Source organism: Pyrgilauda ruficollis, unplaced genomic scaffold (assembly GCF_017590135.1).
Source record: "Pyrgilauda ruficollis isolate IOZ18807 unplaced genomic scaffold, ASM1759013v1 scaffold5, whole genome shotgun sequence".
In the NCBI taxonomy this organism is placed as follows: Eukaryota; Metazoa; Chordata; class Aves; order Passeriformes; family Passeridae; genus Pyrgilauda; species Pyrgilauda ruficollis.
This window is the reverse complement of record NW_024526599.1, coordinates 10,245,822-10,317,910: the sequence shown is the minus strand read 5'-3', so window position 1 is coordinate 10,317,910 and position 72,089 is coordinate 10,245,822. Positions and strand designations below refer to the sequence as shown.

At 38.3% G+C, this 72,089-nt stretch overlaps 1 protein-coding gene across 1 annotated transcript; it reads left to right on the top strand.

The window, feature by feature from the left end:
* Positions 1–33,426: 33,426 nt before the first annotated feature.
* AADAT (aminoadipate aminotransferase) lies at positions 33,427–49,228 on the top strand. The gene is made up of 14 exons (XM_041479963.1): positions 33,427–33,536; positions 34,419–34,487; positions 36,141–36,309; positions 37,335–37,467; positions 38,149–38,223; positions 39,527–39,736; positions 40,268–40,333; positions 41,493–41,575; positions 42,792–42,888; positions 43,710–43,771; positions 46,072–46,136; positions 46,627–46,733; positions 47,373–47,474; positions 48,668–49,228. Exons 2-14 carry the CDS (start codon positions 34,421–34,423, stop codon positions 48,707–48,709), a joined length of 1,278 nt encoding a protein of 425 aa, XP_041335897.1. The 5' UTR covers positions 33,427–33,536; positions 34,419–34,420; the 3' UTR covers positions 48,710–49,228.
* The last annotated feature ends 22,861 nt before the right edge of the window (positions 49,229–72,089 follow it).

The following is a 72,089-nucleotide window of genomic DNA, read 5'->3' as shown; positions in this document are numbered from 1 at the left end:
GGCAAAGAGATCTTAATTTTTCAGTATGTCAATTCTGGGTCTCACTTAACCTCCCTATAATAGATGTTACACAAAACCAAAGGAAGATGCAGTGAGAAAATAAAAAGGGGCTTTTTCCTGTCATCACAGGAAAGATGATAATCAAGAAAGCAAGCAAGCAGACTAAAAAGAATGTCTCCAAGTGTGTTTCAGGAATACAGACATTACATGTAATTTTTTATTGACACACTAAGAGCTGTCAATAGCAGGTAAAATTAGGTTTCCTCTCTACATCAGACATCAGCTGGATTCAAGCAGATCAGTAGACAGGTACCTCATGTCATGATAAGTTTCAATTGAATGAACTGGTAAATGAGTGCAGACTGAAGCAGCTCCACTAATTGGCAAACTAAAAGCTCAGACTGAAACCCAGTAGGTTTTACACCAGTGTTGAGTACCACGCATGATAATTGCTACCCCTAACTCCAAATCAATATGAATAGGAAGCTGTGCTCCAGAGCACACCAAAGATCCTGCTTCTTTCATCATTCAGATGATAGATCTTGCCAGAAAATCTCTGCAGTTTCCTTGCTCAGAAAGTATTCCCATAACCACATAGTTCAGAAACATTCTCTAATAAGGTATTGATCCCTAAGCAGCAAGCTAAAAAACTCTAACAGACCTGAGTGTGCATCCCTGCCATATTCCCTTCTATTTTCCTTTATTGCTAAGCCACCATGCACAACTGCCACATCAATACTACTCTCCCTTGTGAGATCCTTGTTTTCATTGCCTTCATACATCTGTATTAGTTATTAATCATTAAAGATGATTCCTCCCCCACCTCTTACGACTACACTATCACATAAAGGGTCTCCCAAATCTACTAGTGCTGCTTCTTTCCCGCCCCTTTCACTTTCCTAAAAGTGAACAAAAGCACTGTAAAGCCACTTCATTAACTGAAAACACAATCCTTTCACAATTACTTATGAAGCTGCCTTGCCCCATCGTCTCTGAGGTATTTTCAGGATGCAGTTTTACAAGGCAACCATGACTTGAGTATTGTGTGTACCTTAGCTGGGAGAACTGGCTGCTGAAGAGAATCAGGCATAAGCTCATAAGCATGTTTTCTCTCCAACATTCTGATTGCTGCAACGGGAAAGTTGCAATTGCAAAAGAGGGTCCTGCAGAGATGAGGCAGTGCTGTTCTGAGCCAACTTCTTTTTCTGCCTTGACATTCATGCTCATGGCACCTATGTCTAGAAAAGGGTTAAGTCCTGAACAGCTCACTAAGGAGCCCTATAACCACCACAGATCCCCAAGTCCTGCCCCCATCACTTTCTGCAGGGTTCCAAAGGGCTGAACACACATGCAGGAATTACATGGCACATCTGGTGTGAAAAAGCTATTTTATTCATGAGGTGTGCACCAGGTAAGCTATAAAAGGAAGTGGATAGGTCCCATACTCATTCCCTCTCTTTTGGTGACCTCAGATCTGGACCATACATGGGAGCAGGAAGGACATGAGATCTAAGGACTAGTGACCTTTTTCTTCCTCTCTTTTCCATCTTGATTTCTCTCCTCTCATTTCATCCTGGCAAATACAGTGATTGTATTCTATCCCTTGCTCTGTACCTGAAGTTTGTTGCCAAAGTAAGGAGATTTATAACTGTCTTTAACAAAGTTGAGAGCTTGTTAGCCAAAGCTTCTATGATTAAGAAGCTGCTGTAATAACGGCAACGACACAATAAAGCATAAGACTTCCCTGACACATGGAGTAGTGTCTTTATTCAGCTGAACACGAATTTACAACAAACATCATTCCTGCTTCCAGGTTGTGACAGCTGGTCAAGCTGTTTCAGATTTTGCTCATTCAGGATTGTATCAGGAAACTTGGCAGGCTAGGGTTTTTTCCTCCATTACTCAATCTACCTAGTCCTTGATTAACAACTTAGATGTATCCAGCTAATGGTTTGCACTGTTTCACTCCTCCTGAAAGCTCAAGGCAGAAGAAGGGAACTGCAGTGTTAAATGGAGGGAACTGAAGCTTAAAAACAGAAAAGCATCAGCTGTCAGCGACACAGTACATGCACATTACTTATCTTCATCATCTATAAACTCTCAGCCCATCTGCTGGAAGCATAACATGGGTCCAAGGCAGCAAACCAGATTCAGATCCAAGTTTCTCAGTACTATTTGTCTATCCAGAAAACTTTAGTCTTTAGATAGTGCTTAAAGAAAGCAGAATTTCTGAAGTCCTTTCCTTCTACAAAGTACACTCACATTGATCAAAATAAAGCAATGTCTCATCATCTGAATGCAACTTGAAATATACAGCTCAAAACATCCATCATCAATATAGCTCCACAGCTCCAATTCTAAGAGTATCATCAAAAATGGTGTGTTTTTTTCATTGGGTGTAGTTTTAAAAATCTAGCAAAACAAGTTTTAAAAAACTTGACTGGATTGCCTGCTCTCATTAACAAGTTTGTCCAGTGCATGATCTGGAAATATACAAGCCGTCCAAAAAAGGAGGATCCAGCACAGGATGAATCCACTGTGGTTTCACACTCCATAGATACAGGGCTAGCTGAGGTCTGGCTGCTGGGGAGCACATTTCCAAAGCATCAATTTCATAATTTATTACAATGCAGCTTCATCTGCCAGAAGAGAAATCTTCAGAAGAAGGTCAATGACCAGAACTGAACGATGTCAGAAGCACAAAGGTGAAATCCTCCCTGGTAAAGGAGATAAGGCAAATATCTACATAAAGAACCTTCAGTATAAATTTTAGGAAAACACATGTAAGGTTCAAGACTGTCCAGAAGATGTTTATTGCTGAAGAACCATGGGAGACAACCAGGGAGCAGCTTCATTTAACAGCCTGCTAGAAGAAACAAATGAAAGGAATTAACCCACTTCAGGGTTAATCCTGACTCACAAGTAGCTTCTACACATAATATTTTTAGTGCTCTAAATCTATCCCAATATATAGCTAATGATAAGTTTTGCAAAGCATTACAGAGTAGCATGCATGCCTCCAATGCTCCAGTCCTGAGGAAGGACTGATTCTGAACAGGTCCTCATTTACAGGATCCGGCACCCCAGGGAAGGTCATCACCATTCTGTTGTAACCCTGCACTAAGACACAGAGTGGGGAAAGGTTTTAAAGAAGATTAAATTGCAACATCAATACTTAAAACAAAGACCACCTTTGCTTCCACTGGACATTGTAGCTCTTAATTAGTGAGGTACGTCCAGCTGAAAGTGAACTATTCTATTGCAGCAAAGATATAGAATTACAAATGCAGATTCACGAAAGTCCTGAAAATTAGGATAAATAATTTAAGAAGTCTCTGCTAGAGCTTCCTTTCTTGAAGGGACTGATGAGGTAAAAATCCATTCCTCAGAGGTACTAAGTACCTGTGGTACCAAAAAGGGCTGAGGAAAACACGGATTGTAATTAATTTCAGATATTACTCTCCGTAGAAGAAGCAGCTTCAATTTCTGCCAATATTGAAAACAGTTCCATTTCTGGTAAAGGACTACAATTCTAAATCTTTTCAAGGTTGGTTGGTGAGGTTTTTTTCTTCCCATTAAAAAGAAAAAAAAATAAAACTATCTCTGTAATGGAACTTTTGAGCTTCAGAATGACTTTTGCCATTTCTCAAAGCTGCATGGTAACAAAAGGTCACAGGCTGGCTCCACTTCCCTTGTACTTAACAAAATAATGTGGTTCAGAACAGAAAAGCTCAGCTTAAAGGTCACAACAAAATCTATTTTTCTTCACTGTATTATTCTACAGAATATCTCCTGAGTCATATTCCATGCTAAAGCAGAGTGAACAGGCCACAAAATGAATGTAGACAACACACTGTACATGTCGGTTTCTAGACACTATGACACTATCACCTTTGCCTCTTTTCAAGTGGGGCTAAGGAAGGACACTAAACTTCACCAGTCAAAAAAAATTTTGATGGAAAATTGCCAGAACACTTAAGGAAGCTAAATATCATAGTGCACAAAATCAACACCTGTCAAAATCATATATCATGACTTTAAAAGCTTTAGGGCAGCAACTCACATACTCCTGGTTGGACTATTTCTTATAAAAAGCAATCAGCAGTTTTAAAAGTAGTTATAAAAAGCATAATCTGTTTCCAGGCCCAAACAAAATATCCAGATGCAAGTCCAGATGCCACATCAAGCAAAACCAAACTTTTTTTTTTACTTCTTGTTTATCTTCAACAGAGAGCATTGGAATATTCTGTTCATTCTATTCATTTTGGTTTGATTTTGTTCCTTTGCAATCAACCCTGAGCTAGAGGTTGAGTCACGAGGAGAATTACTAGACATGGGGTATTTTAAAGGATTTCTACTGAGGATTAGCACAGACCTTTATTGCCTAAAGGAGCCTTAGTGAGCAATGATACTGATTATGGATACCAAAGAGGCAGCCACGGGATAAATCTTAGACCTTTTTCTTTCCATTTGAAAAGGTTGCCATCCATAAAATGCTGTTACAGTACAGCTTCATGAATAAAAGGGGTAGTACCCAGGTTAACAAGGAAATGGATGGAGAACTTATTTGAGTCTTTGAATCCTTCAAGTTTACAGACATCCTGTGAAATTCACCTTTCTGCTCTGTTTACATCCTAGATTCAGATATACTAAAAGACTAAATAAAGCCAAAATCCCAGTATATCATATGAAAGACCTTTTGTCCTCTTCATTTTTCTAATGTCCTCTTCCTCCCCTCAACCTTTAAAATAAATCTCTTTGAGATAGATTGTGGTTATCACTTTCTTTAGAATGTGGGCAGGGGAAATCTCAGACCACAACTGCCATTATACGACGTACTCTATGAGAAAAGGGCATATCCATATATATGGATATCCTTAAATCCATATATAAGGATATGCATAGAGGGCATGTATATGTATCACCAGAAAGATCCATATCAAACCAAAGTGATAAAATGAGCAAACAAAAGAAACACAATAAGAATATTCTGATGAAGCAGTGCAAATATGTGCATGGGTCTTCCATGTCTGATAAAAATGAAACACCTTTGGTTAAGAAATAATGACCTTTAAAAGCAGTGACCTATCTACAAAATACTTCAGGCAATACTAATCAGCACAATTACTGAAAGTTTATATAGCAGAACTTCTGCTAGTCAACACTAAAGCTCTCCTGAAGAATAATCAAAAGCATAGTCTGAACTTTCACCTCTTATCCAAGTTAAAAGAACAAACACCGATCTTGTTATGCGCACGTAACATTATAAATTCACACCAAACAATGAGAGCACTGATGCATAGCACTACTACATGCAGAAACGTACAAAATAAAGAACAAACTTGATTTTTATGTTTTGCTTTTTTATTTTTTTATCCACATGTAAAGAAACCAGAATCTAACCCAGAGTTCTCATGGAATAAATATAAATAGTATAAAGTAAACCAAACTTAGCTCCATACGAGACATTTTAGATTTCCTTGCTTTTTGTTTTGGTATTCCTGCTTTAAATGTGAGAAGTAAGTCTTTTCTTCCTTGAAAATTTTACAAGTGTCAGTTTATAAGCACTTTTTAGTCAAAAACAAATCTTCTAGTAATCTAATTTAAATTGTACATGCTTACAAATGTGAGTATATAGGTCCTTTCTAGATAAATGAGTAGCCAGCCTACTCAAATGTGAAACAAATTTTTGCTCACTTGAAGATTTTAACAAATCAAGAACAATTCCTACAATTGCAATTAACTAATCTTTTTCTCCCATCTGCAGAGGGTTGAACCATGTTTAGTCGTGAAATCAGGATTCCAGATAACAGTCAAAAATACAACATGATGGAGATGGGAATTATGAGAACTAACAGGACCATCCTGCTAAACACAGCAAGTTTTTTCATGTAAGTTTCTGCTCAGCTATAACATATACACAGTTGGGATCTCTTTAAGGAAAATTAATTGAAAAGCAAATATTTTTCTTCCTCCTCACACTTATACAGGATCAGCAAAAACTGATTGGCCTCTTTCTACATGCACACTTCGTACTCAGCTCTATTTAGCATCATGCCATCTGGGCCTAATTTTTTTTCCTTCTGACATCAGCAAGCTTCATAATGCAAAACAAATTTCCTTTGATGCTAGGGCTAGATCAAGAAGAATGAGCAGGCCAGCATTTTTTTCCACATTTAGACAGCCAGATAAGCTCCTACTCATCTTCATCACACACTGCTGAAGAGTCAAAATTCTCCTACAGAGGCTCAGTGTCTTAAAAGAAAAAAACAGATGCAATATTTAGGCCTCACTGTACAGTCAACAGTCAATTTTCAAATTCAGCAGCTGTCAGCTCCTTTGATATTTGCACAGAGTAAGCTATTCCCCTTACACTTTGGGTTTTTTAAAATAAGAAAGCAAAGACAAAGCTAGATCACCATCCATATACCACTGCATAAGATTTCTTCTATCCCCTCTCATCAGCAGCACTGCTTATCAGCATTTTTGTGAGCATCTCATAAGAGAAAGGTACCAGCAATGCACATTCATGTTGTCAAGCTCTCAAACCTGGTAACTCTGCCAGTTTCCAAGGTAATAGCCCCTTGATTATTGCTTGAGGTTTGTGTTCACATACAGAGCATATTTTGAAGACAATATCTAAATCTTCCTTTACCTTCACCATTTGGAGTTTTTTTGGGTTTTATTTTTTTTTGGTGTTCCTTATAACTTTGCACGTATTTTAACTACTTGGGTCAAAGTCTGCAAGCTTGTCTGAATGGGTAAAAGTTTTTTGTTTTTTAATTTCAGCTGAAACAATGCATTCACTGCTGAAGCTCAGGTGCTTTCCTCATGTAAAAATTGGATACATACATGATCTGCAGCCAAGACTTGTAATGATAAAGTAGCAATCCACTAAGACAAACACACAGCTTTTGTCTCCATCATTTGTGCTCTTTGAAGATAAAGATTTGCTAGAGATTTAGTGTCAAAACTTTGATAGATGGCACTTGCACCAATCTATTTCAGCATACGGATGATCAGGAATTTTTATTATTGTATCCGAGAGCTGCATTGAAGCAAAGAATCAGAAGTGAGAACTTTAACAGTTCAAAGGAACTGACTGAAGCAGGACTCACAAAAACACCTTGATGCATATTCCTGATGTGGAATAAATATGTGAGCTAAGTCGTGGCTATCTGAAAAACAACAGAACACACTCCCCCCTTTATCTACGTGTCTGAAAGGTCAGAGCTTGATACAACAGGCAGACATAGAATCCTGTAACACTGAGAATCCCTTGCCTATCATCTCTTTCCTTTTCTTATTGAAAAGACTATCTCTTCAACAATCCTACTGATCAGATGACAAGACAATTGTTCTCCAAGGTCAGTCGCAAGCTCTTCAGTTTAAATTACTGAAGACAGAGCAGCAAATTGCATCATTCAGAGTCACCAGTGTGGATCTCCAAAAAAGACCACATACTGGATGAGAAATGGAGTTCCCAAAGGCACCATGTGTATTTGATATGGTCTAGATACCAAAACTGGTATATATCTATACACCATTCCTGTTTTACAAAGTGGTTTACACCAGAAAGCAGTTTATCATTAAATTTCTCACTATATGTGTAAGGCTTGAATATCAAAAACCTGCTCCATTAAATAATACTCTCAAAGAGTTCTTTCCAACACTAAACAATTGTACTCTTGACAGTTCCAACAATTTCTAGGGCATTATTAATAAAGTGGCAGCACTCTCCATTCTGCATCACTATGGCTTTTCTTTGAGTATTTTATCTTTCCTTAGTGGCATGCTATCTTTGTGAATACACACAACTTATGACATTTCTGAAAAGGAATAGCTTTCCTTCCTGAAAATAAGATCTGCAGAAATACATGCATTTTATTACAACAGTCATTTATCTTATCCTTATTCATTCTCCCTCATTCTACTCTTCTAAATTCTCACTTATTCTTCCTTGACAAAATAATTCTGTGCACTCTTGTTTTCAGTAGAGACTTTTACCTGTTCAGGCCAGAAACAAGTTCTCAAACTCACTCTTTGCCCCTGACGTTTTACTTGTTGATCTTGTTAAAATCTGGGAATTAGTGACAAACATACCAAAAACACCTACAGAAAAAGAAAAATTACTACCAAGACAAGTTTTAGTGACTCCAGAGTGTTAGGAAATTATCTGATACATTTTAAATTATAGGACCATTAACAATAAATATTTTAAACATTAAGCATTTCAAGTGAAAGGAAGAGGAAGATGAATCTTAACTGATTTATTTCATGACAGAGAGGAGCTGTGAATATGGCCTGGAGTTCTATTCATTGCAATGGCAAGGTTAAAAGCACAGAGAGCTTTTACACAAGCAAATACACAAAGCAAATTTACAATGCACAGGAGTCATTCTTTACTTGTTCTGAAATGCTACTTAAGCAGGAATAACTGCTTTTAAGACTTGTATCTGTATTTGATTTGTACAAACCAAAAGTGTTTGTACAAACCAAAAACGGGAAACATTCAAGGATGGTTGCATCAGCGTAATGTCATGTAAAATTATCACAGTCACAACAGCTTTGAACACCTGGAAGACATTAAAATTACTACTGACATGGTTGTCATTTTTGGCATAAGGAAAAAAATAACAGAAAAAACTCCAAAAACCTAGGTTGCTTATTTCTTCACATTTTTAGATATACATTCATAAAGACCAGGTCCATTATGGAAACCAAGATTAAAAATATTTTAATATTAAGCTTCAAAGAAGGAAAATGACCCATTTAAAATAAGAAGAAGAAGCAGAGTTAAAGGTAGCACACTGAAAGCCTGAGTTTCTTCTAACTATAAATCACTCCAATTCATTACTGTAATAAAATCAACACACGGTAATCTAGTATTTTTCATTCATAAGCTGCAAAATCTACAGGAAAGTTGTCTCAGCTGATAGCAATAGCATTGTCTCATTAAACTAGATATGGAATACTTTGATTTTGAGTGTATTTAATGCTATTTTTTCCATTTGAAGTGCTATTTCTTCCTTGCTGTAAGGAACAATGTACCACCTTGGAGCCATACACCAGGGATCATTACTAGCAAAATCACATATGCATCTGGCTGAGATGCAGGAGATTAAAGTTAAGTGTGATAGAAACACACCCAAATAATCCAATCAGACAAAGAAATAATGTGAGAAGACCCTAGAATGTATTACTGGTGGTTTATAAAGCCTTCCTGGTGATCACAGAAGGTGAAACCACACTGCAGAAAAACAATAACCATTACTTCTATTAGCTGTGATTCCACTTGAAAGGTTGTGTGCAGCTCTGGTAATAGTCACCACCAGGCTGCAAAGAGTAACATGAATGATAAGACTGAGAAGCTGATTTATGAGGAAAGATTAGGAGTTAAACGCATGGAATTTTGGTATCTAATAGTGAAGAGTGAGCATAAGCACCCAAGAATATTTGATAGATGGAACTTCTAAGAAGAAGGAAATCTATCTAGTGTGACACAAAAGAAATAGAAGTGAAATGATGAAGACCAGAAGAGAAATTTTTGAAAGAGCTTCCTTATGGGGATCTTTCCTCCATGAAATAATTATACTGTGAAATTGCTTCAAACTATCACAGATAAAAGTTACAAAAGTGGGCTGCACTGAACATTTTCACTTTGTCAGGGATACGGACTGGCTAATACAGTCATTTCTCCTAGGCCCCTGGATAATGTCACTTAAGTTTGAAGGGACAAGCAACAGCTGATGGGTCAAAGGCAATTGAGCCATGACCTATTCTACTGCCTTCTTACCTTTCCTTTCATATGCATCTAACTACCCCAGTTGCTGTTTGTGCCATCTCCCTTTACATGCATACACACAGTAGCTGCTTCTACCCCTGATCTTTTAACAATGGACACAGACATTGCCACTGATACGTAGAACAGCAGCACATGTACATGTCCATCTGCAGAGCAAACCAGTGCATATGTGCTAAATCAATTTGTAGCAATGACAGGCTTGCAAATCAGGAATGATGGAAAATAAAAAGAAATCTACACACAGTGACTGTGAGCCATAAGCACTGACTGCAAGAAGCCCACCGACAGGACCAGCAGTACCATATTAATGCACCTTTTCTAGCCTTTTGACGCCTCTGTATGCATTTCCACATGAGCTGGATTCAAAATGTAGTGCAGGACTTGCATCACTCTTGATACTTGTATCCCTAATGATGGACATGGTTAGTAGTACTGGGTATGTCACAAGCCATACCCAAGCACAGGTAAGTAGCAGATACCATGTGTGGTGTTCATAGATCCTTCTAGCAACAGAGCCTTTTTACCCCAACTGCAGCCATAGCAACCCTCATAATTCTTAGGCAAGTGTACATTGAAATCATTCTTGGGAAAAGGCAGCTCTTGAGGAAGGTACAAGTTCACCGTCAAAGATTATTTGTTCAAATCACATCCTGGCCTTGTCACTCCTCGCACAATGTCAGAGTAATGATAGAGTAAAGCTTCCAAAAACATCCTGGTTGCACAGAGACTCTTTAGAGAAATGCCTTTAATTTGTTTCCTGCATCACTCAAAGTGACTGCTAATAATGAACAGAAAAATAAGGGATAACCTATAATCAGTATTGAAGCATGCCTACTTTTTCTAAAAAAAATACTTCAACTGCCTTACTAAAGAGTTAGTGCTTCTAAAATTACTTACCCAAAGTGACCCCCTTAAAGGCCTGTCTTTCCTAATCTATATAAAAAATATTTTGGTAGGGGTTTTTCCACTCAACAAACATTACTACATTACAAAGTAAGTAGTCAGACACATAAATAAAAAAGCAATTTAAAAGACAAAACAATTAGGGGCATGACACTGCTTTTCAACTCAACTCGGATGGTGACCATTTCCTCAAAAACAACATTTTAAAGCCAATGTATGTTTTGGCAAGTAGCTAGCTTCATATATGCAGACACATAGATATCCAATATATAAAGATATCAAACATACATATGTAGATATCCAACACAGAAGCATTGGAATTCACTCACATTTCTGGTATTGAGATGTAAGCCTCTGAAATCAAGACAATTCACTGATGTTACAGGGAAGTTTATTCTCATGCACATATCAAGTAGATATCATCGTGTTTCCAGATCTGTAAGCTTACAAAATAGACACCATAACCCTGTTGGGATAGAATTTCCACTGTGTGATTACTGTCTATTACTTTAGCATACATTTCAGTAATATGCACCGTGAAGATTGAATGTAGGTATTTAGAAACTAATTCTAACCAAAAAAATTAAAACAAAAAATTAAAAATTTTAAAACAAAAAAAATTTTAATGTCATAATTCAAAATTTTAGCTTACTAAAGGGGGAAGATACTTAAATCGGAAAAATGTGTCTACTTCAAAATCTCTAAGCTCCACTGTGACACCAGAAAGTGACTATACAACAACAGACTGAAAATCCTGGAAAGCCTATTGCCTCTCAGCCCTCACTGTCTAATGGGTGGCCAGCTAGGGTATTGTACAAACTGAATTAGTGAAACTCAGTGAACAAACTCATGATGTATATTAGACATATAAAAACCTGTACTTTTATGTACTGCAAAATAAATTGGTGACTTACTGTTACAGCAATTCAGTGAAGCAAATAATTCAGTAAAAATCAAGAAAAATTGATATGAATATGATTCAATGTCTACAGAGACAGTGTACATATACAAAACTTATGAAAGTATAACATATTTAGCCCAAAAAATGAGTCTCTACTCATAGCTGATAGAAGTTACAAGAACTACTAAGTCAGATGCTTTAAGTCTCAGATCCAAAACTTCTTCGGAAATTAATATTTTTTCCTTTTGAGCTGCATTATAAGAACAAGAATACTAAATTAATTATTATTGGTAAAGACACTTTCCTCAAAGTCTCCTATACTAAACAACTGTGAAGTACAGTCCATCAGAAAACGTGTGTTGCTTTCTTTCCTGATGGATCTACTCTTCATAGTTGTTTTACAAAGAACACAGAAAGCCAAAGCAGAGGCACTGTCTTCCCCAATATTAATATGATATTGGAAGGGGAAGAACATAGCCCTTTGACCATTTCAGAAATGTAAATGGGAAGAGAAAACAGGTGGCACTGGAAGAGAATTGATTGGTTTTCAGTGGTTTATCAGGCTTGAATTGTGCTCCTTCTAGCAGGATTTCTTCAATCATTTTCCCCACAGGTAGTATATAAAAATTATGATCAGGATCTCAGTATCCAATTTGCCCCAGGGAAGAAAGTGAAAAGCAAAGCAGGTCTCTATCTTTATTTCTGCTTGGCTGAGGTTATTCATACTTTGTGCCAATCTGTTCATGTAGAAGAAACAGAAGAATAGCAGTAGTAAGCATGCCCTTGGGTAAATCTAATGGTTGGAGAACAGCAGATCAGGAGGTTTATTGAAACATAACAAACTTTATGATCTTCCTTGAATGTCAGGTATCTGAAAACTAAGTAACATTTACACATAATTCCACATAAAGCATAAAGACTCGTGCTGTTTCACTACAGCCTAAAAGCACTTTCCTAAGGTTGTATAGGGAAACTGATGACCTTTCCCACTCCTTGCCAAACAGATTTTCCTTCCAAGGCCAAAGTTCCCAGTATATGGGAGACAAGTTATAAATCAAATAATGGATACACACAGTTTCACCATATATGTTACAGTACTTTACATGTCATAGTCAAATGTTCAGCCAACATTTGTGTTAATAGCATTACTCAAAACTGCCTAGGGACGCACTAATGTCACAGTGGCATCACTAAAATCATAATCATAACAGGATTAGCATTTTTAATGTCATCTAATTAACTAATTTCTATTTTTAAAAGCACAGCTCTTCTACCCAATTTCATTGCAAGAAAGATTCTTCAGCAGAGAGGGACCTACTTGCATGAATAAGTAATGACACTGAACAGTAACAAAAGTACATTCCCCAAAGTTTTCACTGATGACTTTTTTAGTAAAAATTTCTTCCCAACCAGATGAGTAAATTACAGACCAGTGCCATATAATAGAATTTTTTTCTCCTCATTCACTTAAGGTCAGGAAAATACTAAACCCAAAGTGAAGAACCAAATACATCTCCCACTGGTACATCAGTCAAGTGCAATTCTTGTTTTAAGAACTTTGCTTAATTTGTTCAACTATTTCTTTCCACTGTGATAACAGCTCTCATTTCTTGTAACTGGAAGTAAACTTCAGTTTTCTCTAACAATTAACAACTGAAACTCCTTAATGTCAAGAAACAAAATGATGAGCATTTTTGCTGCAAGACAGTTGAAATCATCAACTCTGCTGGGAAAAAAACAGGAAGAAAGCACAAGGCCTCTTAAGGCATTAAAAAAAAGAAAAAAATAATCGCATTTAAATGCAGCAAATTTCTTCCATTTCCCACTTCCCGGCCTTCCCCCTTCCAAACTGTGATCAGTTTGGAAAGCCTGACCTATATAAGCATCTATGCAGACAAATACTAAAGTAATAAGAAACAAGTCCGCAGCTGTCTGCTCCTTGAATTCTAATGCAGGTTTAGGGCACTAGGTTACAAACTCTGTGAAAGAGAGATTTTCTTCACAGCTCCTGGAAAGTAGACATTGTACAGATAAGCAGGCTTCAGAGAATGGCACAGAGGGTGCCTGAAGCTAGTGTCCTCATACTTTCCACTCAATAAAAAGCGCTTTAACAGCTGTTTCTTTAGTAAAATTTGTCCTTAATATAATCATTTAAAAACTATAGATACTCCCGGGGGAATTTTACTGGCCAGAAATGCAAGACCTCTCTGCAAAGCTATTATTATTCAGATATAAGATGACAGGTAGGAGGATGTCTTTAAACTGGAGGGATGTGGATTTGACAAATGGACCACTAGGTGGATAAGAAAGTTTTGTGCACCCCCTTCCAAACTGTGATCAGTTTGGAAAGCCTGACCTATATAAGCATCTATGCAGACAAATACTAAAGTAATAAGAAACAAGTCCGCAGCTGTCTGCTCCTTGAATTCTAATGCAGGTTTAGGGCACTAGGTTACAAACTCTGTGAAAGAGAGATTTTCTTCACAGCTCCTGGAAAGTAGACATTGTACAGATAAGCAGGCTTCAGAGAATGGCACAGAGGGTGCCTGAAGCTAGTGTCCTCATACTTTCCACTCAATAAAAAGCACTTTAACAGCTGTTTCTTTAGTAAAATTTGTCCTTAATATAATCATTTAAAAACTATAGATACTCCCGGGGGAATTTTACTGGCCAGAAATGCAAGACCTCTCTGCAAAGCTATTATTATTCAGATATAAGATGACAGGTAGGAGGATGTCTTTAAACTGGAGGGACGTGGATTTGACAAATGGACAACTAGGTGGATAAGAAATTGACTGGATGGTTGCACAAAAATCAACTCAATGTCCAATAGTGACCAGTGGCAGGTGGTGTCCTCGGGGGTCAGCACTGAGACTGGTGCCATTTTAGCATTGCTGTCACCGACATGCACATGGGATTGAGCACACCCTCAGCAAGTTTGCCAACACCACCGAGATGTGTGCTGCAGTTGTCATGCTGGAGGGAAGCAATGGCATCCAGAGAGGCCTGGGCACACTTAGAGGTGAGCCCGTGAAGTACAACAAGCCCAAGTACAAGGTCCTGCACCTGAGCTGGGGCAATCCCAAGCATAAATAGAGGCTGGGTGGAGAAAGGATTTACCCCTGGGGAGAAGGACTTGTGGGTATTGGCTGACAAGAAGCTTGACATGAAACAGCAATACGTGTCTGCATCCCAGAAAGCCAGCTGTGTCCTGAGCCACATCAAAAGCAGCAGCTCGACAGAGGTGATTCTCTCCCTCTACTCTGCTCTCACGGGTCTCCACCTGGAGTGCTGCATCCAGCTCCAGAGCCCACAAAATAAGGAGGACATGGATTTAGAGCAAGTCCAGAGAAGGGCCACAAAAATTATTAGAGGGCTGAAGCATCTCTCCTATGAAGCCAGGCTGAGAGAGCTGGGGTTGTTTGACCAGGAGAAGCCTCTAGGGAGATATTTTAGCAGCCTTCCTGTACCTCTAGAGAGCTGGAGAGGAACTCTTTGCAAGGTCATACAGTGATGGGACAAGGGGAAATGGCTTCAAACTGAGAGGGTAGGTTTAGATTAAATATTAGCAAGAAATTCTTTACTATGAAGTTGATGCAACAGGTTGCCCAGCAAAGCTGTGGAGGCCCTATCCCTGGATGTATCAGACAGGACTTTAAACAACCTGGTCTAGGCATCTAGGTGTCCCTGCCCATAGCATACCCCAAACTAGATGGTCTTGAAGGTTCCTTACAACACAAACCTATATTTATATAATATTTATCTAGGAAAATGAAGAGACACAAATGTTCTACTCTAGCAGAGTTCAAGGTTTCCACTTATAGTCAATATGTTTCTATTTGAAATTATGATTTTGTTTAGAAGAGTACAGCTAAAAGTATGTGCAGGATCAGGTGACTACTGGTCCTGCAAGTCCTTGACTATAAACTACAAACCTCCAATTAACTTCAGCAGTGTAGTGCAAAGCACACTGTTTTTAATGATTTATTTCTCTTACAACCAAAACTAACAAGGGATAACATGCAGATCCCTGCATAGCATCAAAAGTATTTAAGGGAAACCATGCATATGATTATTATTTAGGTCACATCAAATACATTTTATGCATGACATTCCTGTTTTTGGAGAATTAAAAAAAATCATCAGATGGAACCTGTAATATTTACAAAATCTATGCATGAAGTCCTTTCCTGTCCAAGTAGGTATGACCATAATATGAAGCATATAAACAGAACTGAATATATTATAGAGGCAAATAAATTTATACCAATGCAAAAATTATATACACTTTTTTTCCCCATTACAAAGACAAGGTTTCTATGCTCTATATTTTGAGAAATGTCAGGATATGCCTCAATTCTGATGCTAATTTTCAAGAGGTGCAGTCCCACAACTTAAAGCCACATTTTAAAATCCAATTACTTCCAAAGAGAAAGGACACATTTAAGAATCAAATGTTTGTAATTCAAGTAGGAGAAAAGAGTTTAGAGTATGCTGACATTTTAATTTCAGGCCCAGAAGAGATTCACTTGATAGTATGATTAGCTATAAAGTATGATCTGAATACAAGAGCTATTATGGTTAAGAAAATGGTATAGAACAGAACAGCCATATTTTCAAGAGGACATTGAAACTACCTCAGGGTAGACTACCTCAGATCATCTGCATTATTTTCCATCTTTGGCTTAAAAACTACAGTTAGACAAATGATCAAACCAGCTGCCTACTTGAAGAGAAGTGGAATTGTATTCGATACTTGAATTTTGAGTTTACTCCTATTATATTCTACTTAGGTATGTATTTTGTCACTTAATACTGAAGAAATTTCTTTCCCTGATCATAAACACCAGGGTATTTTACCTCTATGTTAAATTAGCTACCTTACTTTCATCCAAAGCATAGTCTCATCCACAATGATAGAGTTCCTATATATGGAATAAAAAAAAAATTCAGACTTCTTCCTTTTGACTACAATCAACAATTAGCACCTTGGAGTGTTTCTCTGCACCCAAACTCTGCCTTACACACAACTCCTGCCCCCAGGCTTTCACAGGAAAGAAATGAGAGAACACAGATGAGAGGCAAAGCACTAATCAGCCACCTCCCCAAAGTGAGAGACTCGGGGAACCAAGGCTGAAAAGCACATTAGCCAACACACCTGCCTCTCCCAGTTGGACTTTGCCTATGGTCTGTGCAGGAACAGATTCTAAGCCTCAGAGGAAGCTCTGTCTTTAACAACCCCAAGTTGAATTGATAACTCACTTTCTTTTGTGGGTTTTTATTTCAACAGAAGTACACAAGAGAGGGGAAAGCAACAGAACTCTCAGCCTCAAACCATCTGTCCAAGACAGACTGCATTTGGGCTTCTCTGGACCATGCAAAACATATCCTACATCCCAGGCCCTCTGCTTCAGCCCATCCCCACAGCTTCCTTTGAGATGAGAAACAACTCATGAGAGCAAACACAAATAGCACACCATAATCCTTCCTGAGCAGAAACAATACCTGCATAGGGGGTTCAGGCCTTTCTTTCACAGTACAGAAATATATCTGTATTATCTAGGCGCTATATATGCACTACAGACTAGGACTTTACATTAGACAAGAGAAATAAAAGGTCCCCACGGTTTTAGAAAAACATGTACTGGAATATAAAATGCTTCGAAGATTTGTCAGTTACACTGATTTTTTCATACTATAAAAACCTTTATAAGGACACTCTAGCATTTTCAAAGTGGCATGTTTCCTTAACCTTTAAACTGTATACACATATATATGTGTGTGTGTAGAAGCTTTAATATATATATAAAATACACATTGACAAGAAGCTGGCATCAAAATGAAATCCTTCAACTTCATGTTCATTAAACACTTAGGTCAATTTTACACAGTAATTTGTTTCCATTCTGACTTGCTCAAGCTGTGGAGAAAATTTTCTGATCTTATAAGAACCTTAAAACCCAATTATTCACCCAGTTATACCATGCTAGTGTTAGTTCCCCAGTAACACAGATATTCTTTGTGTCAAAGTTAGGAATTTCAGTACAAGCTACATGAGCATAACATTTAAGGTTTCAAAACACTCTTGTGGAAAATTTACAAATCCTCACGTGCTTCTGCATGTGGAGTGTCCTTCCATGGGAGTCAATTCAAAACAAAATTTGCATTTAAACACATTAACTCATTATCAGAAGGAACTAGCAATTTAGAATTAACCAAGCCTAGATACTTCAGACTCAATTTAAGCAAAGTGAACCTCTTTTGAAGGATTTAAAAGTCAATTAGAAATGTTACAATATTGTCCTCTGAAACCACAAATGGGATAACTGTTATCACTATTCTCCTCTCAAAAAACAACATACCTGAGTTCTGGTTCAGAGCAGGACAGGTATCATTTTTATGAAACTATTATGTTTGTGATTCTCATAATGGTTTATTGACTTGTCCCTGTCTTTTCTTTAATTCCATTACATGTGGAAAAATATTTTCTTATAATGGGTACATTGAGTTTTTGAATAATCAAGACTAGTGAAGACACAAGTGAGGAAGTCATATGGAGCTACAGGAGTAACTGAAGAGTCTCTTTGTAGAGGCAGGTTTTTCCCCTGAAATACTACTTGCTGGATTTACTACCTTCTGTGCTGATAAAAATGAACAAAGCCCCTCTGCACAGTGTTGAAAGATTGAGACTCCTGTAAGTAGCTGAGCAGCTGCTACCCTCATTAAATTAAAGATGGTAGCAAAATGCAATCGATCTTAATTTGTACAGTGATGAGCTCTGAATAGATTGCTAATTGTCCTAGTAGACATTGATTTTATATTTCTTCTGTGATTCTTCATTTCTTCCCTAATCTTGTGGCAGACATAAAGCACAGGAAACTGCCACCTTAGAATATGGTGCCACCTAGAATATAAATTCAGGCTGGTGTATTTCATATACTATAGAAAGCACTCTCATGAAGGAGAAACTTCTCCACTGTTTTCATTACAATACTACATTTATAACTCAAAAGTGCAAATTCCTTTTGATTGCAGCCACCTGTACTATGCCTCATGCATTAGCAGAGATGTATTTTTTTGGTATTGCACATTACAAATTACTGTAACTTATCACAGACAAGTGACCAATTCCGATATCTAACACAATGATACTATGAGCATCTTGCCTTCAAATAAGGTGAAAAAATATCTGTTCCTACAAGATGCATATTCTTCCAAAGATATAACAGCTATTATTCAGAACATATTCTGGGTTAAATGTGTCCTCTTAAGCCAGTTCCTATCAGTTTTATTTGTGTAGGGATTTTATGACTATGATGCCTGCCTCAAAAAATGGTCAATATATACATCATGTATCAACAAGCAGAAAATTGAAAAGGAAAGGGGAAAGAAATAGTGCCCATTTAGTGGTGTTTGTAGCAATAAGCTTCCATCCATGTGCAGCATGAAAATGGTAGAATCACTGGGATTCAAAGAGCAGCAAGAGCACTCAACTGTTCAAAGTCCTTATGTAAAACTTACATCAATGCCATAAAACCTTTGCCACACTGACTTGCAGCCGTCCCCAAGGAATATGATGACAATCACACTGAGCACATCTGTGCACAGAACAGATAATGGGAGAGGGATGAATTGTTTTGCCCTCAGAAGCAGAAAAAAGTCTTCAGGCTTAAGAGGCACAGGTGCACCAGATCAAATATTAATTGAATTTAGGTACTTTGGTCTTTTCAAGGACCTACACATAGAAATGCTTTCAACTGTGTGCTCAATTTTTAAGCATCTTGAAACTACAATGAATTACATGAGCCCTGAGGGGGTTTTCTGTTTGTGTCTTAATAACACAGGTGGCAATTACAAATATATAGAGAGGACTAGCAAATCTCCTAGATTTGCAGACCAGACCTTTGAAAAAGCAAAACAGATGCCTTTACCCTAAATCCACTTGGGAGTGCAATTCAGACATCTTGCTTTTACATTGCTAAAAAAGGTGTCCTCCTCCATTTCAAACTCACAGTCTTTAATTGTGAATAATGCTTTGAAACAATTCAAACAAAAAAAAAAAAAAATCCATGCAACTCTCTTCATTTGCAGTACAGCTGGCAGGTGGTCTAGCTACTCAACTGCTACAAAAGTACAGCTTAGGGGATCTTTTTTACCCACCAAATGCTACAAAATGCAAAACTCTTCAGTTGAAGCAGTTTCAGTTTAGAAGGAAATAACTTCTACAAGACTAAACCTAGAAATATATACCCCAGACCTACTGATAAGGGCAAGAAGCTGGATTCCCATTCCTGCATCAGTGCATGCTTGTGTTTCACTTAGAAGGATCTGTATAACCCTCCATTCACAAACAGTAACAGACATCCAGTCTGTGCACAACAAATTAGACTAGAGAGGAGCAGTTTCAAACTGAAAAAAACCCAAAGCACCCCAAACCACAAAACCTCTGTAACTTCACAGTTCAGAACTTTCACTGACAGAGGCAATGAGATCCTGTCCCCCCATATTCCAGAAAGTAGTCTAACCACTGCTTGCCAGGCAGCCTCACAGACAGAAGCATGGTTTCTGAACTACAGCAAAAACACTCTGCCACAATCTGCAGCTAAGGAATCCTACAAGGTAAGCATCCTAATGAGTACCAGGGACAGAAATACAGCTGCTAGTCATTTAGTCAGAAGTTTGTACACCAGAACCCCATACTCATAAGCAGAACTCTCCCCACACATTATACAGGATACCTGCGTGTCCAGTTTGAGACAGTGAATTACTGTCTCAAAAAAGGAAAGGAAGCAAAAAGTTCAAAATTTTTTCACTAAAACTTTACTATAATAAGGGTTGTGACAATTCAATCTTCTTATCAGGTTGAATGAGGTTTCTTTTATTCTTCAATATTTTAGAATTGCCAAAATATTACCAAGTATCAAAGAACAAGCCCATGGTATTTTTTCCTCAAAGGACTCAGTAAAAACAGAAAAGATACCACTTTTTTATCGATGATCAAATGTCTGGAGCTTAGAATGTTTAGACTGCATATCCTACAGTACCTATAACAACTGAAGTTATGCATTTGGTGAAAAAAAAAAAGCAGCATTTGATAGAAATGGCAATGTTGAATAAGATCGGTATGGATGTCCTTGCAAATAAGTTCTATCAGCCAAGAATCACAAATAAGGTGCATCTTACCATCTCTGGCTCCAAATCAGGAAGATCTGGTTTTAAACTAAACAGCAAGATACAAGAAAATATTTTACTTCATCTGAAATCAGATAAAACCAGATTTTTCCAGTCAAGTCATTGCATTAATCTTCTGTAAAACATCAAGAGTTTTTCTCTCACTGTGAACAAGCTATTGTTTTGACAACCTTTTTTAGACATGCTGAGCAGCATTTTTTTAAATAGCAAGGACATTTTAATTGTGGATGACATGAATCAAATGTGTGAAAGAACAGCTGCATCTTCAGATGACACGAAGAAAAGCGTGATCTGGATGCAAAGGAGAGGAAAACAGTCTTTTATTGTACACTTGCCATTTTTCTGCAAGTTCTACTTCAGAAGTTTTACCAAAAGAAAATAAGGTGCTAGGAACAAAGCTATTTTATGTGCATCTAGAGCCTATGTTAACCTCATTCAAAGAGCGTCTAAAAAAATGAGTTGTTTTCTGTTCACCAAAGCACACTGCTCCCCTGAAGTTGGGGATGAGAGAGCTCAGTGTTAAATTATTCTGATCATTCTCATTTTATGTTTTATAATTGGAAGAAAAACACTGGAGTACAAACAACTTGAAACTCAGCCTTCACAGTTTAGGCATACTTTAATTATTCTTATAGGATTATTACTTGTGTCTTACACAAAAGCTCTCAAATGCAGGAGGAGGCCTCAAGAATTTAGACAGAAATTGACAAAGCATACCTTGAACACAAGGACTGACATCCAGCCTCTGGCAGGCAGCCATCAATAGTAATTACTGCTTGGTACTTCAAACACCACAACAAATGTAAAATGAGAAGGCAATGTAGGCACTCCAACTAATATTTGGTGCTGTGTATGCTGTTGCTCTAACCACTGCAGACACCATTCTCTCCTAGGCAGAGAAGTGCCATAAGGCCACTATTTCCCATCTTTCACAAGTTTCTAAGACAGAGGAAAGGATTTAAAAAATCTTTAAAAGCTATTCTTGAATGTACTACAGTTTATCAAACAGTGAGAGCACTTCAAACCTGAAAACTCAGCACCTCCAGTTCAATCTAGGCTGGAAGTTGACCATGGTAAAGCCAACAGCTGTCTAGTGAAAGAAAGCAGTATAAACCAATTCAGAGGTATGAAGTGTTACTCAAAGCTGTTTTAAATTTAAACTATCAGATAAATTTCATATCAGCTTAAATGGAGGCAGAACTTTACAGAAAATTCCAAGACTTCACCAGAACAGAAGTGGTTTTAGGTGACTTTCCCTAGCCCAAGACATTGCTATGAAGTCAGCACATAAGGTAGACAAATGCAACACAGATAAATAGCAAAATAGGCCAATGGCATATTTTTGAGGAGAAAAGTATATCATCTCCAGAGTGAAAGGAGAAGAATTCGCAACATCAGTTATAAACAATAACTCTATGAAGATGATGCCATTTATCCTCTTTTGGACATTTTCGAAATACTCTTCTACCTCACTCAAATATCAAACTCTTTCATATAATACTGGATTCTCCATACAGGAACAGACATTAAGTAAGCCAGCCTTTTAACAACTTTATGTATTGAAACCTTACTACCAGTTTTGCAGGAGCTCAAAAAACCATGATTATACCTAGACAGAGAAAAATCAATTGACAATCAGGCAAAGGAGACTTTCATTATGGAAAGCAGAGACTAACATGGTTGATAGTATATATATGACCATAGCTGGCTCATCTTCTAAGGGTACTGAAAAATAGAGAAATAAACTGACAGAGCAATAGCAGAAAAGCACTTTCTGTACTGTTGTGAAAATCTTGATTAAAATTTTCAAAATACAATCAGCTTCTAAATTAATTCTGCCTGGCCCAACTGATCCATAATCAGTTTACAAGCAATTCTCAAACTGAGAAAAAAATATACTATTCCCACAATCTGTATGCCTACTATTTAACAACCAAAAACTCTCATGAGCTATCAAAATCAAAATTTTAAAGTAACTTCTTCCAATAACAACTGATATTTTTACTTTAAATTTAGTTTCCAGTGCAAATCTCAGCAACTGCTTCCTGCTATGCACTTATATGGAAAATAGGCAAGAAACTTGAATTTACACTTTCTGCAATTTCTTCTCATGGGATGAAATGCTGTGGATACAAATTACAGGGAGAAAATTACTAGATTAAACCTCAGATCTCTGAATATTTAGCACCATAACATCCTCTGCTTTGAAACTATTATTTGCAGGCTGGGGAAAGAAGCTTCTGCCTTAAACTGTAAGAAAATTCCCCTAAGGAAGGGCAATTGTGTCTAAAAACTGCTTCCACCAAGGCTAGTCCTATCAGTTCCTTAAAGCAGGGGTGAAAATCCTATTAGTTGGCTTATGCTTTTCAGAGCTTCAAAAGGTATCCTTTGAAGCTGAAAAAAAAAAAAAAAAAAAAAAAAAAAAAAAGAACTTCTGAAGTTGACCACTTATGCAAAAAAAAAAAAAAAAAAAAACAACTTTTTAAATGACATGTTATTATGGAATGCTGCATTCTTCCAGATATTCTGTAAAAGAAAAAAAAACCACCACAGGGATCTGAAAACATGGCAGTGAAGTTAAGGCTTTTCCCACTTCTGCTTCAATACAATAGCTTTTGCTAAGTAAGCAGGAGCATTCAGCTGGACAGCTTCCCTCTGAACCATCCAGCACTTCACACCACTCTCAGGTTTTAAAATCTCTCATTAAGCCCCCACCAACTTTAATACCCCATGGATTTCAAGACCTTTCTGCAAGATTCACTTAATTTCCAGTCCTAGAATTATAAAGTATAAAGTATGCTCACTCCTCCTGCAAGAGACGAAGAATAATTAGGAGAACTGGTCAGGCTTTCAGTTTGTCACAGTGATATTCCGCCATATCAGTAAATTTCATGGTGAGGCATACTGAAATACTATGTTACCAAGTCTCTCCCTTTTTCTACTAAGCACAAACTCAAAATATATCAAAATATGTACCCATCTAAGACTAAATGAAATAAACAGCAACCAAAACAGGAAGAGACACTTGGGAGGGTGAAATGGGGGGATGTTTAAATTAGAAGTTTCACATGAAGCTAAGCTCAAAATTTTGATGCAGCTTTATCCAAATCAAAGACTTGATTTGACACAATACTAATAGATTAAGAGGAAGATTATGAAAATTATGTCTCAAGAAGGTAATTCACAAAACTTTCAGAAAACTCCAGCAACACCTAAATAAGCATGAAGTCAGGGTAGAGGAGGTATTACCATAAACAGATCAATGTATGGTAACATTTATACTTTGAAGCTGTTGTTAATTTTCATGTTGAGCAAGAAAAATATTGGAAATCATTTGACAATGGAACTTATTTAATAAACAAATGTAAAAGTATCTCACGCATGATACTCCTGACACCTCCAGCACTCCCATTTTTTCTTCACAATCCAGATGTCTCAATGGAAACGCTTAGAGTTCCTCACCTATAACCCTCCTTCTACTCTTACAGGCTCACAGTCTAGTAAATGCAGTATCATCATCCCCTCTCCAACCCCAACAAAGTTTGGTAGCTGAGCTTTACTTTCTCAGGAGTATTTCACCACCTCTAGATGCTGTAGTGCCAAGACACACATATCACAGAAGTCATACGTGCCAAGGGGATGAACAGCTGGGGAAGGCTTGAGCCATGCCATAGGAAATCCTCAACACACCACAGCCCTGGAAGCCTCAGGAGCTGCAACACTGTCCATCAAAATAACAGAGACGAAAAATCCTGATATTTTACCGAGCTTGGCAAGTCTAAGGTCCAACAGGAGATATCCAACACAGCACCTCCACAGTCTTCCAGAAACAGGCAGGAATCAGACACACGCTTTCTCCTTGGAACCATTGGGGGTTTGCAGCATAAAGCAGAGAAAACTTCAAAGCTTCTTCAGTCTGGCAGTTTAGTTTTCTTGTGACTTGAAAAATAATCATAAACCTCTGAGACTCATGGATAATACACTATGCCATGGAACATGAGAGATATGAACAACACATGGGCCAAATCTGAAGAAGACTCAGTAAGGTGATTAGTTTTCTAAATAATACTTTTGTATACATGTATCATCCCTAGCTCTCTGTCTGTGGTAGGTGTAGCCAGAGAGCAGAACTAGTATCTGCTGAAGTTAGCATGCTTGTCTTGTGCATAACACAAGCCCAGTTTTCTCAAAAATTACTGCAAGTCTCAGGCTGGGGTACCTACATGGGAAATATCTGGCTTTCCTGAAAGTAAAAGTACATTCATTTAGATCCTAATTCCAGCTACTTAAGGGAAGCACAGAACATACATCAATCTTTCCAAACACCTACTTGTCCCACCTACATGATAATCACTCCCAAGAATTCCTGCACACTAAAGAAAAAAAGGATTTCCCTAAATGTCACAGCATATGCCACAGTTGAGACGGCCATGATATACAGCATATCATCATACAATTTCAGAAAGCTTCAACCCATACAGAGTAGCACTATACCACATGAGAAAGCTTCAGGCATCTACCCATACAGAGTAACATCACTCCAGAAAGCAGCAAGCATCTGCCCTTCTTGTTCTTTAGCCCAACCTTTTACACCCCTCAAGTTCATGCAATTGCACCTGTGTGCCCTGTTCCCCTTGGTGGTTGGTCAGTGCCCCTGGGCACTCCATGGCTCATTGCTGTCAGTGCTGCTCACCTGCTGCTCACAGCTGTGCCCACTGGGGATGGGGCTGGGCCACAGCCCCACTCCCAATCACCACAAACTGTGTGCCTACACCTAAATTCATAGGAAAAATTAGAATTTTGATTCACAGTTTGTAGAATCCCAAGGACACTCTCACAAACACAGCTCTTCATTCACAGGCAATATTGCTCTACAAGGTCTATCTATAAGCACTGGCAACAGACTATTCCCTCTGTCTTTTGCCGCAGTTCCATGACAAAGACATAGCATTAGCCAGAATTACTCTAAAAATATAGCCTGGTTGCATAAACAGTTACTTCAATGCCTCAGTGGAATTAAGGAAATTCAGACATTTTCTAGAGATGAAGATTAAATGTTTTATTATGTCATCTATTGAATTTGTTTTATAAATGTGCTTGTTTTCTAGATTTAATTCCATCATTCCACAGTTCATCTTACTTGTACCAATTTCTGCCTCAGTTTTAGTAATTAATCGGACTAATTTATATAACTTAATTCCTGAGAAGTTAACTTCTGCAGTTTAATTGCTGACAGCTTTAGAAAAAAGCACTTTCTAAACCCATTATAAAAACAGTGATTTATAGCATGAATGCAATATAAACAAAAGAAAAAACAAAAGCAACTGCAGAGCTAAGAGCTTTTGGTGAACACTAAAAGGCCTTTAAAATGCTGTTCATAATCTATATGATACGCCAATTTTATCATTCTTTCTGTGAATGCAACTGCCTCCGCTGAATGTGCTGACAGAGAGGTACAAGTCCGCAGATTGTTGGTGCTTGCTGAACTGTTCATCATTTTTATACTTAGCAGTGTATGAAAAAATGCAGAAAACAAGTGTGATTTACAAACTGAGATCATAAGAATGAACTTGGCTGAGGCTGTCTCTTTGAGGATTTTAAATCATGGCCGAGATAAGCCACAAGGAAAAGGGATGAGGAATTTGTCTGGGACACAAACACTGAAGTACAAAATACGTTAAACAATGATAGCGCAATCAAGACTCACATGACACAGGAATAAAGCATTTTACAAAGAGAAAGTGAGGAGTACAACATCAGAAGAAACGGGATATACTATTTAAAAACAATAAAAAAATAACTCTCCTAGAAATTTTATTATTTGATGATAAATTAATATAACCTTATTCAATCATAATCTGTCATCTTTAAAGGTTGCCTTTCCAAGATTACCAGATCTGTAGACTGTAGATTTTCCTTTCATCTTTGTTATTCCAACAGATAGTACATCATTCTGATTGTCCTATGAAAGTTATACAGCATTAGACACAGCAGCAGCAAAACACTTTGTCACTGTCTAAGGAAGAATTTAGTTTAAAATTTTTTTTTTAAAAAACCAATGACATTTTGCACAAAGCCTCATGTAGACAACAAAATATACCCTGGTTATGACCCAAATATCTTGCTTAAGGGTCTCCTCTGAAAAGAGAGGAGAAATCTGGTTTGCTTTAACTAAGAAGCTGTTCCATGTAATATGAAAGAAGATTACACAAAAGAAACCAAAATGAGACAATTTCAAAGAATCAGTGACAGAGCTGCAGGTACAAGAGGAAAGCATAACAGAGAAACAAGGGTCTGAGCAATAAAGAAGAAAAAGAAGTAAAAAATTCAGATGATGCCCAAAGATCCTGTAGCTCTTCAGCATTCAGGCAGAAATGAATATACTTCATGAGGAAGGATCACCTTGACCACCTGCATGGAAAGAAGCCCAAGAATCTTCACAACAGTGCATATTTTTCACTCTTGGAATTGCAGGGCTCAGCATTTGTTTGAATAAGGATTACAGAGTAGAAAAAGGTGCCATAATTAAAACAGACTTTACTTCAACCTGAATTAACAAATGACCATTATCAGAACATGAGCACATTTAGAAATTTCACTAGGAAAGAGGAGCCATATGTAGATATTGTCAAGAAGAGAAACTCAGGTTTTAATCATGTTCTGAGAATATTCTCATTTGAGAGAAAAGGAAGAAAAAAAAGAGAGATGATGAAGAAAATTATCCCTGGAGTACCCCATAAATGAACAGCACTCACCTTCTCAATTCTCCCATGCTTGCCTAGTCAGGTATTTTTCTTTCTTCAAGTACACTAAAGAACATTTAACCTTTTCTAGAGATTAACTTCTTACAGAGACTCTTTACATTAAAGGACAGACTGCAGTTTCTGGAGCTTCTGATCTATCTAAGGTTTGAATCTCAAAAGCATTGGCCGACAAAGAGGGAAGTATGACATCCCCAACACAGTAACAAAGCATGTCAAAACATACTAGAACTACAGAAAAATCTTTAAGGAAGTTAGGCAGGAGATGGAGTTGGTCTATTTAATAAGTCTCTACAAATAAGAAATATGCTTTTTCAGCAAGTTTTCCAAAATTTTTAAAGAGTCCTAGTTACATGCAACAGTTATGAAGTATATCAAGCTAAGTCTGCATATAGTGGGACACGTAACACAGGAGAAAATTTTCATTCTTCAAAGGCTACATGAGGCAATCTCCCCAGACTCCCTGTCTATTCAGAGTGACAGAAGCACCCTCAGGCTACTTTAGGAATTCTGTATCATCTCTGGAACCATGTAATGACTGAAGGCAGATAAGTACTATAAGACTGATTTATATGAGGATCTTGCCTATCCACAGCTCCTCTGTTAACACATGTAGACGTCTGATCTCAGAAGTGATAATTTTCTTTTTACTACAGATTTGATTTGAGCATGAAGAAACATAGCTCTTAAGAACAAAACCTAATGGAACAGAAGCATAATTCTATTGTCACTGCTGAATGTAAAATTTGGCTTGCAGTAGGATACAGAAGAATAGTCTGAATTATATTTTTTGTTTATAAAACAAGGCCCAGAAATTAAAATTTAATAGATAAATTCCCAACTTACCCTCATGACAAAAGGCCAAACTTTAATCAAGAATTAACAACAAAAATGTATCTTCATCAGTTTGAAGGCAACTGGATACAAAACTAGCAAATTATTTCATGTAGGATAGACAACCTTCAAAGTACAGAAACAGCACATCTCTAGTACCAGTTGTCACCATGCCTGAGAATCATATTTTCTCCAGGCAATGAAAAGAATGAAACAAAAACTCCACTTTTTCATTATTTCATTTTGCCTTTAGGATCATTTTTCCATGCCACGCTTGCACCAGACAAACATATGACCTTGCTAGGAATAGAAGAACATGCAAGGCCAGGGCAGAAAAACACTTTTGCCTCCACTAAATGAAAATGGATAACAAAGGTTGAGCCCCAGGAATAACATATGTCACAAATAATACTGAGTACCTGCTTCCTGGGAGATTTACACAATAGAGTTCACTCGTCAGCAACAATTTGCCAGTAATATAAATTCAAATTGACAAGACTGAGGTATTATGGAACAGCATTTATCTCAAGATTGTCAGGAGAAGTCATTTCATTTCTTATGATTCATTTCACTTAGTTAGTGTATTAACTGGATACATTATTGATCTTTTCTCCATCCAATTTCAGCTTCTATAGCATGGACAGTGTGATCCAAAAAATATCAGTCCTCTTTTTTTTTTTTTTTTTTTTTAGGCAGAGGAATGTCTGATGAATACCTAAGGTAAACATCTCACTGTATTAGACATCTTATCAAAGGAACGCATTCTGGAACAAGCAACTGCTTTTGAGGAATACATTAGTGTGAAAGTCAGCTTTCCTATAGTTCTCAGAATATCTAGAAAACTATTGTTCTAGATACTGTGCTGTCCCCTTTGCTTGATTGGATAAAAAGGCAATGATGAAGCAATGATGACAGTCTTTGTACACTCAAAAAAAAACCAAGAAAGGAGAATAAAAAAGGTTGTCAATCAGAGTAAGACTGTTACATGTCTGGGTGCCACCACCCTTCAGGCAGAGAGGGCTGCTTCAAATATATACAAGCCACAGCTGTCACTCTGCAGAACCACACGTCCTCCACTCTAAGATACTGTCATTTGACAGCTGCTACAAATATTATGAATATCATGGATGTCCTGTTATTTTCATTTGACAGTCTCTGAAGCATAAGGAGCTAGCTATCACTAAAAAAAAAAAAAAAAAGGGTGTGTGTGTGTAATAATGTAAACAGCAGCAGAAAGCACATTAGGATGTCCTCCTAATGCTGAGTTGGTCAGCAAGCACACAGGTGGGACTAGGATGATGTTTAGTTTTATTTGGATAGGCAGCAGGATTTGTAACTTTGAAAATCAATCTTCACTCTTTCTTAAGCCCTCTCCCATTTTAGGAATGCATTGAGTTTTAAAACCCTGGAAAAAGATACTGTAAATGTATTTTACTATGCAGTTGACTTAGAGTGGGAGAGGAAGAAATGGCAGCATTCTAATTTTGCAGCAGCTCTGATTAGGTCCAGCAAGATCAGGGTCCCACTGAAAAAAGCTCAACATAAAGAATAGAAATGTTACTTTCCCAAGAGTTTACAGCAAAGACAGACTGAAGTCAGGGAATCACTCAAGTAATCTGGAAGAAAAAGAACTACTAACTTCACATCTCTTCAAGTAATTCTCTCCAGAGCCAGAGCCAACACACTCCTAACAGTTTTAGCTTTCCACAGGTAAACCAGATACTACTGATCTCTGCAGTAATTGTGTCAGTGGATGTTCACATCCTAGAATCAAACTGTACTGTACTGCTGAGATCTTCCTGATCTCAGAGGCCACTGCACACCAGCGATGGCTTGCTGCACACAGGGTGTTCTGCAAATATAAAGGTGCTGCCAAAGTCAGCATTTTTCCTGGGGAAGGCAGCCCTTGGCAGAAACAATTTGCTTCTAATGTTTAAAATGGCTGATCTCACACTTCTCCATTTTCCGGTTTTATGCGATTTTCTCATGGGCAGCCATTCCAATTCGTATGATAAAATTCCCACCTTCACACCGTAAGGCTATTTTGACAGCGCCACTTGCCAGTTCTGTCATCCCCAACCCGCAAGAAATTTAACCCGTTCACTGAAACGCGGGTAGCCAAGCTGTTCAGGCGGGACTCTTAACCACCAGTACAAATTACATCCAAATGACAGATGCCAATTCGGTTTTAGCTGCGATCCCGGTTCCGGCGCGGGGCGCGCTGCCCGCGCTCGCAGTGCGCACGCGCCCCCTTGCGGCCGCCGAGCGCCGGTGCGGGCCCGGCTCCGCCAAGGACGGCGCTGGGATCGCCGGCTGGGAACACCCCGGGAGCGGCTCTGCGCCCCGCCCGGGGCTCGGCACGCAGCACCGGCTCCGCCGGCACTCACCTGTAACCGTGTGAAATGATCGCTTCAAATAGGGCACGCAAGCACTACAGAATACATGCTATGGAACTAACAAATGTATAGTACCCCAGGCTAGAGGGCAGCTTGGAGAGATTTACACTTCGTCGATACAGTTGCAAAAACAGCAACTCAGTTAAATTTTGTGTTTACTGTCTCAATCCTTCATACTCCTCTTAAAAGAAATACTCTGAAGTCCTTAGGCGAGAAAGAAACAGCAAAATAACAATATTTACCTAATCTCCCGTTCTTCTTAAATCAAATTGCTTTAGGCTTTTTTGTTTTGCTTGCTGTTTGGGCTTTTTAACACGTAAGTGGACATAGCACATGGCAAGTTTAGAAAGAGCTAGTACAGTTTCAGATGACATTAACAACAACCATACGTAGACCTTGCCGATGCTTCATGAATTATGCAAGGCTTACATCAAATCATTATTGTTCTAAATGTGCACATATAAAGACAGCAAAGACAGGACTTCTTACACAGTAGTAAAACAGAGCACTCACTTGTGGTTGCTAAGGAATATAAACAGTGATGCAGAGAACTACCAGATGAATCCAGCTGGGATAGGTATCCATACAATTGTACAATAATTTTTTTTTAATTTGTTTCAATAGGATGACAGCATAATTGGCTAAGAGACCAGAAAAAGCCTACAAAAAATCCATAGAAAATGGAAAACCTTCCCTTGACCTCTCTGGGTTTTGTCTGTGTCACAAACTGCAACACTGACAGCCAGGAAATGAAAAAAACAGAATTACACAGAAAGCAGTTCAAATTCAATCAGTCTTTCACAGCCAGAACCCCACAGAAATTCAATATCTCTCCATTTGCTATTTCACATTTATATATCCATCTTTTACTTTTTGTCTGTACATCACACAATTAGAAGGCAATTACCTAAATTATAAATTCTTCAGATCATTAAAGCCATTAATAAAATTTGATTTTCAGTGTAAGAGCATTCACACATCAACCAAGAAAACAATTCTTCCTGACTGCATCCCAAACTTGACAGAAACTCCATTTCTATTTCAACATACTCAATCTAATTATGAAGCTTTTCAGCAGATCCAAATACTGCATAAAGTCACCTAAATTAAAGAAGCAGGGAGAAGAAAAAGGTAATTTGTTAAGGCACCTCATCTTTTTTGTAGAGACATTTTGCTCTCATACCTCAGCTTTGCCTTCAGCAAGTTTTGGAAGGCTACAATTAAAACATGCTTTGAGCAGTGGGTACCGTAAAGCCTGGTGATTTCCTGAATTAAATGCCTAGAAACGCATTGGAGCCTAGAAATGCTCCAATGCTCATCCTATCCAGTACTTTTACTCTCCTGCAGCCAAGTTAACTACAGAGACCTATATGTTGCAAAGTACAGCTGATTTTGCATGTTCTTGCAGTGGTTTCTTTCAGACTACTTTACACCTAGACCCCTTTCTAGCATTTTGCACTGAGGAGCAAGGGTCATGGCAGCCCCAGAGTGCTGGAGTCCAAAGCCATGACTAGAAAATGAAGCTGTGTCTCTGCACCTTTCTCAGCAGCAGCAGCTACACCACCAGTTACATATGCTGCACAGGCAACAGCATGTGACACCCAGCAAGGAGGGACACGTCACACCACCCTCCTGCTTTTCCTTCCATCGACCCTACTCATCTGTGGGGGAAAAATTACCTACAGATGTCACACATCAAACTTTGTTTCGTTTTATGAGCAACACCTTTAGTGGAAACATCATAAAGCTGATTAAAGTGTGACCATTACCATTACAAGGGACGTGATTCTGCCCCTCTATTCCACTGTTAGGAGACCTCCTATCCAGATGCTCCCAGCACAGGGAAGATATTGACCTGTTGGAGCAAGGGCAGAGGAGGGTCATGAAGGCTGGAGCACCTCCTCTGTGAAGACAGCCTGGAAGAATTGGGGTTGTTAACTGAAGACTCCAGGGACGCCTTAGAGCACCTTCGGGTACCCAAAGGGGACTACAAGAGGGCTGGAGAGGGACTTTTTACACCTGACGATGGCTGGGTGTGGTGTGCCACTGGTGGGAATGGCTTCAAATTGAGAAAGAGTCGGTTTAGACTGGATAGTAGAGAGAAATTCTTAACTGTGAGGGTGATGAGACACTGCCACAGGTTTCCCAGAGAAGCTGTGGATGTCCCACCCTGAAAAGTGTTCAATGCCATGTTGGATGGAACTCTGAGCAACCTGTCCTATGGAAGGCGTCCCTGCCCGTGGCAGGGGGTTTTGAACTAGATCATCTTAAAGGTACCTTCCAAGCCAAACCATTCTGTGCTTCTCCTCCGTTTTCCGCCACCGCCAGCCCCTGCTTCGCCCCGCGGTCCTGGCCGCACCCGGGGCTGCCCAGCTCCCGGCAGTGCCCCCTGCCCGGCTGCCTCCGCTTCTCCCCGCACTATCGGGGTCCAGCCCTCGCTTCGCTGGCACTACACCGACGGAGCCGGTGAGGAAGCCGCTCATTTTAGGGCTTTCGCACGGACCCGACCCGCACAGGACAGCTTTCGGGCCCGCGCAGCCACTCGCTACCGAGCTGCCCACAACGCGCAGGCGGCAGCGCCGGCCAGGGCCCCGTGTGCGGCCAGGACCCGCCCGGGCCGGCCCGGCACACGCCCACAGCGGGGCCGGCCCGGCACACGCCCACAGCGGGGCCGGCCCGGCACACGCCCACAGCGGGGCCGCCGCTGCCCTCCTGTCCGGCTGCCGGCCCCGCGCCCTCCGCCGGTAGGTGCCCGCGGCCGCACAGCGGGACGGCGCCGGTCGGGAGCTCAGGATGGCCCTGGGGGCTCGGTGCCCCCTCCGGGGGAGCTGGGGGTGGGTGGGCAGCGGGGGTGTCTCGGGATCGCCTCGGGGAGGGCGGCGAAGCGGCGCTCAGCTATCCCGTAGAACACAGCCCAGCCCGCCCTTGTGTACAAGCAGCACCGCGCCTGTGCCGGGCTGCAGGGGGAGCGGAGTTAGTTAAGGGAGGTATTTTTAGGAAGCACGAGTTGTGTTTTTTCAAGGCGGCCTTGCTCAGTAGATCCTTTCTGGTAACTGCCGACACATGCGCGTTGCTGTGGCTGCTCTTTGCCCTTCCATTTCATTTCTCTGCTTGCTTTCCCTTCGAAGGAGATGCCTTCTTGTGGCCTTTCCAGGCCATCGTGCTTCCTGCCGGACTGTAGTTCGCTATCCATTTAATCTCTATGGGCACCAGGGAAAAGGAGGAAAATACTCATCAGATGCATTTGAAAGACGTTCGTAATTATCCTTTCCCAAAAAAAACCCACCTCTAACTTGATAAGTGTTGTGACTTATAATGATGGCTTGCAATCCTAAAAGCACTTCAAATGCAGTGCTTAAAACAGCTAAATAAAGCTGGATTCTCATTAACTAAAAAAGAGCTGATGGTTGTTTAAGACCCATCAAATTGTCAGATTTGTAATTTGCCATTAAAACTCCAGAGCTGACAGTAAAGGGAGGGGAAAGGGCTTTTTCCTCCTCACTGGCATACCACATCATTACCCAGATCAAAAGCATTACTTGTGGGAGATGCACATACTAAAAACACACTGCAGTTCTTATTCCCTTTTCTAGCTTCATGTCCAACTAATTATTCCTTCTCCATAGATATGAATTACTCTAGGTTCATCACCACTGTGAGTACAGCAAGAAAAGCATCTCCAATAAGACTGCTGAGTGAGTACATGTCCCTTCTTCCCAGTTTCTCTGAAAGTACCATTCTATGTTCTGGTCTGTGCTGGGGTGCCATGGCTTAAGGCTTTAAAAGGTTTGAAAGAAAATCATGCTGTAAGCTGACAAAGCAACTTGACTTTTGTCAAGCAGAGATGCCAAGTAGGTATAAAGAAAAATACAGTGAATAGCCTTAAACCATTTCAGAAACCCATCCAGACAGACGAGTTAGCACTATCACTTTAACGAGTGTCTGAAAAGTCTCTGCTACTGTCTCTGAACCCGGGCTTTTGGCACAGTTTGCAACTGAGTTTATGTTGTGTATCCAGGAGCAAGCAACTGCTAGTTACTTCAAATTCAGTCCCAGCATGTTTCTTTCCACCTGGTTTTCTTGTGTCCTGTTCATGTCCATAAATGTTTCTGCACCCCCACCCACTCAGTATTGCTACACTTTCCTTTTCCATATTAATCTGTCTTTAGGCTACAACATTACATTGTCTTCCATGTGACAGATGGAAGAGCTTAACTGCCTACTTGTTTACTCAGTTGAAACCCACAGAGACCTGACAGAATCCAAGCATGAGATATATATCACTAGTTAAGTCCTCAGGGGTCAATTTCCCCACTTGGTAAGGGGCTGGCATTTGCTGTTCTGCCTAAAATTCTTTATACAGGTACAGCTAAGTCATGTAGTTCACTCTAGGCAGCTTCTTTTTCAAGTGACACATTAATATACATCATAACAAAAGTATTAAGCAGCAGAGTTCCTGTAGATAGACATACTGAGCCTGCAGTTTTGATGACAAAGTAAATCTCTCCTTACCAGGCCAAAAGTCACAGGAATAACACAAACTGGTGAAATAACTGATAAGAATTAACTCCCCATGTTCAAGTCTGCTAAAAAGCACTGGAAAATAAACTCAGTAACAGGCCACTTTTAAGCCAGATCTGATGTCATCTGACCTCTCATATCTGATGTAAAACTGTCAAGCCAGCAGGAATGCCATATTGTGAGTTCTTAGATTTAATGCAATCAAGTGCCCTTGCTGGATTAAGGTCTAGTCTGCACTGCATAGATTGGATCTGAATGATTGTGAAACTGTGACTTAAAAGCAGGAATTAAGATTTTCTTCATAGCAAATTACTGACACAATGCCTCTGCCACTAAAATTGGGCTGCTAGAAACATTTCCATTCCCTTATAGAAAAGCTGTAATCATCTGTCAGTATAGCTGCCAGATCAGCTTAAGTGAGACTGAATGAAAAACAGAACAAAAACAAAGCCATTCATTTCAAGTCATTCTAAACAGAAGATCATTTAGATTTTACATTCTTGAAGCTCAAACGACATCAGTCATGACAGTTTTTGTAATAGAGCTGTCCAGATTGTTTAAAAATAAATTACAAATAGTTTTTTTTAACTTAAAATGATTTTTTTAGTCTGTCCTAACAGTAACTCCTTCCTAAGGCCCCCAAACACCTATTTAATCCAAGCAGAAAGATGACTTTAAGAAGAGTTATCCTTTTGAATTCATGATAGTTAAACAAGTAAATTGAAAAATAGAACAAGTTTTCTGAGCCATTATTAGATATTGATTAAAGGATATGATCATCATTGTAATAATCAAATTGTAACCAAGGTGTTTTCCTTTTACTCTAGCTGAATTGATGCAGAAGTCTCCTCCATCTCTCATCTCTCTGGCTGGAGGGGTACCAAATCCTAATCTTTTTCCATTTAAGAGGGCAACTGTTGACATTGGACATGGAACACCTATTGAGATTGGGGAAGATCTGATGAAGAGAGCTCTCCAGTACTCAGCCTCAGCAGGGTATTTGTCACAGCTGCTTGCATTTTAAGACACCAGAAGCTAAGGATCATAATATTCTTTATTATTTCATTGTCACCTGTGTTTTTAAAACCTGTTCATAAAGCCCTTTTTTCAAAAAATTGGTTCTTCCCAAAACCCATGGGTTTTTTTTTTTCAATTTGCCTCACTATTTACATTAGAGTTCCAGTGGAAAATTTTGCAATGAGTTATGTAAAAAGGAAAAAAATCACTTAAATCACTTAAAACCCTAATCCTAGTATTTCTCAAGCTAGAGCATTTCCTAGCTATTAATATTTGAGAATCCAGACACCCAAATCAGATGTTATTTTAAGGATACTTCATTACAACACATTGTTTCTATGTTTTGGAGTATTTCTTTTCATTTGGCATCAATACTGAAGTCAGTGTGTAGAACTTGTGGTAATTGAGTGGAGGTATTTATAGAATTGTCATTTTTGGTACAAAAATTGCATAGCATTATATTGCTTTAGTGCTCATGTAAACTTCTCAGCACACAGCACTGAGTCAGGTGAGGACAGGTTTGCAAAAATACTTGGGTCCCTACAGAGACATATGGGGCATCAGTTAAAACTTTTCTTAATATTTAAATGAACCAGCCACTTGTGAACATCCTACAAGATCTTAAGACTTTTTGGAAAACGAGTTTTAGAAATCCTTGTAATCTGCAGCATGTTGCAAGCAGCATTAAGAAGTTTGTCACACTGCCACATTCGAGTACAGAATGATAATTTCTAGGAGTGGGTATTGTTCACCCTCCACCCTGTTTCATCCTTGGCAAATAATTTCTGCCCAGATTTCACTAGGATAATTTGGTGTATGGACCACAGATGCCCATCTCATTTTCTTAATTTGATAAAGCAGTCATAGCAATTGCATTTAAGTGTATCTGTGTGACAGTTGAAATCAAACTCAGGACTGCATGCTAGACTTGGCAGGGATTTAGAGCAACAGGCCAGCTTTGGCCTATATAAGGTCTTAGATATGCCTTCTTATTCATGTTTCAGGATTCCAGAGCTGTTGTCTTGGCTAAAAGATTTCCAGAGGAGCTTACATGATCCCCCCACAGCCAACTACAGTCCTGAGCAAGGACAGATGGAAGTGTGTGTCACAACTGGCAGCCAGGAAGGCTTGTGTAAAGTAAGATCAAAAGATTCATATGCTAGAAGCATTTCATTCAGAGAGATGTTTATTATTCCATCAGTTCAGCTATATTCAACATTAAATGCTCTCTATAATTATATGCAGGGTACAGTTTCATATTTTCCTTCTCCATAGATATGAATTACTCTAGGTTCATGTACAAGATAAGGGAAATTAAATAAGTTGGAGTGGCATTCTAGACTGTCAGGAGTGCATGAAAGTTCAGGTAACCAAAGAGCTTGTGTAAAAAACATGCTATAAGGTAACATATCATGTTACTCAAGTAGTGCAGAAATAAGTGCATAGATGCTTTACCATAATGCTATTTTAAATATGTTTCTTCTCATTTTTACTTCCTGATTTTTTGGGGTTTTTACTTCCTTAAATAATTACCCTTTCCAGTCCACTCTCACTGCTGCTTAGTTGTTTCTTTCTATAACTTATACAGTAGAAAGGGTGCTTCAGAGCACTGTCTTTCCATGTCGATTTGGTAACCTATCTTAATTTGGCTCTAAAGCAGATTTTTCATCCATTCATTGCCTTTCTCACAGACAGGTATTGATATGGTTAGAGAATTACCAGTATCTAATCAAGGTTTTTAATCCCACTAAGTAGTCAAAAGTACAAAGCACATATATAAAATCTAAACGAGCTTTAAAACAATGTTCTCTTTTGCAGGTGTTTGAAATGCTCATTAATCCTGGAGACAACATCCTTTTGGATGCACCCACATACTCGGGGACACTAGCAGCTGTAAGTGTTCCTTAGCTACAAAACATTGTGAATGTTACATTTGAACTAGACAGCAGTTTGGTACCTGATCTGCAGTCTTATAAACACTATCTGTATTTGCCATTAAAACATACCTAAGACTCAAGATTTTAGTGTCCAACCAGTCAAGTTCATAAATATTAACTCATAAAAGGTTTCCTACTAAAAGTTCTATGAAAAGTATTTGAAGTTCCTCTTCCAAGCACTAGTTCATTCAAGGGCTAAGATCACACATGGGACTGGAAAGAAAGCCATCAGGACCTAGTTTGGTTGAATTAAATTTATAACAAGTGGGTGTGTTAACATGTCAGCATGTTTACCTGATGTATTTCATGATCAGAGTATACGATAATTTTAAATAGTATCATATTTGCATAGGCCTGAAGCACCCATATATGACTACAAAGATATGAATTAGTGAGAACTATGCAAAAGCAGCAAAGTTTACTTCTGAAAAGTAGTTTAATCAGTATAAAATTAAATGCCAGCTCAAAATGCATGAGTTGCAAGAAGGGTTAGAATAAATACACCACAAATTCAGTTGTCCACCCTTGCATCAAAATAAATTGTTATTGCTTACTGTTCTCAATTTGAATATATAGTCTAATCAGCTGTATTTTTTTAGGAATGTATTTTGACAATGCAGCAGCTTGCAGTTTTACTTAAAAATGCAGAGCACTACATGGTACAAATTGAAATTCCACAGAGGAAAGACAGCAAGATTTTTCATTGGTATTTTGCCTATATTTTTTCATACTGCTGTCAACATGTCACTGCAGTAGCATCATTTCATTTCATTCTCCTTTATTTTCTGAATATATCTGTTGAGAGAACAGATTCTTTGCCATTTGTCAGGGGAGAGTACCTTAAAGCTCTGACATTTCCAGCCAAGTAGAGTGTAAATTGTCAGTAGGAAAAAAAGGTGCTGTGACCTTAACTGTCTGTGGTGAGAGCATCAGAAGTCCTGAGAGAACAGGTCAGATTTACAAACTCCCTTACCGCTTGAAAAACCAAATCTGATTTCCTAGAGAAGAGCAGCTATTGAACATAGGAGTTACCCATTTCCTCTGAGTTGGCTTAGTAGAACAAAGAAAGAGTAATGTGATACGTTTGACAAGCCTTACAGCAAATTCAGGCAAACTTTTGACTCATGAGCAAATGGAGCTTGAGATAGCTATAAAATCAAAAAGAAAGACTTTGTATTGATGAAATGTTATGGTGACAATGACAAAAGTAAGACCTTTGAATTACACAATTATGACAGTTTTGTTCCTTCTATCAACAGCTGAGACCCTTGGGTTGTAATATAATTAATATCCCTAGTGACCAACATGGCATTATTCCAGAAGCTTTAAAAGAAATTCTGTCTGCTTGGAGCCCAGAGGATGTAAAAAATCGTAGCAATCACCTCCCCAAATTCCTGTACACTATTCCAAATGGATGCAATCCAACTGGCAACTCGCTGACCACAGAGCGCAAAAAGGAGATTTACCAGGTATGGAGCTGTGGTCTTGTGAACTTTGTAGGTGGAATTGAATAAATATCAGTCTTGTTTCAGTTGAAAGTATCCCGTGTTTGGTATTGGGCCCACTATTGGTCCAGTTGACATTCCTCCTAGAACTACTACTCTTTCTAGTTGAATCTCTTCCACAGCAGCTCTTCAGAGGTAGACTATGCCTTAGGTAAATTGTTTTTCAATGGTAGCCCACTGGTAGCTGGTGTCTTTGCCACGGGCTTCTAACAGGACTTATTTCATGTTGCCTGCACAGTTTGAATGCCACATGGAACAGAGCTTGAGTTGCATAGAAGGGTCTGTGTCCTACAGGTACCATGGTTAGTCTTACAATTTTTTGATACCTAAATTGGGCACTTGAAGCCTTCTCATCATGGGGTCTTCTATATAATGAATGGCCAATCAATAGAATCATAATATGATGCTGGTTAAAAAAAAAAAAAAAACCACCTGACTGAATTTGCAGTGTCTTTAACTTTTATTCCTTTTGTTACTTTTTATTAATTTATTTAGCTTGCAAGAAAATATGATTTTCTCATAATAGAAGATGATCCTTACTACTTTCTTCAATTTCAAAAGGTAATTTTTCTTTCATAATCCTTAGCAACACCTTATTTTCTGGGGAGAAACTATGGTTTCACAAGAGAACTAAGGTTTGAGCCCTATACCTTCCTGCATGGTTCTTCTTCATGTCCTACCAAGGCTTCACAGTCTGTGGCTCCTTTCAGTAATTTTCCCCTTTGTGGTATTTTATATTCTGTTAATTTGTGGTTCAAATTTCTCAAGCCTCATACAGGATAGAATTTTTCAGTAATTAGAAAATGACAAAGACTTTGCGTTCAGAGGAAAGCAAGTATGTCACTGAAGCAGCACTTGAAGTTTACAGCCTCTTACTGTTCCTTTCTCCCTGTCTCTTCTTTCATTAGCAGAAGACTGTCTACTCTGCATCTACTATAACCCATTTTTATCCCTTTGCTTTTTGGAGAATCTGGGAGTTCTCCCAGGTACCACACATAGTGGTACCTAATAGGCAGCTTCCCTTCATGTAAATTTTCTGCAAATTTCTTACATGAATCTACAGTTAGTCAGCCTTTAAAAGTACCTAACTTCAGAAATCAAAATGAGTCTTACAAAGCACTAAAACATTGGTAGAAGATAAAGGTCAGCATTCACTCTTTTGAAATGTTTTTATGGAAGAAGACATTAAAACTACCTCACTTACTCATTGACTAGTATTGTGAAGGTTTGTAAGGAAATGTAGAGGAGAAGATGTAAAAACAGAATTCTTGATAAGGAAAAAATATGCTGGACTCAGATCTTCACAATTTGGTCATATCTCCTGATTTAATTTTTTAATATAGCAAAGCAAAATGCTACAAGGCTCCATTTTAGAAATTGCAATACCTCTTTACTCCACAAGAAATTTTGGCAGAAAAATCATTATTTCTCTCTCCTTCTAATGGCATCATACCAATACTTAAACTGAACACTTGTGTGAGGAGCAGTGGGCTAAGCAATCATCAAAAATTAACAAAGCTGACTTCTTGAAGATGTTTACAGAATATTGTAATCACATCTCAGAAAGCTAGGCTAAACAATCATTTGTCAGCAAGTTACTGAAATTTTTTCCTTGGAATACACGTTTGAGAAATTAATTGTGTCTTCCTAGTAAAAAAAAATAATTCCACTATAATCCTTACTAGCACCTTGAATTTTGTTTTTTATTTTTTATTCCAAGCCATGGGCTCCAACTTTCCTCTCAATGGATGTGGATGGCCGAGTTATCAGGACCGACTCTTTCTCTAAAATTCTCTCATCTGGGTAAGGCCAGCTGCAGACCACTTAGCATTGCCTATTCAGTTAAGATGCAAGACTTCATATGAAGTGATGAGACATGCCATAGAGTTTTCTCATTTAATAACTATCCACTTCTGGAATGAACTTCTGAATCAATGGCTTTTCGCAGTCTTCTCTCTTTTCATGTCATCTCTTGGCAGTCATTTTACTCCAGGTTCTGTTTCTCTTCTGATGCAGATAGCTAAGCTTCTCCCCCCAGGCAGCCCATTCTTGCAGGCACCATCCAGGCAGAAAGACAGATGCTGGAACTCTTAGGAGCTTTTCTCTTTTCATTTTTTCTATTTCCCTTTTTATCTATCTCTTAGTATTCCTGCAAGCTCCCTGAACTTGTAATACAGAAAAGAAACTATCATTCTTCACAAGCTGTTCATAGGGTTGTACTGATATCCAGCCTTCCAATTCTTTCAGGTTGTTTCCACCTGCCAGAAAAAGAACCAGGCTTGGCTGTTTTCCATTTCACATAAGTCAATATATTTGATTTTTAGCTTGCTTTTGTCTGTTAACCGAATAGATAAAAAAAATTAATGTAAATTCTGTATTGGTAGCCAGTGGATTATAACCCATCCTAAAGAAAGTGAGGAGACAACATAGTGCTAAGTGTGATTGCATTTTCAGAAGTGACACCACAAAATGGCATGACACAGTGTTATCTTTTCCAAAGACACATATGAGTTAATGGGTTCTTTTTTTCTTCAAACAAAAACTTCAGCCATTCTGTAAAGATGGGTAATAAGAATTGAAGCATAAGTAACCATCTAGTTTATCAATCTATATTCCATTCCTTCTGCAGTACTGAAAGGGAGCAAAAGAGTAAAGTCATTTGCCACTTATCTGTTTGTCATAAAGCCTGAGCATTCATGATCTTTTATTACGGGAAAACTTGTCTTTCCGTCCCTTTGATTCAAGTTATCTTTATGGTTCCAAACATAGATTTTGTCCTGAAGCTTCATAACTATGAAGCTACTATAAGCATTAAAACCTCTTAAATATTTTTATTTCATGACTTTGATACTTGGCTTCTAAATTGTGTAACCTGAGGGCAGTATTAAGATATAGATAAATTTGAATGCATAAGAGATCCTTACACTATCAATAAAATCGTTGCATGTTTTCCCACATATAACTCAAAGTATTAGCACCTTGCATTTCTGAAGTAACTTTTTGTTTGGTTGGTTTCCAGTTTAAGAATAGGTTTTCTGACGGGTCCCAAGCCTCTCATTGACAGAGTTGTTCTACACATTCAGGTGTCAACAATGCACACCAGCACTTTCACACAGGCAAGTACCAAGTCACCAAATGAATTGTGTTTAGAGAAGACAAAATATCCCAATTTATAAGAAACCACAAGCAAACAGCTTTGTACTTTCATAATTGCTCTGCATTTTCACAGTTTTGGTTATGCAAATTCATTGTCAATTCTGCCAAAAGAAGATACTATCTCAGAATTCGGAACCAGAGCTAGAGGGTTGTCTCAGTGCATGGATAGTACAGCTGATATCCCTTAACCCTCAGATTTCAAGAACCAAGTTTTGAAATATTTTATCTCTTCCTGGTAGGTTTTTTACAACTTCAATGTAAAGCACAGTATGGAAGAAACACTCATTTATTATTTTTTATTCTACTTTTCGATTAAAACAATACTGGCAGCCTACAAAGACATTTCAAAGCAAGCTGACAACTACAGCCCCTTTATGGTTAGTGATAAGGAAAGGAGACAGTGAACACATCTAAATATGGCTTCCGTCTTCCAGCTCCATTAGCTCATCACTGTTAAAGCGGAGAAGCCGATGTGGACAGGAAGGTAAAGCAATATACAGTGCCTTCCTCTTTCTCCCCAGTTATCATATTTACCTCTCCATCCATTTTTCCCTCCCCCCACCCAAGCTTCCAAATACTGCCATGATCCTTGGAGACACCAGTAACATGGACAATAATAACCTTGGCATCTCTGTTTATAAAGGGCTCCAACAAACATCGCATGCAATTTCATGTCTGGGGAATGTTGAATGTTGAATAGTGCATCTGGCTATGGATCTTTGATGATTGTGGAACAGTCCTGTTTAAAACATGGTATTGATGATGTGTTTTATTTCTGTAGATTATGATATCACAGCTGCTTCAGCAATGGGGACAAAAGGGTTTCTTGGAGCATATAGACAGGTAGGGTTATGTTCTGTGCTGAATCCCATCATCTGTTATTCTGCTACTTGTTACCTACAGCAAACATTCTTTGTAGTAAACAAGTCAGAGTAGGCGCACCAGTATTAGACCAAGTAGGTAACACAGGTCACCAAGACTGTTGGGTTCACACAAGAGCCCTGAAGAGACACAGTGTGAAGTTGCAGACAGGCAGGTCAGGGCACATCACCTACTGCTCCAGGCAGACAATCTGCCAGTCCATTGGCACAGACATGTAGCTCCCACCTGAAGGGAACTTGAGAGGATCCTGGAAGCTTCAAGCTAGTGAATAAAGTTCTGATCCCTGATAAAATGTTAGGGTCTATAGCAAAAGCTGAGATCGCTGAGCACAGAATCTATTGAGAAAGAGTCAGCATAGCTTTTATAAAGGGAGTTCGCTTAGTTAGCAGGAATTTACACTCTTGCCATCCTTGATCTCCTGAGTGTGTATACTGATGGAAAAACAGTGAAGTTCAGCTACATGCACTAAACATTGTCTGAACAATGCCTCTCATTGGTAGAGAGAGAGCACTGGGCTACCATCTAACTCATTAGACATTTCTTGCATACTGACTGACACACATTTAGTTTTCACTTATTATGCAAGAGGAGCATAGTTTCTCTAGACAGTCACTGCCTCATTTTATGTGCTCTACTTTGATATCATTAGAGCCCCAAGTTTCTCACATCAGTAGGAGTGTGCTGCACTTTGCAAAGACCTCTAACAACAACATGAGCAAAACATGCAAAAAGTTCTTATACCTCACTGTAACAGCTACTTGTGTCCCCTTGATGTTCATACTGTAAACAGCAATATTAAAAAAAAAAAAAAACCAAACAAACAAACAAACAAAAAAAAGACACATCAGCTTTAACATTGCTTTGTTTTAAGATTTAGGAATATAAAGATAAGTGTCACAGAGGAGCTTGGACCACACTTTAGCTCAACTTTCAGTAGTTCCCAAAAAATAAATCCCAAATGCATCTTCTCACTTATGTCATTCTTATAGGCCAAAAGGCAGCCTTGATCAAGCCCAAACACCGTTCTTCCACTTTAATGAAAATAGGGCTGCAGTGGGGCAGCTGCAATGCTTTATAACATTACTGATGAGGCCCCACAGCTGACTGCAATCTCTTCCAGCTGATTTCATTTGTACAAGGGTGAGGTGTTAGATTAGGCATTGGAGTAGAAGATGATCTGGTTTTTGGAGCAGTTACATTTTTGAGGACGTTTCATCTTAGTAATTGTTATGATTTCAGCACATATTTAAAATGGTAACAGGATTTGCAATTTTGGTAAAAACTGCACAAAGGAGATTTACTCTTTCATGTAGAATGTAGCAATAGATATAATTGAGCCCCAAAACTATTTAATTATCTGGAGGTATTGGTGTTTTTGTATCAGATATAATAAAATACATCCATAAATCAAAGCTATTGGTTCAGAAAGTATTTTTAAAAATACAAGTGTAAAATTATGATTTTCATTTAAATTATGCAAATTACTAAGGATGTTTTCTTAAGACTTGGGAACACATTTGCATTTGAATTATGAACTCAGTATCAGGCATTTCTCTTGTGTCTTCCATTGCACAGCTGTGTCATTTTATGTCAACAAGAGCCACTGCATGTGACTTGTCCATGGTGAGGCCTTGGTTAGGGTTGTTTTTCCCAATAAGAGATTCAAATTACTTGAAAGTTTTACTTACAGTATGAAGGAGATAAGTTCAAAAGTTCAGAAAAGGGGAAGCTGTCAAACACTTGTGACAGGTTTATCATATTATTTGCTTTTTACCCTGTCAAATGTAATTTCCATATGTACCTGTTACACAGATTCAACCAAAATGCACAAATATTAAGTCTGTGCTTTTGCATATGTTAAAGTCCCTAATTTTCTTCAGTGTGTGTGCTTTGTGTAGTAAATAGTGTTAACAGGACTTATACACACTGCTATAGTAGACAGATTGGATGTAATATGTAAAAGGTTTCTATGATATGTGTAAAGCTGAGGAAGCAACCACACAGGGACTTTCTCTCTCTGGTTGATCAGTGCTCTGTTGGAGATGCAGTGAAACAGTAAAGACTTCTTGCATACATATACAAAGTTTTATGCACACAGTATCACAGTATGCACTGTCTTGTGCCCACCTAGGATATGCTTATATTTCTGTTAAATGTGCACTTCAGTTGTTGAAGTAGAAAAACTTTGTTTCTGCCTTCAGAAACAAATAGACTCTGAAGGGATATGAGTTCATGACTTTGAATTGGTAATTTGCTTTCAGAGTGGTGGACTTCTACAGGATACAGCGGGATGCAATGCTCACTGCTGCTGACAAGTGGTTAAAAGGTCAGAGTGCAACACAGATAATCACTTAATTTTTTTTTTGCTAGCTATTTATCATCTTTGTGCTCAAGAAAAATCACTTAAGTTCATCTCTTGACTGAAGTGACAGATAAGCACTATAAGCAAATCAATTGCATTAAATATTAAGCTTAGGACAAACTCTATTGCTGCATTTTTGTGCTTTCTGGTAGGACGGGGAGATAGATGGTGATTAAAAAAAGCTCACCACGTTACTATTTAAAGTAATTTTACAAAGAGCCTGTATTTCACTTCATTATGTTCTTATACTTTCGATGTTAAAATCTCTGTCTTTAAAAAAATCTCTGAAATAGTGACCTTAATTTAAAAGAAGATATAAAAAAATCACTATAGCAATAGTGATAATAATGTTTGTATCAGTAAATCTAAAACATCACTGAATCTATGATGTATCCATTAGAAGGGGGCATAATTTTCTTCCTTGATTCCATTTTCTCTCTCTCTCTTTATCCAGACTTGGCAGAATGGTACCCTCCTGCTGCTGGCATGTTCTTATGGATCAAAATTAAGGGTATTTCTGATACACAGCAGCTGATAATGGAAAAGGCTTTGAAGAAAGAAGTATGACGTGATTTAATGACTTGTGGTCTTAAAAAGAAGGGAGGGATAAAATATCTGTATCTATTCACATGTGCACACATAAAAAAGTAGGGGGACTTGCTGTGCACCATCATTAAGTCTGCAAGTCAGGCACTGTGGTAGAGTTATTGACTAAGAAAATATTTTCATGACTCCATTCAGATGCTGATATTTTATCAGTTTACTTAAATTGAAACCAGTGTAACATATGGTAAAATGTTATTATATATGACATATATATAGTATTAATATATATACCTATATGTATGATGGCTGTTGACTAAATTTTTTTAATGAGAGCGAAATTAAGTTTGGTTTTATTTCTCCAATTTATAAGACCCAGCACTGTGTACTGAGTAAGCTACACCCCAGGTGCTTCTAAGCACCTTGTGATGCTGTGAACGAGACCTGGTAACCAAAACCTAAGACCCTTTGGTTTCATTATGAAAAATCTGGTTACATGTTGCATATTTTTGTCTCCTCATTTTGAAAAATAGAATATATTACACCATGTTCACACTTAAAAGTGTGTAAGCACTGAGATTTCTCAAATTTAATTTAACATAGTGTTTTTAAAATGTCGAAGTGGTAATAACTGTGTGGTTAATCACTTTTCCATAGGTATTACTGGTTCCTGGAGGAGCATTCAATATTGATAGTTCAGAGCCTAGTTCTTATGTCAGAGCCTCCTTCTCTCTGCCTTCTCCTGCCCAGATGGATCTGGTGAGATTTTCTTTTTTTTTTTTACATTCTTATCAAGACAGTTTCTCACACAATAATGCTCCTTTATCTTCTCCTTATATTTTTTCTTGAATGTTAGAGGTTTTAGTCTGTAGGTGATTAAGCCGTACTTTCACAGTAGTATTAGCTGTTCCTTAAGCAAGATACTCATCCAAGGGATCTTCAAGATACCAAATTTTGAGGACCACTTAGAATTTTTCTGTGTATCTCATACATACAGTGTCACACTTAAACCCCCCAGACATTATTTATAAATGCTTTACTGAAGCCAGAGTATTTGCTTAAGCATTAGCTGGCATCATGTATCTTTCAGACTTTGGATTCCCCTGATTCTGAGATTGAATTACCTGTGTTCTTTTTTGTGTGTGTCTTGGCAATTCTTTGTAAGAAAGTTCCTTTCATACAATTTACATACATGCTTAATTTATTATTTATTTATTTATTTGTTATTTTATGTATTTATTATTCCTGATATTATTATCAGGCACTAATCTTTTATGTGTTTTCGGAGACTTTTTGATGTTATTTGGCTCTATCTATAAAATCAGTGGGAGAAAAGATAGGAGACATTTATTTGAGCAGATTTAATACTGATTTGATTGGGGTGCTTGAAACAGTTCAGTATTTGTAGTTGTATTTTCATGCAGTTATGAAGGCTTGTAAACGACAAGTGCATCTATGGAAGGCTTGTAACAGATAAGTTTTTCTTTTTAGTTCTTCTTTATTTCTTCTACTTTTTTCTTTTTTAAAGTAACTCATAACCATACTAATCAAGCTGTATTTTCATATGCTTCCCCACTACACTGTTCTTCCTGTTTTTCACTTTTGGAGTCCCCGGGCAGTAATATTAAGTTAAAAGAGACACTCTTTCAGGGATCACTAGTTTGTTAGAAGTTACATCTGAACTCCAAATAACCTTTGAACATCAATATATGCGTTTTTCTGTTTCAGAAATCTCTGCCTTTTATTTTCTGTCAGAGAATCAGAAACTTTGTGCAGTCAAACCCCATACATGATTTTATAAAAGGAAAATAAAGAATATCAGCAGAACGAACTTTGTATTATGAAATATTGATTCTATAGAGTTAGGGCAATTTTAGTAGCTTTACAGGTTTGATGTGTTCCCTATTCATGTAATGCTGAAATATAAATGCGAACCCTATTTTTCATTGCAGGCCTTCAAGAGACTGGCCGACCTTATAAAAGAATCTTCATGAAAAACCTAAAGAGAGCTCTTGCAGTAATAAAAATCATCTCCAGAAAATAGTTATTAACATTTGGATTTCATCAGAACACTTTATAAGCAAGTACAATACAGTGGATGTTTCCTTAGATCTTTTCAGCTAAAAAATAGACTGAAAATGAAAGTGAAAAACAATTTGTCTAATCTTTTTTGACAGGATATTACATTACTAAATGTATCCAATTCATAAACATTTTAAATACTCAAAACCAAAATGTTCTATTTCCTGTAAAATCTATGGTTTTGTTAGATTTAAATTGATTTTTGTTCTGACTTTTGTTTTCCATTTCAGTTGGGAAAAGAAATCATTTACTTAGAAAGTTGCACTTGAGGTGGTCTTAGCCACTACTACTTCTCACTGTTAACGTCAACTGATACAGTCCTCCAAAATCTTATGTTGGAATTGTCTCATGGGTCACTTCTATTCTTGTCCTTCTGTATGGCATCTGGTTTTAATGATTTGCTACTGAAGTTTTGTCAGATAAAGTTGATGTAACTATGTTAAAAATTCTTGTCCTTCTGTATGGCATCTGGTTTTAATGATTTGAGGATTAGTATTTAATTCTACTGAAGTTTTGTCAGATAAAGCTGATGTAACCATGTTAAAAAAATTAAAACTGATCCAACAAAATGAGGCTATGATTACAATTAAACTGGGGTCCCTTGCAATTTGCAAGGGTATTCTCTAATTTGTAAAAGGTATTCTGATTGCTGTTTTTTACTTCAATCTGTGAATAATTACTCTGTAGCTGTGGTAGAAAATCTCTGGTTTGCCAAGGCATGTGTATGTACTAAAGGAACTACTTTTGTTTATTCAGTCAGATGTGGTTGTGAATGGAGTGTGTAAGTAACTGAACAGGGGACGTGGTGAAATGGACACCACCCTGACACTGCCAATGCAAACAAAATGAAAAAATAAAGAAATGTTTCAGTCTCTTATTCCTTGGTTATTATCATCCCAAACATTTGATACTGAGCAACAGGTACAAAAGCTTCACAAAGTTTCAACTGATCTGATTCTCCAAGTCTTCCCATTTGGATTAGTGACTTCAGTTTTACTTGCTGTTTGGATGAAAGCACTGTGATTTTCCACTAATATCAGATGGCTGCTTCTTTTTGTGCAACTGTTCAGAATTTCAAAGTAAAACATTGTTCAAGGAATCTAGTTAGCCATTCAGCAGCCCAGGCAACCCGAGCAAATAAGGGTCAGGCACAACCTGGAAGTTTCACAACAGAAATTATTACTACAAATTATTATTACTACAAATTTTTGAAATACTTACAATAATTGTCATTCCCTCTTTTCCCCCTAGTTATAAATAGCATGTGTCACAACAAACTAGCACAGATATATGCCTTTCCCAGCATCCCTCCCATTGGCAGGATCATTCTAGTGCCTCTAGCCCAGCATCACTTTTCATGTCAGTCTCAAGCCTTTTAATTTAGTCACACATGCACACCATCTTGAGCAGCATATCTAGGATCAATCCTTTGCTAAATTCCCAGATTCCTGCAGCTTTTAGGTAAATCTACTGGAGAGGAACTGACATAGGTGGGCAAGGTGGTGCAGTGAATGGGGCTGGCTCCTCCACAGAGCAGCCAGGATCCATGGAGTGACAAAGTGTAGGGAGAGCTTGCAGTCCCAAATCTGCCCTCAGGGTGCCAACACTGTCTTTGAAGACAAACTTGCCCCATTTTACACAGTTTGAGGGTGCTAACGGAGGATCCAAACTAGCAGTGCCTCATGTGCAGTGCTGCTCAACAGGAAGTATTCACGTCTCAACTCACTTTCATAAGCATGTGTAGAAATGATGAAAACTCTAATGTTGTTGTCAGGCAATTTTTATCTTGGGCTCAATTGCAAAAATTATTTTATCCAACAACAAACTGATATGTCTGTTTAATTATAATAATATTTTTATAGAGGAATAAATGTAAACAAAATTTAAGACTGATTTTAGTTACCAGGATTGTCAAATATTTTGGTCGTATTGTCATTCATCCAAACCTGAATTTGATAAACAAAATCAAAATGTCATTATTAAGTAAGCCTTAAATTGGTGGTGTGTTGAATAAAACACCTCTTAGTTTTCAGAGAACTAAATGTTAATCTGGTTGAATGTAAGCAAAATGCAATTCAATTTGTGCCACATTACCTGGTTTTGCTATCTGCTAATTTAATTTAGAGAGAGGGGGCTTTTTTCCCAACTGTGATGTAATTAAATTAATATCCTGAACAATGCAAATTGAACAATGGCAGTGAAATCCTATATGCACATGCTGTTTCCATGAACCTCTTAATGCACATTTTCTGGTCTCCAGGGAGAAAGCTTCACTGTTATTAAATGTTCATGGAGGAAGCCACTTGGAACAAAAGGTGGGCAGCATGTTCGCATCGGAAGAAATGACATGGCAATTGAAAGTTTTGGGTTTCCCTTTTCATTTCATCGAGCAAATAACCTCTCTCATTCATAGCTGGGTTTAAGCCATCTGATGGAAGTGACAATCTGCCACTGGGGAAGAGAGCACACAGAGGAAGGGAAGGGCAGGGCTCGGTGTGGGGAGCGCAGCCCCCGGTGCTGCCCTGGTGGGGGCAGTTGAGGAGGAGGTTGCTGCAGTGCTGCAGAGAGCTGCCCGGCACGGGCAGTCCCCCACAGCCTGGCTCTTACTTCTGAGCGAGCATTTAGCTGCCCATTCTCTTGTACCTGCACTCTGGTTCCACTGCATTTTCACACTTTTGGCAGATGAAAACCACCTAGAAATTCTGGGCAAACTCTGGACACTTGCAAATTCTATTTGCATTTTATAAAAACCTACTTGTATTTCAGTTCTACTTGTATTTTAAAATCTTGTGACCTACTCATCCGCAGTTCTTTTGGTTTTTCTTTTGCAATCTGGACTGTGACCTGTGACCCACTGAGGCAAATATGTAAAAGAATTCCATTAAGCTATGCTGTGCATGTCCTAATCTGTCTTGTTTTCTTTATTGTTCAATAGCAGGTTTTGAGCAGCCCACTCAAGACAGTCTTATATGGGAATAGAACAGTTGCAGTGTTTGAACTGTAATTATTCTGAATAAAAATGTAAAGAAACATGCAATGCAAAGAAACGTTTTCGTTCTTCTAATATTGTTCCCAGGAATACCATGATGTGCCTCACTTTTCTCCTAATGATTATGGAAACTATTGTGCAACCCTGCAAAGCACAGAAGACACAAGGAGAGAAGAATAAGGGTCTTGCTGATTCTTTTCAAGAATTAATATCCCAGAAACATGTTAACAAATCTGGCTACAGCTAGAAGATTACCTGTAGATGTATAGAATGTGGAGAATACCTTCAGAATTATATTTTCTTTTTATTTTCAAATTATAATATATCAGATGTGGATTGACATAATAAGTGGATATGCTGTAATATGGTCTGGGAAAAATTAACATGAAAGTGCTTCTGTTCCTTGATGTACACAGAACTTTGACCTTTTTCTACATTTGGCTAATAATAAACTTAAGATACTTTCTTGCAGTTTCATCCAATAAATCAAGCATTAACAGAGGTAGATAAAGTTCTTCTGACAATATCAAATTATGTTATTGCCTTATATGGAATGTATAATTTAATAAACTCTCTGAGTGCCTCTCCACAAAAACTACTAATAAAGTGGAGGAATGGAAAAACCACTTCAGTTTTCTTGGTGGATTATATGAAATCTTATAATCAGCACAGTTTCAAGAACTTGGAAGATGTTACTTAATAAGAAAATAAGCTAATTTCTGTGTCTGTGAGGAAGACTGGCAAGAGTTACTCTCTTAGTATAAGCCTAGCCAAGGTAAATTGTAAACATTTTAGGCAACCCACTAACATGAAAGCAAACAGCTAATAACTTTTTAGTAATGCCTAAGAAAAAAAAATACTTTATCACCCAAACAAATAGAAAACAGCTATGATTTTTATAGAATTAACCAACACTTTTGCATCTCTGCTTTTTATCTTTCCTGGATTTCTTTGTTCAGCTCTTTTTAAGGATGTTTCTAATCCACAGGGGCCCCAGGTGACATAATTTTCCAGTAATTAAAGCCAACTATTTTCTTACAATTGCCACCATATCTTTTTTTTTTATCCTTTACAGATATGCTATTACCTTATTCTCTGCACTTGTAGGTCACATCATATATAATCCTATCAATAACTAATCTCTGGCTAGTGGCAAGTCTGACCCTAACTCTTTTTCATTTAAAGCAGCCAGCATCACTTTAGGAGACCAGCACTAATTTTAGAGAGATGTAACTCAGAAGGGTAACTATCTGGAATATAATATTGGCTATATCTTCAAGTAACAGCAGTTATTCCAAATGAATAAATGTGTTATTTCTTTCTGCCTCCTAACTGGCATAATGTTTCCCATTTGGATCTTTTTATTTCTTTTTATTTAGCTATCCTTGCTTATTACCCTAGCAAGTCTGTGATAAGCCATAGACGTTAGATTAGTTGCCACATAATAGATGTGAAGAGAGGGCTTTTAGAAAGCAACATGCACAGATGGTTCAAACTCTGTGGATATCAGTCATGCTTGCAAGGGCTGTTTATTGTGAACAAGAATCCCAGGGACTCACAAGTTTCAAAGCCAAAGCAAATCATCATCAGCTTTATAAGAAAGGGCATACATTTTCATTACCTCTGGGAAGGATATCCTATCTTGGTTTTAAGACTTGAAATGATAGAAGACACACAAGCATAATCTGTTGGATTAAAGAGCCCTTCATTTACATGGCATTCTCTCCAGTCATGTCACTCGTATTAATTCAGCATTTCCCTAAAGCCAAAAGCAAAGGATAAAAAGGATATATTTCAAAAGTTTGGAGCTGCACTCCTAATTAATGAATTTGCAAAAGATTTTCTGTAAATCTCCTCAAAATCTACCCTAATCAGGGTAAATATATTTCCCTTTAAGACAGGAAGGTTTTTTAAAGTAGATAAAACAGTGAATAGGAAAGGCATCATTGGAAATAGTTTCTGTATTGGCAAATCACTCTTTGCTGCCCGGTGTCAAAAATAAGGAAATAAAATTTTAGCCTTTTATGATTATCATAATATCATAAGCAACATAGACATCTGATGCTAGGAGCAATTTTTTTTTTTTTTTTAAGACAATTGGATCTGCCTTGTTTTGAATCCTGACAATTCGGGTCTTGGGCTACTTTGTAAAAGTGACATTCAGGAAACTAATTTGGAGTTCCTTATCTTAGTACCAAAGCCATGAAGGTGGGATGGGGCAAAACGTTCATACAATCCCCTCACTGTTTCTAAAAGTAAAACTGGTTTTCAGAGTGGGTAAAGTATTTAGGGAGGTGAAGTCCTACTGATTTTTTTTATATTAGACTATTAGACTCTTGAATGACAAAGTTAATTTTTAAAACAGAACTAAAATTTCTAAGACCATTACATTATTTTGATAAATCCCATATAAAAAGTTTCGTTATTAAAAACTGAAAGGGCAAGAGGAAATCTTTGCCACTTGAAAGTTTCCTGAATGAAAAGTTGCAATGCTGTGACTACACGTACACACACATTGCATCTGAGGTCTAATAAGAGTGGAAAATATATTTACAAACTGATTAATAGTGTGCACTGACTTTTCTTTTACTGTTTAAAATAAAATATATTGGTGATGTTCAGGACAACTGAAGTAAGAAGGATAACACTGGAGTTAAGTTCAATAGCAGAGGAGGAAAGGAAAGTAGGACAAAGCATGTAAAAAAAGTCTATTGACTAAAGACAAGTAGAAATCTTCCCCAGATCCAGACACTAATTGTTGAGACTTGCTCTCTTGTTAGAGAGGGTTCTAATACTCTTTCACAGTTCTAACCACACTTTCTAATTATGAAATGTCCTTCTTTGTCAAGAGATAAAAATACTTTACTTCTCTAAAATTTGTACCAAAATGTATATTAAGGATAATAAACACCAGTCTGAAAAAGACCATATATCACTATGTAACTACTGGCACTTTGAAGAATCTCATAAAAAATCTGGCTTACTCTGTTTGTTCCCCAGGCTGTAACAGAATTCTTCTAATAGCTTTGCTAACATCTTTGCCTCCAAACTAGGCATTCAATAGCTGTCACAGCTTGCTTCCAGTAGCAGCTTCACAGACCACAGAAAATACAATATGCTGTGATAAATTAGCTACACAAATGTTTTGCTCCTGCCAAAACCTCACAACAAAGCCTTGCTTTTGCACCTTAACGTTACACAGGATTTCATGCAGGCCAAATATATAAATGGATCTGGAAAAGGGATTAAACACAATGATTTGGAACAGGCCCATAAAAGAATTTTAAACACAAAAGTGTGTGGATCTGTGAGGTCCATATCAGGATTCCCTAGCCCAATGATTGCCTGAATGGGAAAGGATATCAAGGGATCACTAAATAGTTCTCCATTTTTTATGTTCTTACTTTGGCCATTGACAGAAACATTACACCGGACAAAAGAAAATTGGTCTTAAGCAATACAGCAATACAGATTGTCTCTGTCTCTGATTTAGCAAGGACTGCTCAGCTAAGACATATTATTGTGTAGGAAGTGAGTGACAGTGAGAATTAAAATCTAGAGCCAAGCTATAGAGCAATCTGCAATTCATGCATAGGCACCGAGTCAGTTTACTGCTAAGTTCAAGCTTTTCTTAAGGTCACATCTTTTTCCCAGTCTTGTGCTCAGCTCAAGGCAGTGGCTACATTATCATGCAGAGTCTATATACAATATCTCATTTCCCCATTGTAACTGCAATTGAATACAGATGTACTGATCAGCTGCATTGGAACAACATGTTGGTTATGTAACAAAGAGAAAAAAATCCTGATGGTGTCACCACGTGGGCAGAGGATTGTAAAAGGGTTTTACTTGAATTTCCTACTCCTTGCTGAGTAACTCCAAATGAGTTCCTTTAGTCTCTGTATCCCCATGGTGATAATGATAGCTAACATCCTTTTGTAAAGGACTTTGATATACAATGATGCTATTGACATTTCCAGGAACTTACATCATCAAATTACACAGTAGAACATGACAAAGAATGCAAATTCATGTGTCATTATCTTTTTCATTATTGCAAAGAGGAATATTATCCATTTCATCTTTTGTGATTAGAAGAGGTAAAAATTCTTTTCTGGATTTCCTAGCATTTGGTGGGGGGAAGAGAGCAAAGATAAGAGTATACATCCTGTCTTTAAGAATCTAAAGTAGTAGCCCTGATATCACTTCCATGCCAGGAGAGTTATCTCTCCAGTCACTCTGAGGGCAGTGGAGAAAGAGAGGTGCATCTGGATCAGGAGGCTTCATTGCTCTGGGTCACTCTAGCTGCACTCAAGGCCCCATCTCTCTTGTCCCAGCAAGGGGACAGAGGCCTGGGAGGACAACCAGGCACCCATACTGTCCCAGCCTCCTGTGCTGCACAGGTCCGAACACAGAGACTGGCATGCATTCAGGTGGCCCTGTGCTAAATAAGGCAGCTGCATTCTACATGCTTTCTAACCTGCCACAGTGGTTCTCACATGCTTAAGCAGACCGACTTTGAAGTGGCATTTGCCTTAAAATTCTTACTATGGCAGAGCATCAAGAGTTGTCACTGAATCACAGTGCCTGTCATTTGTACATCCCTTCATAAGCACTCCCTAAAAACATCTCCCAGACTGGAGCTATTGCAAGAACTACTCCTGTTTTCATTTCAATTCTATTTGAAGCATAGGGCAAGAAATGGGGAAAACCCATCAATAAAGTACCCCTCATAACAGTAATTATGAGGAATTATTAATATTTATAAAGCTTTTTAAACTGGCTTATTTACTAGATGTGGCTCTGGGAATTCATCTCCAAAAATGTCAATTTATGAAGGCCACAATGTACATACCTTCATCTGAATTATTCACATTGGTTGATACAATTAATCTTTTCTCTAGCTGAGGTTTAAAATTGGGTCAGATGAATTGTATTACTAAGGTTCTTTTTTCCTTCTGTTGCCAGTGACTCACTTCAGTACAGAGGACTTTATTTTAGTTATTGAAAGCTCTGTGAGAAGAAGCTCATATTTTAAAGTTCTTTTCATCACATTCTTGTTGTTTCATGTCATGCTGGATCTCCTGCTAGAGATGTGTGTTAGTGGGAGCCTAGTGGAAGTTTTTAGAAATTCATGAAATTATTTTTTCTTCATTAATGACAGCAGATAATTGTAGGTTTGGTGTTAATACACCTCACTCATTTATAGCTTTATTTTTCCCTTCATGCCTTAAGCACTAATATTTCTGTTAGTGGAAGCTGAGGACCTGATACATCTGCTATTTTTCCTCCTGGATAAACACTGCTCCAGAATAGTGATGAGGAAATAACTCCACAGTGTGCAGACAGCTGTGGTTCCCAGCACTCTGTAACATCCTTCTCATGGTACAACTGTATTCTAGTCACATTGTTAAACTCATACACTTAACCCGTCATCCATGCAACTAAGGGTACCTTTCTACAGCAGGTCTAAAGAGTTCACTTTTCTATTTAGCTGAGATTTATTAAAAGTAAAATTAGACCTTTTAACTTATCCAAACACTGATTATCAGCACAGTTCTATGAATGCAGATATCAGAGAATATCTTGGCCCTTTCACACAGACAAGCACCAATGTGGCCTCCCTTTCCACATATTCCAGCTTCACTTTCTTGCGTGAGATTAAACAGCAGTGGGGTTTCGGTGCTGTCAAAAGCAGAAAACGTGGAAACAATATTTTGCTAGCAAAGGAAAATTTTAAATTTTAAAGGAGAAAAGCTTTTTATGTTAAGTCTTATCAACATTAAGAATATGGTCCACATGGTTGTGTTAGAAAAGCATGAATATGTAGAACCTTGGTGTGCTCATATGAAAAAAAAAAAAAATGGGGTAGAAAGCAATGAGTGGTCTCAAACTAGAGTCATTCAACACTCCATTGAAGAAGTGGAAAGATGAAATATTTTAGCAAGTCTCGAGGTGATAATATTTAGGTAGAGCTTAGCCTGTAAAACTGCTGGCCTGCCTCTCAAACTGTAGACAAGATCACTAACTGAGAAAGCAACATTCAAATTACTCAGCAGTTATAATGATGCTTCTTGCTTGGGTACCATTATTCCAACCTTTTCATACATGAAAAGAGTCTTCCTGAAGCATGTAGGTGGGTGATGTATTTGTATTACTACATAAAATTTCAATTTTCCATTGCCAAAACCAGCATAGCTACATAAAAGTCAAAGAAACAATAAACATGGCATAGTGCTGCTGAATATGAACTGCCCTGGGTGAACAGATGCATTTGATCATGTTTTTCAGGAGAAAGTGTTTGGATCTATATTGCATTTTAGGGCCCTATTTCTCCACTCAGTCTTATCAGCAAAATAAGATTTTATTTTCTCCACCAGATAGTATCAAACCAGACCTGGATTGCTTTGGTTTGACATGGCAATAAGTCATTTGCTGAAACAGCTATGACTTCAGGAAGGTGGTTTTACACACATGTATTTATTGCCTTTATCAGTCACTGAAGTTATGCACTGACCTACCTTATCCCACGGGCTTTTCAAGTGAATTTACAAGCAGCTGTCAACTTTTTTTTTTATTCTTGTCTTTGTCTGATTTTTGATGCTAAGCTCTGGTAAGTATCATCTGTTAATATCTAACAACATGGGTTTTAACCAGCATGCATTTCAGGACCCAGGTTCAATATTTACAAAATCAGTGATCCTTTATCAGCACATATCTCTGTTTCCAGCCCAAGGATTACATCACTTTGCTATCTAGTTTATACAGACAGGTGAAGCAGCCAGGAAAAATGATCGAGATAAGAGGGAAGGTAATAATGGAAAGAGAAAACATAATTAAATGCTTTATGGGAAAGGTTCCAAAACATGGAGCAGAACTCTAGCATCCACTGCAGTATTTCTACAGCAGAAACAGATAGGATATTTTTTGCCAGTTGATTTGTGAGTGATGTATCAGGTTTATTGAAAACAAAGGAGCGGTCTTCCTGTTAACAAGAGAGGAATTATTCTATTGAGAAAGGAAAAGAACAGAACAGTGAGAGCACAGAGCATCCAGGCAATGGGAAGCTTTAGAAACCCCATCAGTGAGACATAGCCAATGTCATGAAGCCTGAAGTGAGGCCATATGGGATCTATTTCATTAGACTGTTGAAGTGAAAAGATATGCACCCTCTGGGTTGTGAAACCAATGAATACAAATTTAAGACCAGTTTTAATTCTCCAGAATATTTTCAGAAAATTTAGCAAATGCCTTCATGAACTTAAGGACTGGGCTCATAATAACATAATGAAACTTATTCCAGCTAGAAAGAAACACACAGGATGTCCAGAAAAATGTCAGACTTCTGCACCCTATAAGTGTTGCAGAAATGAAAATTATCCTTTTTTGAAGTTCTTATGGAGAGCTATTGCCTTGCAGTTGTTGACAAAGGAAGATGGAGAGACCAATTCAGCACATGATGGGTCTATAAGGCATAATCTAGTCCTATGATGTGAATATAATTCACATCATAGGACTAGAATTTAAAATTCCATGAAAATTCATCTTTTTACTCCTTTTGTAGAAAATTCTAGACACAATCCACAGTGAAGACAACCTCTGAACACTGAAAGACAGTAGCTGACACTGCTGAATGCACAACTTTCTCCAGCAAGGTCATGGACATGCTGGAAAATTTTGCTTCTATAAATTTTATTGACTTTCAGTTTCTGATAACACTAAGTGAAAGCACACTGAACTCTGGCATTGTGCCACAAGAGACTATTCAATTCTGACAGCCAAACCCCACAGTTTGCTGAGTCACAGAAAACTCACAGTACTAAGTCTGTGTAAATGAAAGGCACCTTTTGTCAAAGACAACTTTGTAATGTAACTTTGACCAGACTCCAGTTTATTTTCTGTCCCTCCTACAGGGGAATATAATCAGAATATAACTTTGAGAGAAAAATGCAGGTTCTGCACATGAAATTGTTTGAAAATCCTCCAGTTCACCTGGCTCATAACCATTCTTTAGTTTTCCTAGTGTCTGTATGGTGAAGGAAATAAAACAGCCCCAGGAGTAATACAATTTAATTCCACTTGTTCTTGTTGCACGGTCACAGGTCACACACTGTCTGTCAGGACGCTTTGGTGGAATGAAGAAAATGTAGAATAGCGGTTTTATAAATACACTTTCCTTTTTGCTTGCACAGCTTTGATTTCCTTATGACAGAGGGTGACCCAAATTGTATTCCTCAGTAGGAATAGGTAAGTACTTGCTTCTGGTTTTTAGGATTCTTGTCACGTACAATTTTTCTTTCAAAATGAGCAATGTATTTTCATCTGCCCCAGTTGAAACATGCAAATAGTAAAACATATTAAAAGAATCCTTTGCTTTCAATATATTTTGGTAGTTAGAGGTGAACGACCCAGGCTGTCATTCAGCACTGGTCAAATCTGAGCTTACAAAACCCACTTATACTAAAGCAAGAGTGAATTGTATTCAATTATATATATCATAGAACCATTGAATACTTTGGGTTGGAAGGGACCTTCAAAATCATCTAGTTCCACAACCCTGCCTTGGCAGGAACACTTTCCACTAGACCAAGTTGTTCAGAGCCCCATCCATCCCAGCTTTGAACACTTCCAGGGATAGGGGAGCTTCAGGGAGCTTCTCTGGGCAACCTGTCCCCAGTGCCTCACCACCTCAGAGTAAAGAATTTCTTCCTAATTTTATTTCTAAATCTACTCTCTTTCAGGTTGAAGCCTTTCCCCCATGTCCTGTCACTCCATATCCTTGTAAAATGTCCCTCTCCAGCTCTCTTGCAGGCCCCCTTCAGGCACTGGAAGGCCACTTAAAGGTCTCCCTGGAGGCTTCTCTTCTCCAGGCTGAACATCAACACTCCAAGCCTTCCTTCACAAGAGAGGTGCTCCAGCACTCCCCTTAAACTCAGTTTCTCTGGAGCTCTGTTCCCACAAAAATTAGCTCAGCATAGTGAAGTTCTTCAATGCTTCTACTGACCACCCACAAAGACACAAAGTCCAACACACTGTCTCATTACACTATCCCAGAAAAGCTAACCAGGCTATTTTTGTGCCATCTGGGCAATTTTTAAAAGAATATTAAAAGCCTAAGATGCTCTCTTTTCTCTTCATGAACATTAATGATAAAGAAGTTGTGTTTAATCCTTTTTCCAAAATCATCTCTGCTGGACAAGCACAACTTAAAAATGCTTTCTCGTACTATCAACTTCCAAAATATGCTCAAGATTTCTCTGTTATTCAAATGAACAAAGTGCCTCAAGTCTCCAAAAGTCTTGTTGAAAAATTACATAAAAGCTAGAATCCCACGTGCTATATAAAGCCAGCCTCTAACTACACAGTTGAGATCAGTGCAGAAGCAGTACTTCATTACACAGGTCTGAGAACATCTGCCTTCTCTCCCTGACACGGCGCTCCTGAGCAGTGTGCTCTTGGTGGGGCTTCAAAGTACAGTGGCTGATTTAGACAGTGCTTCTCCTTTACAAGTCCTTGGGGAACCAAGCATGGCTCTTTCTCAATTTGCCTATGACTGACCACAGAATGACCTCTTACTGATGGTACTTCTAAACAGCAAATCTTAGATTTGTCATTTCTTTGGGGCTTGTCCTTGCCAAGCTGGCTTTATATGATTTAGCAAAGGCAAACATTAAACAGACATCCCCTCTCAGTCTTACACTCCATGTGCAGGAAAACTCCTTCCTAACTTCTTCCTTAATTTTTCCTCGTAATGATTAATGATAAAGCAAATTAAGGCAGAGCTACTTCACATTATGTGCAATGTGCACATGATGAAATAGGAGACAATAATTTAACCCACAAAGATCACAAGTTAACCCACCCTCATCACAAGTGCAGTGACTTATCAACTTCCCAAAACCATGATGAAATCATAGCTAACAGATTCTAACAAAGCAAAATCACAGCCCAATATAAACTGCTGCAGATTATACATATTGGTTTTGATGCTTTTTCTTTATGTCTAATCACACCATCAGAGCAAAAGTAGGGAAAACTATCTGTTTTCAGGTAAGAAAGTGAACAATCCCATGCCACAGCCCACAAGTCCAGATAGATGCAACATGTTAGCAACCCAGAAAAAACATTTTATTCTAAGATCCTCTTAAAAAAAATATCTATGTCAAAGCATAAATATTTTTATTCTGTAGTTTGGAACATTGAGACACAAACATAATGAGATGTCCAAAGTTCCTGAGGAATCCTTCAACAAAGATGAAACCCTGGCCCTTTTGACTTCTCATTCACTGATGCAGCCATGAGACTTTCCTTTGCCATGTAATAAGAGTGGTGCTTTACAGATCCAAGTCTACCATGAGTTACACTCATAGAATATATGTAATGTACAACAGAATTTTACACTGCCCTTTATTTTACTCATTTTATTTGGATAACATTGAGAAACAGTCGCTGCCCAGAGGTGTGCAGCTCCATCACCAGATGCAAGCAGGCTGGAAAATTTCTCCAGTGACCAGGTAATAGTTAGCTACACTTTTTTTACTTCCCCTCAAAGCCAGGCATTGAATTAATTCATCAGCTACCACTAAGTCAGCCACCAACTTTGTTCTTTTTTTAAAGCTTTCATGAAAAAAAAAAACCAAAGGACTTGTGAAAAACATAGTCAGAAGAAGCCTCATCTAGGATAGCACTTAAAATTGATTTCCAATGAAATCATGGCTGGGCATGACAAGGAGGGTAGTAAGGGATTATGTCTCTGTGACTGACTCATGTGTTTTGGTGTTCTTTGAAATCAAGAGCATCGATTTTTTTTATGGTTTTCCTTGGGTTTGCTTCCAGCATCCTGCGATTCCCCAGGGCCCAGAAAGATACAATGCTTGACACACAGGGAAGTTGCTGAAAGGTCAGTGTGCTCAGTAAACATCTGTGTTGTTGATATATTTGCCAAGATCCAAGCAATTTCAAGGAAGAAAATTATATTTAAAGAGCATTTTACCTGAAGTTTTTCATCCTCCTGAAAAATACCCACAATTTCTAACCTTTATTTATATATTTGTGCACAGACTGTCCACACAAGTTAAAACAGGCTGTCATCTGAGTTTTTTCACATGTAGTTTAGCAAACTCACTTTCTAGTACAAGCCTAGCTTTTCCCTCTAAATTAGTGAGACCATCCAGATCCACATGTACAAGCATCACAGGAACACAAGCTGGCACTGACACCCAGCACAGCCTGGCCAGCTCTGTGTCACCAGCTTGTCAGCAGCATTTACTGGCACTGGCAATGGCAAATCCCAGCTTATACCCCAACACTGATTGATCTTTTCCCCAGCCTTGCAGTTAAGCCCCAGAGCAAAAGGTGGCTCAAAAACCAAATGTGGAATAATTTCTAAAGTCAGTCTGAAACAAGTCATGGCCTTAGCACTGACTGAACATATATCCCAATCTAACCTTCCCCCCTCTCACAGTGAGAAACCCTTGTCTGCCACTGACCTGACAGAAGAGCATCTCTGTCTCCCTTGCAGACACTCTCCTTTGCCCTGGAGCTCTGTGAATTCCAGCCCCAATTTGAGCTCCAGTCTTTGCACCCCACTTATTTTCCCCAGAGAGAGTTTTGCCCCATTATTCTTCCAGGTGCAATAGAAATTAGAAGTAGGTTTGTGGTGGATTTTGGATTACTTTGTAGGTTTGCATAAATCATGGTTTTACGCAGAGTAGCTTCTCACTTTCATCCCAGCCAAAGCTGTTCATAACCTAAAAACTGCTTTAGGATCAGCTTTTTGCCTGAACTCTGAAGTTTCCCCAGTAACCTGCAATGAACTCAAATTTTGCCTTTTTTCTTTTATGTCTTTGCTTTATGTCTACCTTATCCACATGTTACCCAGTGATCCAACCTCCCTTTTCAGAGCTTATTTCCCAATGGCACTGGCTCACACCAACTCTCAGCTTAGTTTAACAGGTCCTGTTAATTGTTATATGACTTTATAAATTTACACAAACAACCTCTAATTCCATGCATAACTATTTACTTCCAGAAGGCTACATAGCCTTAATTTGGAAGCAAATATACAGCCATGAGCACTTTCATATCCGCCTACCTTGCTGAAAACTGAGCCTTTTATTAAGGCAGCAGTGCCAAGAGAATTTCAAACATGTTAGGATGCTCAGAGCTTGACAAGAATCAGAGATTTTATTGTAATTTCTATGAAAATTAATTTATTTTTCTTGCAGTAGGGATACAGTGATGTTTTAGACATGAGACAATGTCTGCTGTGCACATGTACTGTCTCGTATTACTCTGGATGCCACGTTTCCACTTACATTATAGCCTCAGAAGGCATTATTGATTAATGTAAAAGTAATGATCAGAGAGGTTTTATGTGGCAAGACTATTATGATCTGATGACAAATTGACCTATTTTGTTTTATTTTCTTCCTACATCTAACAAGACTAAATTATATCTAAGAGCAATTGGTAATAGCTGAAAATGTAATCTGTTAGCTGCAGCAGTGAGCCACATAATCAAATGAGGAAAAGAGGTGAGGCAGCCTCTGCCTGTCTTTGGAAATGAGAGTTTGCATATGAACACTTAGACACACATGGAGCCAAACTGAAAATGTTTAAATAAGCATGATCATCTCTGGATTCAAACTTATGGGTCACACTCACAGTAACACCTCCCCAGGCTACCAGAGATCAGCCTGACAGAGAAGCCCCTCTTCACCTGGACCACAAGGTCACTCCAGAAGAACAGAAGGACACTACAGAAGGACTACACACAGAAGAACTCCAGGAAAATTTCAGGAAAATACACCTTTCTGAACATGACAGTTAGGGAGATTTCAGCTGGGAGCCCATCCTGAAAGGGACACTCTGCCATGCCTCTTCAGTAAACTCCTCACAGGAAAATGTGTGCTGCTTAGAGGCAAAGAGCAGAGAGCCTCAGTGACCCAGGTGGTCACAGATCATAAGTGATACCTGCAGTTTTACCAGAAGCTCTCAGACAAGTCTGCAGGCAGGAGCCAGGCATGTAAACCCAGGCATGTAAAATCAGTCTGCAGTGCTCACAAGGCTGGCAACTCATCTGCAGCAGGAACGTCACGGGGATCTGAAGGCAAATCACCCTGGGCATTGCCAAGGGTTGTCCTGCTGTCTCTTAGCTTAGTGAGGAGGTAAAACACTGCAAACAGCAGGAGCTTCACAGAGACAGCAGCAATGGAAGGGACCAAACTTCGGGGTCACTCAGGTAATGGGAAGTGACTGTGCTTTGCTACATTCACCTCTCTGTAGGTAAGTCATGGCTTTCAGATAAAGCACAAAACATAAGCTAATTAGACCTTTATTTTCTTTTCAAATCCAGATTACAGATTTTGGCAGAGAAAGTCACCAGTAACTCAGAACCCTAGCAGCTCATGCAGTGAAGAAGTTTTGTGCCTGTCCTGCTGCCTTTGGGCCAACAGCTGCTTCACCCAGCGTTGTTCTGTGTGATAAGCAGTATCTCAAGTGCACAGCTAAGGCAATAGCCCACTGGTTTGCAGACTACAAGCTTGCATACAAGTAGTAAAGACTAAAATGGGTGTATTTCCTTTAGGGAAATATTTTTTCACCTGATAAACTGTAGAGGTAGTCACTAACTGTGGAGTAAAAAAGTTATGCAAGGTATTTGTTGCTAAAAATGCTGTACTTTCCTTTTTAAGAACTGCAATAAATATTAAAGTGATTTAGAAAGACTTCTAACTGCATCAAACAACTCTGCAGTTCAGATTTATGTTCACAGCATAATTTTATTCAGAGGTAATTATACAAGACATGTATGTTCCCAAGAAGGTTTTTTGTGATGCTATCTGTTTTATTTAAACAATAATTGCCTTGCAAAATTGACTTGGGAAGCTGGGCTTTCCACTAAACACTTTAGCTTATTTGACAATAAGCAGAAAATGGACAAGAATGAGGGAACAGTAAGTATTCAAACAGCTGCATATGCTGATAATGAAAAAATTGATCTGTCAATGAGCCTACAGTCCACCACTTCTGTAAAAGCAGACAATAGCAAATGAGGTTAGCAGGCCCCCACTGAAAAGTGCCAGCTGCAAATAGGCTGTCTGGATGTCTGGAAGGATGGGGGATTCAAGAGGGTTACAGCTTTCACAGTGAAATACAAGGCAAAGCAGCACGGTTTGCTGCAAATATAATGACTTAGCAGCAGGCACAGCTCATGCCATGCAATGATGGAAATAGCCCATGTACCAAGCTGCTGGACTCTGAGTACTTGTCCAGAGGGTCTACACACACTCCCCTGCATACACACATGGACATGCTGTGGAGAAAAGGATCCAATTAGCACGACTAATATAAGTTCAAATGAAATAGCATTGCTGCATTTCTCTGCATTTTCTACCAGTATACATCTGGTAGTAATAGAGGATAAATATTCTTTTTCAGTTATTTTAAAACATTTACTTTAAAACAAACATTGATTAAGTTATGCCGAACTGTGTACACCACTGATTTGTAATGTCATGGACTGACAGAAGCAAACTGAGCCCAGAGTCCAGAAAAAGAGAATTGCTTGGTCATCTCATAAAACATTAGGGTAAAAAAATTGTGTAGTAATATACCCATGGTATTGCAGATGAGATCTTGCCCATCTTTGAAGCTACTTTCAGTATGACAGTGTTGGAGACCTGCAGGATCAATAAAATATTGATTTTACATCTTTTTTTCTTTTGCCAGGCTTGGCAGAGAAAATCTGCCCTTCCATTGGAATGGTTTCAAGGATTACAAATAAAGAAACCCCAGCTGATCATGAAAGAAGCCACAGAGACAAGGGTGAGTAAAAACTGTCCACTTGGGGAAAAAAATTATTCTTCGAGTAGTTTTACCTATATTGTGAATTTCTGATGTTCTGAATATGCTATGAGTCAAGTGACGTTTTCTTTCAGAAGACAATAAAATTTCAAGGGCTGTGAAGGGGAAATCACATGGTTACTATGATGGTTTGGATCTGATCCATTATCAGGAATGTAATATAATAAAATTCCCTTAAATGTGATGGACAGGGAAAATGTCCACAAAGAGAAATGCTTGTCTCGCCAGAATGTATAAAGTGCCAGGATGGGTGGATCTTTGTATGAATCTTTTTCACCTTCAAGATGAGCAAGACTAGGGCGTGAACTTTCAGCAGTTTTACAGTTTCTACACTAAAATATGTGGAACTCTAGAAGAAGCATTAATATATTAACAGGACAGCATGAACCAGTAAAATCTGAGTAACAACACTCTTATATTCAAAAATGCTGTCTCCAGCACAGTATTTCTACCAGTTTCTTTCAGTGTCTTTTAGGACACTTGTTTTATCCATTTTTTTCCTATATTATCAACAGCAGGATTTTAGGACACTGTGAGAAACTGTGGGAGAAATTTTATTAAGTGATCAAAACAAAATTCTCTTGCAAACTGGCACTTTTTGAAACCTGCATTTATTGATGCATGGAAATTATGTGTCTAGTTTTACTCCAACACCAAAAAAAGTAACAATCTTACCTTCAGTAACTATCAAGAATTGCACAATAACTCTTAATAATACTTTGCACAGTACATGCAAACAACAGACCATCCAGCAAAGATCTCCTGAAAGTATCCCTGTAATCTGCATGAATATACAAACCCCCCTGTTGGAGGTGTGTAAACTGTATCTCAGAGCAAAGACTTCAAGCAATTTGGTGAGGGATACACCATACCCTCCTGAGAACCCATGAGTTGAGAGCATCCAGCCCCTTGGACATGTAATTTAAGATTATTATTGGCTCTTTGTGTGACCAAAGTGCACAGTGATTTTTTTTCCTTTTTAATAAGTTTGTTTATGCTCATCAACAAAAGGCCCAAGAAGATACACTCGCTGCTCAGCAGTGTCACTTCCTTGTCAGCCATAAGGTTTGTCACACCGAACAACATGGCTCCAAAACCCCAATGGCTTCATATCCTTTATATATAACTATGAGATCCTGAAATTTTGAGAGTAGACTCAAAATTGTGAATTCTATATTCTCCATGTAAAATCTGAAAGCAGCCTGAAGCCATGCAGCAGCATGTCTATATAACTCCACACAGGACCTAAGCAAGTCTGATGCATTAGCCTGACATTACGTAAAGAATTGTTGTCAAAGTTAAATCTCTTTCATAGCATAGAAGGTGCTTCAAAAGAAAATGTAATTTTGAAAATGTCTTCATAAACTATTTACAAATCAAACAAATAATAGGAAACCCATTCAGATAAACTGAGTTTGCTTTATGAGAATGAATAGCATTTGAGTGATAACCATTTCATTTCTATATTTTAAAATCTCAGTGGACTTTAAAATCAATAGATTTTTACAGCTAATTCATTTTACCACCAATTTATATTTTCCAAATAAAATAAGAACACTGTTTATTTCTAATACATCTTCATTTTCTCTCTATATTTTTTTAATAATAGGTAGTCTATCAAATAATTCTCTCACTTTTTATTCTTAAATATTGTTTTATTTTATAAACCATGTTGTACACATGTTAAGTTACTCTATAGATTATGATATTTTCAGCAGTTTCATAAATTAGCCTTCTAACATGATTAAGCTGTTTTCTGGACTCCAGAAATAAACTCCTCAAACAAAATGATGTATTTTTCATCAGATGATAAACACCCACAGTGGAAGCACTTTATTTCTCCAGAGCTGCAAATATTTTGAACAACTACTTGTCATCAGTACATGAACTATATATATATCATGCAAAGAAAAACCAATTACCCACCTATCAAGTGCAGTGAAGAGAAAGCCACGTGCCCCTGTTGGTCTTTCAATTATCTTGAATTACCTATGTCCTTGAAATGCAGTTATCTCCCACCAAATACCTGACATGCATATCTTGAATATAGTTGCCTGACTGGACCTGTGAGGTAGCTGGACATGCCTCACACCAGCTGGGTTTACCTAAGATGACTCCTGGCTTCTAAGTGCATGAGGAATGGGGGAAAGAACACCTCAGGATGAACTGCCCCTGCCATGGCATTTGTCCCCTCCAAGGTGTCTCTCTGGTAAGCAAGAACTGACACCATCCCCCTGTTCAGAGTGGAGGGAGAACTCACTGCTACTCAGCACAAGTGCTAAAGGCAATGCGTGTTTGGCACCAATGAAAGTAAGAGAATAAAATTCTACAGAGCACATAAAAAACACCAAACACACCCTGTTTGTTCTGCCAGCTGGAATTACTGTGGTCACCCTTTCCTGACCATGCTCAATGTATTCATAGCAGCCATTCCCACTTCAGAGCAGGAAGGGTTACTGGTGGAAGACTGGGCAGTCACTCTGCTTTGTTCTTCAAAAATATTTAGTAAGTCTGTCTATACTGAAAAGACCATAGACAGCTTTCTGCAAACAACAATAATCCTATTTAACTCTGCAAAAATTAATATTTTTGGCAGTCTATGAGTCTTAGAATTTCTCGCAAGTTTATTTATTCTAGTAGATGATACCATTTTCTCCCTTCTAGGCAATCTATCTGTTAAGATTTCGCCTGGAGTGTCTCATTAATTCAGGCTTGGGAAAGTAGGCAGTAAAATCAACCTGTGTTATAGACAAAAGGGAAGTTTTATAATTCATAAATATCTGAGTCCTGTAAAAGGGAAGAAGCAGTTTTAATGACCTCTTAAAACCTACCAGAAGAAAAAAGGAAGTATGTATGTGAAAAAATAATGTCTTCTGAATAGAGTAAACAGGAGCTGTTCTTTCAGGATATGAAATGCAGGGTAGGTGGAAGAGACTTCCTATTACTGCCACACAGTCTATGATGATGTGACAGGAGAAGCTAAACCAGAATATTTTTGGTTCCCTTTAGGATTCAGCCATGACTGAAATTGTCCTTCTTTTGTTCAAGAAAAATTTCAATTTAATATGCAGATTTATATTGTAGCTGGAGGAAAAGGATAACCCAACCCACACCATTTGGTTAACTGTCAGAAAGTGACATGATGTGTTCACAGGAGGGTACAGCAACATCACAGTAACTTGTCCCAGTCCATCCCACCCATCTCCTAGCCTAAGGACAAGCAGCTCTAGTTCAGTGCTGGAGCAGAAAATTAGAACTTATTTCATTGGCAGTCACACAAAATATCTTTTTTTCTTGTCTTCTGATCATGAACAGCTCAAGCACTTCCTGTGCCCTCTCCCTCTAAAACTACCCCGTTTATGCCTAGTGCAAAGATTCTTCTGCTAAGACCAGAGTCTGGCCCCACCAGTCCTATTTGTAGTGCAGTACCTTCTGCATCTCATCCCATCTCAGTCTAGGTAAGTGATACCCTGTATCTGGGGCTCTAAAACCTTGCCATCTATTATAGTGCAGGAGAAAATCCTCTATAAAACTAAATAACCTAAAATGGTTTTGAGCTTAAATGCAAGTATTACACATAATCACAGTAAGCCTATGAATGTGCCAAATCTCCTCCCTTCTAATATATGGTGGGAATAAATTATTTTTTCAACAAGGTAAAACTGAAATATTATTAACATCCAGACAATGTGCTGTTACCAATTACTTTTTTTCTCTTGATATCTGGAAGAAATATGAACCCTATTCAAGGTCTTTCTGTGGGGAGGTGAGCTGTAAAATGATAATTTTAATGGAGACTAGATAACAATTTTGGTCTTTTCTCCTATCAAAGAGAAAGTTACGTAATTTCCTCCATAATAGAAAGGTCTTCTACCAAGGAATACAATTTCTTTTGAAAACTAGTACATGGAGGAAAGAAAGCATTAATGAGGCTTTGACTGCATCTCTGCAATTGCTATTATGTGATAATCTTTAAAATTACTCAGCTGTTGTATCTTGCTTTTTAATCTAGTCTTAAAATGAAAACTGAATCAGATACTTAATATACTTCATTTGCAGCCATTTCCACTGAAAAGTAATTCTGGAGAAACTTCTGCTTGCTAAGGGGGAGCTGTCACTGTTGCTACGCTAGCTCTCACTAGGCGTAGCTGCATTGCTGGCACACCTAACCTAGCTCCTTCTGCAGGGAGCCACATCCACTGACACAACCCCAGATATCTGGGAATCAGTCTGACCAAGCACTGTGTCCTGCTCAGCACAGCTGAAGTTGCTGTTGGATTTATTTGTTGGGACTGAACATGTGTTAACATGTGTTATGCAACATATATGGCTGTACCTGAGCTGGTGAAGTTGTCTGTATTCTGTTAAGGGGTATGGACAGCTTTGGCTGTGAATCAATGCAGGGACATAGCTTCCAGTCCTTGCAAACCAATGCAAGATGACTTATTGAATTCCTTCAACTCTTTTATGAAGCAAATTTTGCTTTACTGTTTTGCATTGGGCTTTCTTTCCCTGTCTTTCTGTGGAGATGTCTTGTTGAACAACTAAAGCAAAACTCATCCACAAAGAGGGTATAGGAAGGGTATAGGAAGAACGAGTACAGAAAGAGCATGACATGGAGTGATAATTAGAGATTGTTAGAGATATCAGTTCTGATACCTTTGAGGAAAGAGGCTCCCAGAACCACATGAACTTCTTAGCACCTCTCAGCTACACAAATGCAGAAGGCAAGAAAAGCAGGAGTTCTGCAAACCAAGAACCTTTGTCTTTTTCTAAACCCAGTATTTCCAGATGCCAGCAGTCTACCAGTAACTTACAGAGAAGAAGACAAAATAGGACCAAGCAGCCCCAGAGCCTATTCCACAGCATAACCTGCAAGCAGAGCAGCAACATTGACACCACTGACACATGCATATGTCCTCTAGCACAGCTGGTCTACTACACTTGGTCTCTCCCAACGCTCATTTCTTTCATCCCTCCAGATGAAAACCTGGTGATCTTGAGAGTACAGCTGCCCGCTCAGACTCACACACAAAATCTCTGAGCCATCAAAGAAGCTGTGCACCCCCCGACTACCCACTCCCAAGCTTTCCAATCATGCAGAGAACCATGAGGCCAGGGAACTACCCAGCCAACTTCCCTAGTCCTGGGACACCACCCAAAAAGTAGTGGGAGGGGAGGATGAGAGATCTGATAACTTTTGATGGCAAAAATGTTGACTGTCTGAGAGTGAAAATCACTTGTTTACTAGATATTTGATCTCTTTCCATGTAAATCCATGCATTTCAGTGCATGTTTCCACAGAACAACAGGGAATCAGCCTGCGTGTTTCAAAGTAGAGGCGGCCTTTCTGTATGTAAAATTTGTAGCCATAACCACCCCAATTTTAACCACAAAAAACATTACTAAATACATTCCAGTAGATGGCAGGGTTACGT

Coding starts and splice junctions, on each gene's coding strand:
- AADAT (XM_041479963.1), top strand. CDS start 34,421: ATGAATTACTCTAGGTTCATCACCACTGTGAGTACAGCAAGAAAAGCA. Junction 41,576..42,791: donor TCTAAAATTCTCTCATCTGG/GTAAGGCCAGCT, acceptor GTTGGTTTCCAG/TTTAAGAATAGGTTTTCTGA. Junction 47,475..48,667: donor CTCCTGCCCAGATGGATCTG/GTGAGATTTTCT, acceptor TTTTCATTGCAG/GCCTTCAAGAGACTGGCCGA.